We start from the raw sequence: 72,089 nt of genomic DNA on the forward strand, positions 1-72,089 counted from the left end.
CTCAGCTCCAAAATAGAAGACCAATCTTTGTTGGAAAAAAATCTTTCTATCAATGCGCACATTCACCCTAACATTCTGAACTGATTGAAAGTTGTAGAAAATGAGATTATTCATTGGTGCATTAATTACAAACTTCCATGAAGCACTTCATTGAAGTTGAGCTCTCTTGGATCCCACCATTTGAGAGATGCAAAGAATTTGCTCATCAGTGATTAGCCTAGCTTTGGTGTGACCATCTTCAGCTTTGTAGAGTTCATAGGGTTCGATGGCTACCCTCTCAACCACCTTGAGCCTTCTTGCTAGTAGTAGTTGGAGTGCATCACCATATGTAGCCTCTTGCCAATACCGCACCCCATTGATGTGTAGCTCCCCCTCCAAAAACTTGTTAATACCCGAGTTTGAGAGTGCCTTCACCACCTGAAGTCGAGGCCTCAAAGGAAGTGTCTTCACACTAGCCACAAAGCACTCAACACAATTTTTTGACCTAGGGACTTGATGACTACAAGATTTTCCTTGAAGCAAAGAAGGGTGTGTGTAGTTAACTCTCTTTACCCGCATACGTGTCGTTTGTCAATAAAGACGCTTCTTTTCTCGAGCTTCTTGGGGAGACCATAGTGGAAGTCTCGGAGAATTTGATGGATCTTCCTTCATAGGATTGACAGAGCGCTGCTTGAGAACTACTCAGTGGGGGCATGTTGAGCCAGCAGAGGAAGTGTTGAGCCAGCAGAGGATCACACCCACATTTTTGCTCACACCCATCATTTTGTAACCATTGATTGTAATAAATGTCTTTCCGACATTAATTTTGATTTGAGCCATTCATTAAGTAACGGAACTCAATTGAGTTTCGAGCTTGTAGTCCCGAAGTAATTTCACCTGTTGATGTAAATAATTAGAGATGTTCTCACCTCCAAGGCTAAGGTATATAAGCCAAAGTTTTGTAACCTAAGGAGGATTCAATTAATCAAAGTGAGTTTTTGAGCGCCGTGACTGTGTCTGAGAGAGAGAGAGTCTTATCTTCTTGCTACGCGAGCTACGGGGCCGCCATTGGAGAAGCGACACCGCCATTGTGTTAGCAACGGTGAGAGCTACGCACAGATACCAAGAGTGCACGCTATCGGCTTCTACGTGTGGTAAGTTCCTACGAGCTTCGGTGTGAGTTTTCTTCCAACTCGTGTGTCGGAATAGAGCGTGCAAAATATCTATAGAACCACAACAAATAGAGATACACATTAGTACCATCGGGGTCAAGTTTCGGTCACCTGTATTTTTCGGCCTGTCTTCATACGCGTTTACCGCACGGAGTGGTTATAGGTTGATTTTGCAGTTCAAGTCTTTAGGGTGTTGTTCTTACCTAGTGTATAGACTTCCCTTTGAGTTTGAGATCGATTCAATGATTCTAGATCCTGTTTCGTATAGCATTCGTTCGTAGTACGGATTTCAGTCACTTGCGTATTTTAGAACTTAGATTTGATTTCCTTAGTAGTGATTGTCATTAGAAGGTCGAGTAGGTGATTTGACACCCACCTAGTTGTTTCCATGCGCCTGCGGGTCAAGATTCGTCCTCGTCTGACAAATTCTGTTGTTGGTTGAGTTCTCACTATTTAGCTTCCGCTAGCGGCGTAACCGCCTTAACATTTGGCGCCGCTGCCGGGGACGAGAGCCCTAAGTAGGTGACCTTAGACTAATCCTACGAGGTGAGTCGTATAAACTACTTTGTATACTTTAGTTAGAAAAGATCTAGGAGTGGTGGACTCCGAAGGTCTCGAGAGATACTAGGAAGTGGGGTATTCCTGGGTCTTCCGTGTTGACAGTATTTTTAGTTTAGCTTAGATTAGATTGTTTTTGATGGTGTTTAAGTGGTTGTTGACATAAAAAGCATTTGCTACTCCTTGTGTGGTAGTAAATCTCTTTATATTTTCAATTGCAAAAAATCCATTTTATGATTAGAAGTAGCTTAGGTAGGGCCTGATTTGATCCTGATCTAGAGCTATCAATTGGTGTTCTATTTGCTTGATGTGTTTGATTGCATGTTAGATCACTGAAAAAGTCGCTTTGGTAGTGAAATATGCAATAAACAAAGTTCAGAAAAATTTTCTGTGTAACTGATTGTTGCTGAGCACTTAAAAGAGCTATTGGAAGAGTTCTGTGCTGAAAAACTGGAAATCTACAACTTTAGACATCATACGCGTATGATGTCTTAGGACCTAAACAGAGACTAAAATTGAAAATTTGACATTGCCAGAGTGTTTAGAAGGGGGGTTTTACCCTAAGATCAACTTAAAACAAGAGCATTAACACTCAAAGAAACCCAAAAAGACAAGTCGGAGTCCAAGAAACGCAAAGAATAGGAAATTTTGGATTCAAATCTTGTTTTTACATTCAAACCTGACAAAAACACTTGAAACTCAATTATAAACATTGGAGAAGGCTTAAAACCAAAAATAGTCAAAATCTGGGACAAAAGACATCATATGCGTATAATGTCTTTTGGCACATCCACTGCTTATTTTTGATATCTGACCTGACAAGATTGTTACAGGCACTGTAGGAAGCATAAATATCAAGTTTGGACCCAAATTGATGAAAAAGACATCATACGCATATGATGTCTTTGACCTAATTTTGGACATATTTTGATACTTTGCTAACACAGATCCATTGTAATAGCTGTCTAGAGGTTATATTTCAAGTTTCATCCCATTTGGATCACAATTAACCCAAAAGACAAGTCAAAAGCGGAAAATTGCCAAGAAAAGCCTAAATTAGCCATAACTTGCTCAAACAGAGTTCAAACTGAATTTTGTGAGTGAACAGAGCATAAAGGGGCCACTAAGAGTGAGCATAACCAAAATAGTCAAAATCTTTGAAAAAAGACATCATACGTGTATAATGTCTTTTTCAGCATAACTGCGACAAAATTCTCACTTGATGAAACAGAAGTTGTCCAACTGACAAGATTAAACAATTGACCAAGTATCAATCAGTTTGGATCAATTCTCACCACAAAAACTTGAGGAAAACAAATTGCCGAGACGGAAAAGTTAAAGTCCTTCAGGGGAATTGATGAATTTGAGATCGGGCAGGAATCTCCGGAATAATCAACCAAAACAAGGGGAACCAGCAAGTGTCATATCAACCGAGGGAAGTGTAAACCAAAGTTGGGTGCAACCATTAGAGCCGATCTTTGAAGGAAGTGTTTCTGATACTTCTTCGGAGAGGTCTTACGAGATTTTCACCGAACACTCGAACAGGAACAACAGAGAAAATATGGCAGCAGGATCATCAAACCCTTCCGCCACAATGAAGTTATTGTTCATAAAATATCAGTACGACAATGAGCAAGGTGCAAAGATCTACAAAGATGGAATGGACCGCTATTGTGTAAAGATAGAAGAAAGACCTAGTGAGTTCAAGGACTTAGTGCCTGTGAGCTATAGTGGAGATAGATATCTAGATGACGAGGGTACCATGTACTTGGTAGTCGTAAACCCTAACATTGTGGACAAGTGGGGATTGATGGGCACCAAAGCCAAAATAGATGAAGAACTCGAGGAGAAAGCACCAATAATGAACTTCCCTAATGCGAGGTTAAGAAGAGAGAATGAAACTACAAGGATCAACACTGATAACATCTATGTGGGGCTATACAAATATAATAATGGGGAGCAAGATCTCTATTATAGATGTGAAGAACCCTACACTGGAGAGATGACAGACCAAAAAAGACTTTATGTCTTTACCTACACAGAGGGATCAGAAGTGAAAATTGCCGCTTACGATAAGTATGGCAGGCAATACTCAACAATGGGCAAGAAAGAATTAGAAGGATATACATACTTTGGGGGACCACTACATCAGTATTATGTTACTTCTAGCTCACATAGACCAGCACCAACAACTGGAGTGCAAAACTCAATGACAACAGGAGGACAAAGAACTCAGGTTGCTGACTCTTTCAGTCAACCTTGGGACTCGAAGCTCGGACCAATGGGATCATTACATTCCAGAGAGTCAATGGAGACGAATCGAGGTAGTTCAGTTCCAATCCCCACCTATACCACTCCAGGTCCAAGGTTTGAAGCGGAACCATCACATTTACCTCCCAGTAGTAGATTCAGGGCAGAGGAACCGACAAGGGTAACCCATGAAGTCCATGATGCTAGAGAAAGCTTTAGCCGAGACACAGGAGCAATGAGATTGGTAGCAGATCATAGACGTATGAGACCATCTCAAGTAGCCAAGTGTATGCCAAAGAAGTATGGTGGTTCAGGAGATCCGTATGCACATGTGTCACTCTTTAAGCAAGTCTTAAGAGCTGAGCAGATAACAGATTTCCATACACAATACGAGGGATTTGGTCTTACTCTAGAAGGTACTGCATTGACATGGTTTCAACCAATGAACATAGGGGGATTCCATGACATTGACCATTTGCTAAGAGAGTTTGCTGAGGAATTCTCAAAACGAGGGATTAAGCACAATACGGTCTCACAAATATATGCTTTTAAACAGAGAGAACACGAAAAAGTGAAGGAAGCTTCACTTCGCTTCAAACAATACATTGAGAGATGTCCAGTACGTGAACGACCACAAGATGACAGACTATCTGTTCTCTTTATTGAGGGACTGAGGAACGACACTCTCAAGAAGGACTTGCACTTGAAAGCTTGTACAAGTTTCGAGCAAGTAACGAGAGAGGCATTGTACTTAGTGGATAACTGTACGGTTTATGGAGAGGTGTCAGCGGATACAGATTTTGCATCCAGTAGCTCCTCCTCCGTAGCGAGCGAGACTACCACTAAAAAGAATGTTCAAACAACAACCATGCCAAATGTAGAGCAAATGATAGAAGATGCTCTAAAAAGGATGGCACCATACCAAAAACCATTGCCAAAAACACTGAAATGGTGTGCTATTGAACAAAAATGGACAAATCATCCAACAGAGGAGTGTTATTACAACAAAGGGTATGTAAGGGAGCGCCAGTATGCACCTCCTGCTCAATTAGCACCACCTCAGATACATCCAGTACCTCGATACCCAACGGGAAGTGTACCAGGACCTATGGGGATAGAAAGACCGCAACGGTATTGGGACAACAACCACCTTTACCAGGAGCAAGACCAGTGGGCATTAGATATGCACCAACCTTAGAGAATCAGGAAGAACAAGCCTTAGTGCCTGTTCAAGCCTATTATGAAGAATCTGGTGCACACATGTCTCCAACTGTGTATTACCCACCAGAAGAACCCAAACAACCAGAACCATGGGGCATGATTGGGAATGTTGGAACACCAACAGTTACAAGTGCTTCTGATGAAGAGAGATACAATTTGGACGCAAGAACATTGATGTTCATAGCTCATGGAGGGTTAACAGGACAAAGACCATCCTATCCACAAAGGACGAATCAAATGGGACCAAGACCAGCACTAGGACCCTGTTACAAGTGTGGAGGTGACCATCTGATGAATGTTTGTCCACATACGGAAATCATTAGAATTAACGCTTATTGCACTGAGTGTGGGGTTACTCACTTCATTGAGGATTGTTCAAAGAATCCAAACAAAGTGCAAAAGACGACATTGAATATGTTAGAAACTATTCCTACCAGCAGTGGGTCTGAAAATGAAACTCTGATACCAACGCAAGTTGTTACTAGAGCTCAAGCTAAGAAAACCACTAGAGAACCTGAGAATGGAAAGTTAGCGACTGAAGTGGTTAGTCAAGGACCGCGGAGTCAGAAAAACACATGGAAAGCTAGAAAAGCACGCATGAAGTTGAGAAAAGAACGTGAAGACGCTATTCTAGCTGAGGAACTAAAGCAAACTAAAGCTAGATTAGAAAAACTTGAGAGTCAAAACGGGAAACGAGAGATGAGCCCGGAAAGAACGAAACAAAAGAGTATCAAAGAAACAACGAGCTTAAGCTCAGGGGGATCAGTGCTAGTCGACAAAGTACACGAACCATTGGACGCACTGATGAGAGCTTACGAAGCTAGGTTAAAGAACAACCAAACACAAGAACAGAGGTGGATGACATACCCAAACGCAGAATTGGAAAAGCAGAGACTTGAAATGTGCCAGAGAATGATCGAGACTGCACAAGCCTTATTAGAACCACCAAAAGAAACAATGAATTGTGGAAAGGAAAACCCAATTCAGCAAGAGACTATCGTTTCACGGGTAGCTGAAAAGACTCCCAGTGCACAAAAGCCTGAAAATACACAAAAGGATGACCGCATAGTATTGAACACAACCGATCAGGAGATAGAGAGTTTTCATCCAGTCATACAGAGGATTTACGGAAAAGATGAGGATTACAATGAATTTTGGAAACAAGTGAGAGAGGCAAACTTTGCAAACGAGCTAAGTTGCCAAGCTAATCAGACAAATTGGGAAAAGGACATCAGGAATCCTCCCATAGTGGAATTTGAGGCAGGATCTCAAGTGGACTTGGATCTGCAATCTTACTGGGGAGATGGGGGCTCTGTTAGAACAATGGAGAGCAAACCTCATTCACTGAAAACCTTACCTTCATACTTAGGAGAGTATGAAGCAAAATCCGAGATTAGAGCACTTCCCTCACAAAGAATCTCATCAGAAAAAGTCATGGACTCGCAAGGATTGATAGAGATCTTGTCAACACCAGTGACATGCACTATCACTCTAGCTGAGCTTTTGAGGCTAAGACCACATATGTGGACCACTGTAGGAAAATGCTTGGAGAAATTCGGGATAAAAGACCCAACATCGAGACTGAAAGAGGGTATACAAGAGCTGAGTAAACCACAAAAGAACGCTAAGCCTGTACCCTTAAACAAGGTCGGAGAGTATTGCGAAGGTGAAGAGGGGAATACAACCTTACCAGTTGAATTCCAAGGAGTAAACACGATGGCAATACTAGACAGCGGAGCAGGGGTAGCCATTGCTACAAAAGAAATCTGGAAAAAATGGGGGAAACCAGCAATAAGGAAGACTAGGTTGAAACTCCAATTAGCAGATGGACACATGGAGAAACCTATGGGGTTATTAGAGAAAGTTGTAGTGACTTCTTGCGGCATTGAATACGAACATACTTTTGCTATTGTCGATTTTGCCAAGGAGAATAACTATGATATCATATTGGGAAGACCATTCATGAGACAGTTGAAAATGGTCCAAGATTGGGGCTACGATCACATATACTTGAGAAATATGGAAACCACTACACGTGTGAACCTGAAAGACCATAGCTACAAAGATGTGAACCGAACACCGGTAGAGGAGTTTGATTCAGCTACTTTGGCGGGATCCGAATTTCCAGCTTGGTTAGGTAAACCCAAGGAGTTATGGATGTGTGGAGCTTCGAAATGTGGAAGTCTAACGAGAGAAGAAGATGTTTTAGAGAGGGCTATCGAAGACGAAACTTATATAAGAGAACCCTTTCCAGAGGACACGTTTGAACCATTAGAATGGACACACATTCTAGCAACCCTAGATGTTTGTGCAATTCCGGATGGTCCCACAACGCAATTTTGCGATAAGGACGGGTACGATGTGGTTCCGTATTTCATGTTGAGAACTGTGCTCGAAAAAGAAACTGAAAAGAACGATACACTGGAAAAGGAAGATGAAGAAGAGGTGTTTCACGACATTCCCAATCATCCAGAGTGGGGAAATGAAGCAGACAACGAGTCAACGGACAATTCAAGCGGAAACGAAGAAACTATAACGGATGTCCGATTTTATGATTTTCCGAACCAAACTAAACAACGCCAGAAACACTATAAAGCAAAGAAAAAAACAAAAGGGGTTAGAACCAATCCGATGACTAGAATAAGAGGAAAAAATCAATTCCTAATGCTAGTAAAGGCTGAAGATTGTGTTAAGGATAAGATTTCTGGAAGAATGAGAGGCAGTGATCAAAAGAGCTTACGAAAAGACAAAAGAGGCTCAAGAAATCAAGTTCAAAAGAATGGAACAAAAGCTGAAACAGAAAAATCAGAAAAGAACAAGCGCAACAGAGAATACACGGAGTCCAAGTTAGAACGTAGAAACAAGTACAGAGAGCTCAAGAAAACTCTGAAGGAAGTTTGGACGACAGAAATTGAGAGTGGAGAGGACGAAAACGTCAAAATCAAGGAAAACATGGATGTTCCCTCTCACTATAGGAAATTCACAATAGAGGATAGGAAGGTGATATTAACCCCACCTATTCGAGAGAGGAAGGAGAACGAATCTTATGACGGACCGGAGGATGCAAAAAAAGTTGATTTAGCAGCTCCAGGTGAGCCACCTAGACCGGTCTACATAGCCACAGATTTGTCTCCAGGCGAGGAAGAGAGACTTTTGAGTCTTCTCAGAGAGTATAGGGATGTGTTTGCATGGTCTTATAAGGACTTAAAGGGAGTTGACCCATCGATATGCCAACACTCAATCCCACTGAAACAAGACGCAAAGCCTAGCAGACAGAGACCATACACATATAATGATACTTTTGCTAAGCGAATCAAGGAAGAGATAGATAAGCTAATGGAAGCTGAATTCATATACGAGATTGAACACACCGATTGGGTATCTCCGATTGTGGTAGTACCTAAGAAGAACGGAAAACTCCGAGTGTGTGTCAACTTAAAGAAAGTGAATGCTGCAACAATCAGGGACAATTATCCCCTGCCGATAACTGATCATGTTCTAGAGCGTGTATCAGGGAAAACAGCATACTCCTTTCTTGATGGTTTTTCAGGATATAACCAGCTAGCCATAGCACTGGAAGATCAACATAAAACAGCTTTTGCAACGGAGTGGGGAATTTATGCTTATCGGGTTATGCCTTTTGGTCTAACCAATGCTCCCGCAACCTTCCAGAGGCTGATGACGCATGCTTTCAAAGAATACTTAAGGTTGTTTCTCGAAATATACATGGATGACTTATGTGTACATTCTCTACTGAGAGATGAGCATCTAGAACACCTAAGAAAAGTATTTGAGAAATGTAGGACATATCGCATTTGTCTCAATCCTGAGAAATGTGTGTTTATGGTCCGACAAGGCAGAATTCTGGGACATATTGTCTCACAAAACGGAATATCCACGGATTTAGAGAAGATAAAAGTTATAGTGGATATGCCTAGACCAACCAATGCGAAACAAGTACAGAGCTTTATGGGACATTGTGGATATTATAGACGATTCATTCACATGTACGCTATAATAGGCCAACCACTTTACAGGCTAATAGTGAACTTTGAATGGACAAAGGAGTGTGAGGAATCGTTCAAGAAATTGAAAGAGGCACTCATTACTGCTCCAGTCTTGAAATCACCAGATTGGGAGAAGATATTCCATGTGCATATAGATGCTTCGGCATATGCAATAGGATGTATTCTGGCTCAGCCAGAAGAAGGAAACATGGATTTTCCTATCTGTTACGCCAGTCGACAGCTCAACAATGCAGAGAAGAATTACACCACAACAGAGCGAGAAGGATTAGGAATGATCTATGCTGTGAAGAAATTTCGGCATTATCTTCTAGCCAACAAGTTTGTGTTTTTTACGGATCACCAAGCCTTGCTCTACCTAGTGAATAAACCATACCGGGAGAATAGTGAGATGGTTCATTATCTTACTGGAATTCGACTTCACGGTAGTAGTAAAGAAAGGAAAAACACATCTTAGAGCTGATCATCTTTCGCGATTGACGAATGGAGAAGACCCTATAGGAGTAGATGACGACATGCCAGACGCGTACTTGTTCAACATAGAAATGATACCGAGGTGGTCTCAAAATGTCGTTAACCTATTAACCTATGGAGGAGAGTTCGATAGAAGAGAATACAACCTGAAACATATTGCTATTCAGCAATCCAAGAATCTTCAATTGGTTGCAGGAAGGTTGTATCAATTGGGAAATGATCATGTTTTACGAATATGCATCAATCCTGAGGAATATAGTATATATCTGCGCGAAGCACATGTTCAGGAATGTGCATTTCATTGTTCAAAAAGGAACACATATAGGAATTTGTTACAATTGGGAGTCTATTGGCCAGGAATGAAAGAAAGCGTACATGAATATGTCACTGTATGTATTGTATGTTCATCAAAACCGCCAGCCGAGTATTCGACATTATATCAGATAATGATCGCTTCAGAATGGAGTCAGTATATTGTTGAATATCTCACAAATAGAAGCTAGAAATCTGTAGAGACAGAAGCTAGAGATTACGCTTTAATAGGAGATCAACTCTATAAGAGAGGTAAAGACAACCAGCTTAGGATGTGATAATCCTGGAGCAAGCTCATGGAGGAGTAGGTGGAGGCCATTTCTCAGGTGATAAGACAGCAAAACTTATCTTAGCCGCAGGAATATGGTGGCCAACATTACATATGGACGCTGAGGAATACGTTAAACGGTGTGATAACTGTCAGCGGACCAAAGTACCACTTAAAAGAGATGATATGCCGCTTAGACCGATGATGGGGGCAAGAGCTTTTGCAAAATGGGGGATTGATTATGTCGGACCCATTTCACCTCCTGCATATAAGACTCATGCACAATACATCATTGTGGCTACAGACTATCTAACAAAGTGGGTCGAAGCAAAGGCAACTCAAAAAGCAGATGCCAGGACCACGGCACAATTTCTATATGAATACGTCTTTGTACGATATGGATTGCCAATAGAAATTGTGAGTGATCGAGGCATACATTTTATAAATGAAGTGATAAAGATCCTTCTAGATGAATTCATGGTAATCGATAGGAAATCAGCCCCGTATCATCCACAAGCAAACGGACAAGCTGAAGCAACAAACAAAACCATATGCACGGTCCTCACGAAGATTGTATCTGAGTCGAGAACTGACTGGGACCAAAAGTTGCATTCAACATTATGGGCATATAGGGTAGCATATAAAACATCCATAGGAACGACCCCATATAACATGGTTTTTGGGCTAAATGCTATCTTGCCAATAGAATTCTTGATTTCAACCTTAAGGGTGGCTAAGGATCTAGAGTGGACAGGGCACGAGCTTTCTGATAGAATAGATGACCTGGAAAAGCTAGACGAGCTTCGCCTAAAAGCAGTAGCTTCTATCTACGCTCAAAAAAGACGACAAAAGGAATTTTTTGATAAGCATGTGCGGACTAAAGAGTTTAAGGTTGGGGACTATGTCCTAGTTTACACTCTGAAACAGCATGCTAAGAAGCTTAAAAAGCGAGGGATGGGACCTCTGGTGATTAAAGATCTATCACCAAGTGGAGCCGTCAAGCTTGCTACATTAGACGGAGAAGAAATGCCCAATTGGATTAGTGGATGCAGAGTGAAAAAGTATCTGTTGCCGCTAACACAAGACATGCTTCTCAAAATACATCAAGAAAAGCTGCGTGTCCAAAAAAAGAAAAAGATTGTAGAGGAAGCGCAAGCTGAGGCGAAGGAAAGAATGGAGAAAAGAAGACTACTGCGTCAGAAACAGCGCAATGAAGGAGCAATACGAATAAACGCAGTTAGTATAACAAAAATGGGGAATGACAAAGAAGAACCCATCATTGAATGCAAAGTAGAGACCAACCAAATCAAAGCCAGAGCACTATTGGATTCAGGAGCTCAAGCTAACCTACTTTCACTCAGTTTGTATAGACAATTGACAAATGACACTAAACTACAAACTGCCAAGCAAGAGTTAAAAAGTTACTCTGAGAACTCAATCAAAACTGTCGGATGCACAGTTTTACATATACAGATTAACCAGTATGTGTATCCTGATATGTTTTACGTGGTTGAAGACCAAGCTACACAACATCCATTATTGCTAGGACAACCATGGCAGAAGCAATATAACGCAATGATTGACTGGAGTTCTAATTCAGTGCTTATCAAATACGAAGGTGAAAGTCAATCAGTTAAGTTCACCAAAGGAGAAGAGCCAACTCCAAAGGACGAATCCAAAGACAAAGATAAACAACAACCAGAGAAAAAGAAGAAGCAGTGGCAACCAAAAGTTTCTATACAACCGGATTACTCTTCGACGAGGAATTCTCAACAGTGGATAAGGAAGACAAGCAATAATATAACAGCTCAACCTTGGAAAAAAACGGAGTCAAAGTTGGTATGGAGACCAAGAAAGGCTGTGCCAAAGAACACAAAGGTGGAAAACGGAGTCTTCAATACCAGACAACAGAGTGATCCCCGACAATCAAGGACATTGAAACAGATCTGGATTCCAAAGAAGTTCATGACGGCACAAAGCTACAGCAAGCAAATTTGGATCCCAAAGATTTGTAAACAGGAACTCCCTTCAATACAATCAACGGAAACTCCTAGGTATTTCAAGGCGAGGAAATCAACACACAGAACAAAGCAGGTTTGGGTCGCAAAGAGTTTGTGGCAAGCACAAGCAAAGCGGAAGCAGATTTAGATTGTGAAAAAAGACAACAAGGTAACGAAGAATCCATCTACTGATTCTACTACCGAAGTGCCAAAACCAACCCAAAACCCGACCACCAATCCTTCAATCAAACAAAGAGCAGCTTTATTGGAAAGAATGTTGTATCATCGCTCTACAATTGCATTGGGAACTTATGACCAAAACAACTACAATGCTTCGCCCACAGACACTTCATAGTCGTCCGGGAGGACTCAGACTAGGAGGGGGGGAGGTATACAGGAGCTACAAAGCAGCTACAAGCGGGAAAAACAAAGAAAAACAAAAATTATATTACAAGGGCAGTGTCTTACATGATTTTGCAATTTTTTATGTTTGATTGCGGATATTGATAATATTTATGCCCTTATATACCTTGTTTTGCAACAAGAAGAGATCAAATGATGAATTTGGGTCTCTAGATGTGTAAATATCACTAAATAAGAGTGTTTTTGGAGCTAAAAAGTGGAAAAAAGTGGTAATCCAAGTCCAAAAATCACAAAGAAGTGTATATTCATATACACAGGGTTACCAGCTATTTATCGTGTATGTTTGGAATTTTTTGGCTTCAATTTGCTATTTTCCTTTATTTTTTATGATTTTCTTAATAAAAGTAAAAGAAAAATAAAAAAGCAGGTGAAATGAGATCGGAAAAAAGAAAAGAATAGACGGTGATGGTCCTAATGACAAGGGCAACCCATGGTAAAAATTGGTACAATTCTGAAAAAGTTGCGGAAAGCCCGAAATGACAAATTTTGGCAAAGTGGACAGATTTCTCAGAAACAGGTCAAAAGGAGTCCAAATTGAGAAATTTCAAATCCTAAAGTGCATTTCACGACGAGATAGGAGCACATGTCAAATTTGGTAACAAGTGATCCGGGAAGCCCGAAGTTAAGTATTTTTCACTTCACTATCAAGCTCATTTCCACTATTACCTTCTTGGAGAGAGCAAAGAGCACACAGGAGCATCCGACCTTCTACCGCCTTCTACGACTGCTACGAGAGCTCAGAGGACACCAGACATGAGAGGTAGACTCGTTGCCATAAGCTTTTGATGCTTATCGTTAACTTTTGTCGCGAAAACTCACCAAAACCAAGAAACAAGAGCAACGGGGAATGGGGAAGAACGCTAGGTAGGGGCACAACCGCCTAACCAAACCTTGCAAGAACTTAGAGGTGGGTTACCCTAGTATAGGAGATGAGTTTCTAACACTCAAAGCTCGAGAAAGAACGACTGAAAAAACCCTAGGTCAACAGAGCCTGCAAGAGGCAAACAGAAAAAAGTTGTCGGAACGACACAAAACTTCTCAGGAAGCTTAACAACATCGAGGGCAATGCAACCATGGAGTATCTCGGGTTTGGATCACCAAAAGTAGGTCGAAACAACCGATTCGGCTGCGGACACACAAAGCGTCATTTTGGCATAACGGCTAAAATTGACGACCGAATGACATGAAACTTCACAAGCAGCTTCAAATATACATGGATGACTTATGTTTGCAAGCAAAACCCAAAAGAAAGCTGATTCACTTACCGATGGTGAAAAAGACGCTTTCGGGCAACCAAATGGAGAAAGATGGAGAACGGGGAGCCAAAGTCAAGTTCAACCAAATAGGTGGCTTCACAACATATCCAATGAGCTGGAAATGCAACTCTCGAGAAGAAAAGTTGAAGAAATTCAACTCCAAGCAAAAAGACGACTTCGGAGACTGAAATGCCTATAAGGGGGCTTTTTAGCTAAACTGATGACTTTTTAAGTTGAAAACTAGTTAGCAGGGCTTAGGGCACTAGCACAAAGCATTCTTTGCACAAAAAAACCAACATTTCAAGAAAAGACATCATACGCGTATGATGTCTCACAGCATGATTTTCACATCCATTTCAACATTTGAGTGCATAGCCTCATTCCACATGTTAATCACATCCTATGAACCAAGTATCATGAGAATTGGAGTTAGAAAACCCAAGGAAAACCAAAAAGACGCAAAGTAGGCCATAAAATTGATTTTTGGTCCTAATTTTGTCAAAATAACTCCAAACTCATTGAAACTTTGTAGGATTGTTGATTAACACATCTACAAGCTATCTGGAACCAAAAAGCACCATTTTGACACAAAAGACATCATACGCGTATGATGTCTATTTGCACTTACAGAGCAAAAAATGCTCATTTGTCATCATACATCCATTATATATATCTAATACATGCTACATATGAAGTTTGGAACCATTTGGTCAAGTGGATCACCCCATTAGCCCAATTAAGAGAAAATCCTTCATACAAAGCCTATTTTTGTCCCAAATCCAACATATTCAAGTCCAAACCAAGATTTGAGTATAAACAGTCCTTCACTAGCACATGGAGAGTCCACAGAACCAATCCCATGAAAAATTGATGAAAAAGACATCATACGCGTATGATGTCTCCAGAGCCATTTTTAGTCCAAACTCTATCCAAACTTGATAAATCCACTGAATAAGCCTATCTAAAGCCAAAACCAAGCTTATAGAGAAAATTGGTCCAAAAATGCACTAAAAGACATCATACGCGTATGATGTCTCACTATGTGATTTTGGCACCTCAGGGCTTCAACCACCAAACAGAAGTGTTCTACATGCCATTTGAAAGTAATCCACCAAGTTTTACCCAATTTGGATCATAAAATCCAATTCCCTTTCAAAATTTTGCCAAGAGCCTGAACTGGACTAAACTGGCCAAAACTTGACCAAATGGGATCCAAACTCAAATCCAAGCATATGATACTCATGTATACACTATCAGCTACAAGCACAACCAATATGAAGTCATTCTGACACAAAAGACATCATACGCGTATGATGTCTCCAGCATGATTTTGAGCCCAGTTTGCATTTTTTTTCACCTACATTGCATCCTTAGGCCCTGAATAGCTCATGTTTCAATTTTCAAGTCATTTGAATAGTTAAAAGCTTCATTTCGGCTTTCAGTACTAAAAAGACGCTAACTTCTGAAATTGGAGTTACAGGATCCATGGATTCCGCTAAGTCATCGGCAACTAAGAGAAAAAGACCAACCATCAAGGATGCTCTTGCAGAAGCAGAACCTTTTGATATTCCAACAGAAACCCTCAAGCCAACCAAGACTTGGGTGGAGGAAGCAGTACTAGAAAAAGAGGGAATAAAGATCTACCAGGGGACTTTCAGAGATCCTCAAGGGCAATCGGTCGATGTACCTATGATCCCACGAGAATTAGTGGATTATAGCAGATCAGAGAACATCAGCAGATACCTGGAAAAGGCTGACTTACACAGGTTCTTCACCTCGAGACCATCAGGTGTAGACACAAGAAGAGTGTATGAGTTGGCAACATCCATTCAGAAGGATGGGAAAGCCACGTTGACAGCCATGGATGGAGAAACAGTTGAAGTACAGATCACTCCACAGCTCATTGCAGATGCATTGAAGCTGCACAACAAAGGGAGTTCTGTCAGAGAAAGAAGGGAGGCCATAGAGGTCTATGGATCAAAGAAACAAAATACAACCTACGGAGATATGGCAGATCAACGAGCGGCAACCCTTTGCCGATTATACAACCAGTTTCTCCATGTGTGCAGTAAAAGACCGCAGAAGTATACTACACCACCCCATGCCATTGCGACAACCATCACATGGGCACTGAAGAGCAACATGCCAAAAGAGGTGAATTATGCTCAATACATCCACGAGCAAGTAATCGCCATGCACAACCAGAAGCCAAAGTACATAGGAGGAGGAGAAATCCTAACAAGAATAGCTTATGAAGCTATTGGAGCGAGGGATCAAGGGCCACGGGTTCCTCCCAGAATGAGTGGCTTAGAGAAGCCGATGAAGAGAAAGAACAGCAAGAAGTATCCAAGAGGGCGTCCACAAGAGCACGCCGAAAACTAGAAATAGTTTCAGAACCTGAAGAGGCTGTGGACGAGCCGCTCAAGAAGAAAGCGAAGAAGAAGGCTGATCCCAAGCAAACCAAAAGTCAAAAAGCCGCAAGAATGGAAAGGCTGGTGGAGCAGTTTAGAGCGGAAAGAGCTCTAAAGGGGGACTTTGAAGAAATGTGGGTGCCAGACCCCACTAAAGTCGGAACCAGCTCAGCCAGGCCACATGTTGATCAATATGATCAATATATTAGAGCTTATGAGGAGTCGGAGGCCATACTGGAGCAGCAACCTGTCGAGCCTTATACTGAAGAGGAAGTACAGCTTTTAAAAGCTGAGCTGAAAAAGGACGACAAGGAGAAGAAGGAAGTAGATGAGTCTACTGAACTTCGAGAGAAAGACGGGCAAGCAAACAAAGGGAAATCCAAGATGACTGAGGACAATCAGCCCTCCTTTACTGATGTACCAAGCCCGAAGAAGACGGAAATTATTGTGGAGGAGACCACAATAGAAATAGAAACAGAAGTTATGGAAAAGCCGGAGGCCGGGACCAAGGAAAAGGAGATAGATCCAGTTCAGCAAAAGAAAGATGATTATGAGGATCTGGTAGCGATCGGATACAGTGAAGAAGAGGCCCTGGAGGCAGTTTATGCGATATCCCTACGAAAACAAGATGATCGGGAAGGGACGAAGGAAAAGACAAAGGGTACAATGGAGAGTGAAGAGAAAATGGACGAACGGAACATACTAGAAGAGCCGTAGCCATTGGAGGTGGTGGCAGAAAGAGCTGTCAAGTTGACAGATGAAGATGAAAAAGACATGCACATGGTGCATGAACTGCTCAGCAAGATTAAAGAAAGATCTAGAGCAAAGGAAGTAGCAATTGAGACAGAAAAACAAAAGGAAGCAGAGTTGCAAAAGAAGTTAGAGAATGCTATGACTGAATCTGAAAGTCATAAAGCATCACTCTACGACGCAGAAAACGAGAGAGACGGCTTGATACTCCAACTAGTCGAAGCTTCAAGAGAGGTAACAAGTTCACAGGAAGCAAAGGAGCGAATAGAAGATGAGCTGGAGGCAACCAAGGATGAGCTCATTGAGCTAAGGGAAAGAGTCGAACTTCAAGAAAGGACAATCACGAGACTCAGGACCACCCCTAGAGCTAGCAGAGCAGGAACAGAACAAGAGGGAGCCCTCGTACCAGCTCTGGAAGATCAGGTCAGAAGTTTGCAAAGAGAGCTAAGGTTAGAGCAAGTGCAAAGATTGCACATGGCGGAGGGATCATTGGCTGCAGAGGAGAGGCTCACATCAGAAAACCAAACACTAAGGACAGAAAATGAGGCCCTCCGCAAACAGCTCCAAGACCTCCAAGAGCAACAAAGAAGAGAAACAGAGCCACCACAAGAAGAAGCAGGGGGAGCAGCCATAGAGCTACCAGAAACTGGAGAGGCAACCACAATTGAAGATCCAGCCCCAGTTCAAGAAGTGCCCTCAACTTCAGGAATCTCTGAAGAAGAAGAACAAAGGCTCCAGGACCAAATAGAAAAGTCAACAGAGGAAAGTGCCAAGGCGGAAATGGAATGGGAAAGGAGACTCCTCATCTCCATTAGACTTCAAGGTTTAGACACAAAAGTGCTCCATGAAGAGTGGATGCAACCCAGCCTGCCTTTCCCTCTGATGAAATTTGAAGTGATAAAGACGAAAAAGAGAATAGAGGAGGAGCAGTATGTCGCTCTTTACGAAGGCGACATCACAAAAGATGAACAATCAAAGAAGATTGTAGATTCTCAACCTAGATGGAGGAAAGGTTGGCTGAACAAATACCCAGCCTACCTCATCTACTTGGTAGAGGCTCCAAAGGAGATTCGGGAGGATGCAACCTTCTGCCCGGTGCCAAGAGTCAGAAACTGGAAAGAGCATGGCAGGATTGCAGAAAAGAAGCCAAATTGGCTTAATTATCCCAGGATGCCAGGACCAAAGGAAGGAGAGAGAATAGGTAAAGCCTACATGGTGAAAACCCTAATGGGCACCATCAAACTCTTTACTGGCTCTCCTGACCTTTCGTGTCAGATGCTAAAGAAAATCTGCAGGACTCTCTTAGCATGCATTGAAGTGTTCGCGCCAGATAAAGCCACTACCTCGAGTCTACTATCGACGGCCGACACAGTGACGGATATGATGTATGATCTTTCATTGCAGCCATCACCAAAGGTGTTACATCTCTTATACCAAAGAATTATGTTTTTGCCTAGCTTCCACATGCAAACATTCGAAGAAGCTTTCTACACCGGCTTTTTCACTCACGAAAGCAAAATATTCGGCCCAACCTTGACCATCGGCAACCTACGCTACGAATCACATTTGCAGATGCTCAAGACGACAGGACTCTATTGACCAAGCCTAAAAGTCATGTCAGGGACGACATGAACGCGGAGGGGGGGAGTGTTGAGCCAGCAGAGGAAGTGTTGAGCCAGCAGAGGATCACACCCACATTTTTGCTCACACCCATCATTTTGTAACCATTGATTGTAATAAATGTCTTTCCGACATTAATTTTGATTTGAGCCATTCATTAAGTAACGGGACTCAATTGAGTTTCCAGCTTGTAGTCCCGAAGTAATTTCACCTGTTGATGTAAATAATTAGAGATGTTCTCACCTCCAAGGCTGAGGTATCTAAGCCAAAGTTTTGTAACCTAAGGAGGATTCAATTAATCAAAGTGAGTTTTTGAGCGCCGTGACTGTGTCTGAGAGAGAGAGAGAGAGAGAGAGAAACGGTGACAGCTACGCACAGATACCAAGAGTGCGCGCTATCGGCTTCTACGTGTGGTAAGTTCCTACGAGCTTCGGTGTGAGTTTTCTTCCAACTCGTGTGTCGGAATAGAGCGTGCAGCATATCTATAGAACCACAACGAATAGAGCTACACATTAGTACCATCGGGGTCAAGTTTCGGTCACCTGTATTTTTCGGCCTGTCTTCATACGCGTTTACCGCACGGAGTGGTTATAGGTTGATTTTGTAGTTCAAGTCTTTAGGGTGTTGCTCTTACCTAGTGTATAGACTTCCCCTTGAGTTTGAGATCGATTCAATGATTCTAGATCCTGTTTCGTATAGCATTCGTTCGTAGTACGGATTTCAGTCACTTGCGTATTTTAGAACTTAGATTTGATTTCCTTAGTAGTGATTGTCATTAGAAGGTCGAGTAGGTGATTTGACACCCACCTAGTTGTTTCCATGCGCCTGCGGGTCAAGCTTCGTCCTCGTCTGACAAATTCTGTTGTTGGTTGAGTTCTCGCTATTTAGCTTCCGCTAGCGGCGTAACCGCCTTAACAGGGCACCAATTTATGACGAAGGAAATTTGGAATGGCGGCCTCTACACCAAAACAAACTCCATTGTGCCACAAGGGAAAGGAGATAAGGGCACCATCTAGTCTTGGAAGCGTGGGCTAGGACCGCTACACAAAGAGAGAGAGAGAGAGAGAGCGAGAGAGAGAGAGAGAGAGAGAGAGAGAGAGAGAGAGAGAGAGAGAGAGAGAGAGAGAGAGAGAGAGAGAGATCACTATGAATGAAGAATTAACCTTAGTGTGTGTACAAGGAATGGATGACTTCAAACACTCCCAACACAAATAGCATGTAGATTACCAAACAACCACTCAAGGATTAGCCAAGATCACATCAAGCACTCTCACACATATATAAAAGATTTCTCTTAATTAACATAAGTAAGAGAAGGAGAGACTACTAGCATGAAACAATTTGCACTCTAGAATGTGCAAGAATAGAGTGAATGAATGAGCTTATGGGCTCATGGTGAGTGATACAAAGACTCAATGGGACTGAGGGAGGCTTGAAATTACAAAGGGGAAGGCCTCTTTATATAGGGAAGAGAGTGATTAGGAGTGAGGTTAAGATCCAAGTGTAATTTGTACAAATGAAGCTTAATTAGGGACATTCAACCAATGAAGAAGCTCCTTCCAAGTGATTTGTTGACCAATTAGCTCCATCATCACTTGTGTTGTCTTCACTCCTTCCTCCATAGCTTGAGTCCAAGAGCTTCCTTATTTTAAAATGTAAAGAATCTACATAAAATCAATACATATCTAGTAATAATAGAAAGGGGTTGAATGAGAACTTATGAATTACAACAAGATTAAGCATGACTTGAGAGGTGATTAGAAGAGGAATTTTGATGGGTTTTTTGAGCTTGAGAGAGAGGAGGAAGGAGAGGAGGGTGAGAAGACTAATGGCTGATTTTTAGAGAAGGTCTCAATGTGGAAAAGGAAGGGTGTGTGTGTGTAAAGGTAGAGGGGGTGGTCTCCACCACAGTTGAAAAACTGGCGTCCGCCATTTTGGCCATATCTCTTAGACCGTAGATGCAAAAATTATTAAAAAAATATGGCCAGAATCTCCAGCTCATCAGCTACAACTTTGATGAAGACAACTTTTCTTGGATCGGAGTGGAAGTATTGTTTAAAAATTCAACAAAATCATGTGTCTGGTTCCTTCCTTTACCAAGTCTTCCACTTGGGTCCCATTTGTTTGAATCATCATATGGCTCCAAAGCCATGATGATATGAGCCACTCATGACCCTTGAATCATGGGTGCATGGCTCCACAACCACATCATATCTTTTCTTTTCACATTTACATATTTTCCCTTCCCTTTACCACTAGGTTCTCCCTCTACCTTTCACCTCCGGTGAACTAGTCAAGAAAAAATTCCTATCAAATCATTTTTTTTTAATTTTTTCAAGAGGTTGTTCTCACTCTTTCTTTTATTGTAAGCCTCTAGAAGCAAGGAAAACCAACAAAATATAATAAACAGAAATTTGTGATAGGCTCGGATCACTGTGTGTGTTGTTAAAAAGGCAGCACCTACCTCCATTCGATATGGACGTTGGCCTAACTCCCCAAGCATCTACTTTGCAAGCTTCAAGGTAGAAGAGAACCAAAAGTTCATCCAGTGGTGTCTACCATATGTTTTGAGAGTTGTTAGTGGCATTCCTCCTGAAATGCATGTTTTGGGATTTTTGCTGATTGACATTGCACACAGCTTCTACAACCATAGAAGAAATCATGGATGGTCTGTGAAAGACATAGAAGTTGTGAAGACATTGCTACAATCATGGAGAGTTAGAAATGAAGAAATATTTGGTGCGAACTCATCACCTCTAGAACATGTAGCTGGTATGTATATCTTGATTAGTTAACAATAAGTTTGATATATTTGTTGAGGAGAATAATCTCTTGATAACTTGTTTATAGGTAATGGTGAGATGCTTGATGATGTCTTGCGCCATGGGTTGCATGACCGCTTTTGGTGTTACATATTTGAGCGTTCTGTAAAGGCATACAGCTCCATCAAAACAAATAACATGGAGGATGAAGCTTCATTTGCAAAGTTCTATTTGAGAAGGTTCTTCACAAGAGCTTTTCAGGCTATCTGTGGTGATAGTGACAATCTCTTACCTTTTGAAAGGTTTTTGAAGGACCTACATTGTGCATTGATTCTTTCTCAAAGCAGCTCGCTATTAGCAGATGCTCCATCACATGATTGCTCTCCGTCACATATGGATGGGCTATTGGTCGTGTCTTCAATTGAAAAGGCTAAATCTATGTGGAGTGATCTATTAAAATATGGAAGCAATTCACCATGCACTAGAAATGTTCTTCTCAAGGGGATTGCAATATCAAAGAAGAGATGTACTTATAGAGATCCTACTAGTGAAGAGAAAACTTATCTAAAGAAGTTTTGGAACATTCCAGAGCAGTACTTCCAATGTTTGGAAGTAAAGATATACCAAAAGGTCCTCTTTAAAGGGGATATATTTAATGTGGGCGCCAATGTCATAGTGAAGGTGGATATCGATGATGCAACGGTGGAACACAAAGGTCACTGGAAGGCTTTTATAACATCCTTGTTCTCAACACAGCTTGATGGAAAGTATATGCTTTTCTTTGGTGGACGGTATTACAAGCAATGCATTGTGGGAAATGGGGACTCAGAACAATTTTTATATAATGGATCTAGTTACTCAAATGAGTGTGCTTGAGAAGGCCCCTTTGCCTTTCACATGGGATTGTGTTCGGCCCATCTACTCTATACTTCACAAATTTATTCCATTGCCAATACCAAGGAGGCAGAGGCTCATTGATTATGAGGTGAAGGATTTGAGGCAGCGTGATAGCTTGTTAATGGACGGAGGTTGTGGAAATGCTCCATTATGGGTGGAGGTCCATGATATAGTTCAAGTGTGCTTGAATAGCGAGAATGCAATACAGATTCAACATGTTGTTGTTAGAGAGACTAATTACGAAAGGAAAAGGGCAAAGCTTGCTTTATTGGAGCATGATGCATACCAACAAAACACTTATAAAGTTTGCAGAGAGGAGCATCAATGGAGAAGTTGGGATACATGTTCCATTCAAATTAAAGATTGGACAGTCACAAAACAAAAAAAGGTTATAAAGCCTGGACAGACGGCTAGATGGATACCTATTGTTTGGCATTCTCCATAGACATATAATTGTGGTAGCCCCTTTTATTCAATCACTGCTAGTAATCTTGTGGAAATATTTTAGAAAGACTATTGCTCCATGGATGACAATTGTTGTATTCATTGTTATGGTGTTCTTTACATATCTTTTGTATAACTTCACTCATATGGTATGCAAGCATGGCTAGTACATTTGTGGAAGTAGTTTAGAATGCTAGTATACTTGTGGAAGTAGTTTAGAATGACTATAATTTCATGGATGACAATTTTTGTATTCATTGTTATGCAAGTAGTATACCTATGGAAGTAGTTTAGAATGACTATTGCTTTATGGATGACAATTGCTAACTTCATTGTTACAATGTTCTTTGCATATCTTTCTTAGAACCTCATCATAGAGTATGCTAGAACTTTTGGGAGACCTGCTTTATGGATGGATATTATTGTACTTATTGTTAGTATGCAAGCATGGCTAGTATACTTGTAGAAGTAGTTTAAAATTCATATTATTTTATACATGACAATTGTTGTATTCATTGTCATAGTTTTCTTTACATGTCTTTCTAAAACATTACTTATAAAGTAATGACAAGTGTGTGTATAATTTTTGAGATAAACTTTGTTACTTAAATGTCTTGCTGCTCATGTGTGTGTTCAATGCTTTGTCTTTTCAGATATGAGTTATCCACAGTCCTTTGTGGAGCAACTACTGTCTTTCTCTAATGAAGAGGCCCTCAAATTTTTAGATTCTTGGAGGGCCAGTCATCTTGGAAATAAGAGAGTTGTTTCTTCTCCATCTAGCATCTCTATAGGTGTTGACACTACTAGCAACGAGAAATATGACCCAATCATATATGAGCAGGTGTTTAGGCCTCCACCTCCTAAGCTTAGAGAACCCAATAAACTCTATGGTAAGGATTTCCTCTTAAAAGAGGGTAATAACCAACATAGAGTTCTTTATTCAAACTATGGGTTTGTTAGAGGATGGTTTGCCAAACACAAGCCATTTGGAGACCTTAGAAATAATATGGAGAGAAAGAATACCGTGTTGGATGTAATAAGAAAAAATAAAGGTGAGCTTAAGCCTGTAATAGTAGCTGGACAAAATTATCATTGGAAAGAAGAGGACGTTTATACATGGGCCATCAAGTCTCTTGCGGCAAAACGAAAATGGAGAAAAAAGAAACCAAACAACGAATTATCTTCTAGCACCCCAATGGTATGTGTCATTTTGTAGGATTTTCTCTAAGTAATGAACTTCTATTATGTCAAAGTATAATCGAAATGTTTTCATGAGATTAGATAGAAAAAGAAAAAGATGATGGTGATGATAACCAAGAATTTCATGAGAATGATGGAGGAGAAAGTGAACTACAAGGAGAAAGTGAGCTAGGAGAATATGGTTCACTCACAAAACTTGTGAGTAATCCTCTAAGGTATTGGAAATTTATATGAAAACTAATGATGAATAAAGTAATGCTTTTGTTGTTATTGAATAGCTAAAGGATGCTTGTGCACAAGAAACCACTTGTATATCTATTGAAGAAGAAGAGGAGCAACCACAAGCTACTCATGTAAGCACTTCTATCTCAAAATAGCAATAATGTATGACCTATCATGATAAAATTTGTTATTATGTGTTTAGAGAGAGACGGAAGCATACATTCCTAAGATGCCATGGGAAAATCATGATTTACAAAATGATGCTTATGAGGTATGTGTGGTTTACTCCTCTCTCTCTCTCTCTCTCTCTCTCTCTCTCTCTCTCTCTCTCACTCACACACACACACACACACTCACACACACACATACACACAAGCGTGTGTGTGCGCACACACACACACACACACACATACACACAAGCGTGTGTGTGCGCACACACACACACACACACACACACACACACACACACACAAAGATATCAATTGAAATAAATGAGGTAAATCTAGCTAGTTTTGTGTGCATGTGTGTATGTGTGTGTGAGATATCCAAATTCAATTGCTTAATGCGCAGGCATATAGAAACTACATGCAAGATGAAGAGTTTGTCCAATGCTATCAAGAAAAGGATATGGAAGTAAACAATGAATTAGATGAGTGTGAAGACCATATCACAAAACTGGTACAATTCTAATTCATGTATTTTTTTTCACTCAAACTTTTTGTTGATTGCACTCTTCTCTTGAATAATTTGTGAAGGAAAAAATCAATGGAAGAACACAAATTATAAGTGGTATAAACCAAGAACAGAAAAGAAAAAGCACACGAAAGCGCAAGGTACTATTTACAGATGCTTCACATGGAATATTTATTTAATGAAATACTTACCCTACTTAATTTTAATGTTATAAAAAATCCATGTTTTCCCACTTCTATAGGCTACTTCTAAGATTGAAGAGCTACTAAAGGAGAAAGATCAAGCTTCTAAGTTTTTGAAGCTTAAAAAGAAAAAGGTTTTTTTCTTCACAAGAATAAGATTCTTTAAATATTTTTGCATGTGGCTACAAAATAAAAGAGTGGACTTTAATTGTTTTAGGAGCGAAAATCTGATGGGGGATGTTCAATGAATCAAAATCAATGTGTGTTGGAATTTTAGGTATGCAATAAAAGCTAAAAACATTTCCTTACTTATGTTCACAAAAATAATACGTCACTTTTTAAACCATGCTATTTTGTTATGACAATTATGTAGGCACGAAATTTGTCCAGGGATGACAAAGAGACTATATTAATGAAGTGGCTAAATCTCAAGAAAGTACAAGACTTGTACCACTTGATCAAGCCAACGTATTTTTCTATGCAGAAATCGAATAGTTTCCTCAAGAAGAGAGCAAATGAGGATACTAATAAATCCACTATGTCACTACAAGAGGCTATTCGTATTAGCGATGCTCACACAGCGACGCTCAAAAAAAAAAAATCCCGGCGTCACTATGAGCGTCTCAAATTTACAAGTAAATTTGCAACGCTCATAGCGACGCCGGCTGGGCTAAAAAAAATAACAGAGAGCGCCCAAAAACTCAGATCTCAGATCTGAGTTTTTCGGCGCCCTCAAGCAAGGAGCAGGTAACGCTCTCCCTCTCTCTCTCTCTCTCTCTCTTTCTTCTCCACACACACACACACACACACACACGAGGAGAGGAAGGAGAGCCAGGTATGCTCCTTCCCTCTCCTCACTCTCATGTTCCCTTCTCCTCTTTCTCTCTCCCTCTCTCTCTCTCTCTCACACACACACACACACACATAGTGTTTTTGAGAGAGAGAGAGAGAGAGAGAAAGAGTACAAACATAAACAAAAACGCACACACACATACATAAACAAAGAATGCACACACACATTGAGAGAGGAAAAGAGAGAGAGAGCATGCATAAACAAAAAACGCACACATTGAGAGAGGAAAAGAGAGAGAGAACATGCATAAACAAAAAACACACACATTGAGAGAGGAAAAGAGAGAGAAAACATGCATAAACAAAAAAACGCACACACATTGAGAGAGAAACAGAGAGAAACTAATTTAACGTCGTAGGAAACTAATTAAAATTAAAAGACCTAAAGATCTAGCCGACGAGGAGTTGAACTCAAGACCTATTATTCAAGAGGGAAATGGCATAACCAATCTATCATACTTGGCATGGGTGATAGAAAGGTTATACCATTTATCTCTTTTTATTGGAACACACATCCACACACGCGCACACACACAAGAAGAAGAGAGTTATAACATCGTAGGAAACTATCATAAAAGACATTAAAGATTAGGTTAGATGTAGATTTACGTTAAATTAGATTTAGGTTTATTTAAGTTAAATTAGATTAGATTTAGGTTTATTTTTAGTTAGATTTACGTTTATTCACGCTAGATTTAGATTTACGTTATATTAGATCATATTTAGGTCTCCATAGATTGCAATGCCTACATGAAGCGGGTGAAGAAAGCCCTCAATGGAATATAGGGTATTGCTGCCTTCACTCATGGTGGGCTTCATCGATCCAAAAGTACTGGTGAAATGTCTTCAAAAGATAGGTAAGAAGGTGGATCTTCAAGGCGGCAAGAGTCACTACATCCCCGACAATGACCATCTAGACAACCTCTAGTCATTCAACAGCAACTTCAAAGTTAGTAACAAGAGCAAGAACGGTCCAAAGGGCCAATTGCTGTCGTCAGATGTGGATGGAGATGAGGCAGCGTCACCGCTGGAAGTTAACTCTCACATCTTTAGTGATGAGAATGCCAACTCTTGCCGAGTTATGTGAAAAATTATGTGTTAAATCAGTTTTAAGGTTCTTATAATCCCTGCTAGTTTAGTTCTTTGTTTTTAATATAACATAATTTACGTTAGATTTAGATTTATGTTATATTAGATTAGACTTAGGTTTATTTAGGTTTACCCACACACACACACACACACACACACAAGAAGAAGAGAGTTTTAACGTCGTAGGAAACTATACCAAAAGACGTTAAAGATTAGGTTAGATGTAGACTTACGTTAAATTAGATTTAGGTTTATTTTCAGTTAGATTTACGCTTATTTATGTTAGATCGAGTCCACGCAAGAATTACTTACGGTTTAGGGTTTAGAGTTAGACGAATAGTGAAAAGATCTACTGTGAAAAGATGTTAAGATGCTGTGAAGTGCTAGGGCTAGAGAAGAGACAAAGGGGTTTTGTCCACTACATGCAGTATCATGTAGACGTGGGTCTGTAGATTTCTTGTACCCACAAATATAGGTATTGACCAATAAAGACGAGATTATAACCCGGTGGTTCTGATCTCCGTGCACCTCTAGACCGAGGTGTGCGGGGATTGGACATGACTAGAGAATGTGAGGTAGAGAGAGAGAGAGAGAGAGAGAGAGAGAGAGAGAGAGAGAGAGAGAGAGAGAGAGAGAGAGATAAGACGAAGAATGCCAATAGAATATTAAATTTGTTGTCCAGGTTATAAGATTTTTATCCTCATTATGAGTAGTGACGAGGATGTGGGACCGTCCAACCGAAACACCTATCTCTCAACGAGGGTCTTATGTCCTTGTAATCAATGCAAGCATGCTGTGCGACGGACAAGACGTGTTTCTTTGCAGCACGTTCGCGAATTTGGCGAGTTCGATCCATCTATTATAGATCGAGTTGTTGCCAATTATAACTCGTCGGACTCTGACGCTGGCCAACAAGCAGCAATTTTGCAACCCAATAGACGTGTTCGCAGGCGCTTTGGTCAAGCAGCATATGTGAGGCCACAAGATGTAGCCTCTGACAGCTCGGGGGATGATCATGCAGAGCACATTCCCAACGAGGCAATGTTTGAGCCCGAGATTGATGAAATGATCGAGACGATCATGGATTCAGAAAGGCTTATCTATGATGATATGAAAAGTGAAGCCGATACGCCATTGTATAATGGAGCATGTATGTCTAGATTGAAAGCACTCCTGGTTCTTCTCAACAAGCAGGCAAAGTTTGGATGGAGTGACACTAGCTTCACAGCGCTTTTCAGGTGATCTATTACAATTAGTTTACTTTAATAAAACTCTAAATGTATAATGATCTGATAGATTTTTACACGACTGTATCGTATTTTTATGTTGTGTAGATTGCTTAAAGAGCACATACTACCAGCTGACAATGTGATGCCAGATTCCCGAGATGAAGCAAGAAAGATTTTGCAAAACTTGGGGATGGATTACAATTCTATCCACGCTTGTCCTAATGACTGCATTCTTTTCAGAGGGGAATACATAGACATGGAGAAGTGTCCGAAATGTGATTCCAAAAGATATCGAGTAGATCTCCACGGGACAAAAATTCCACAAAAGGTTTTGCGACATTTTCCTCTGCTTCCTCGCATCAAGCATTTCTTCGAATGTAAGTCCATGGCCGCCCTAGCATCATGGCATGAGGAGAATAAATTTTGGGATGGTGTGCTACGAATTCCTGCAGATTGCGCAGCCTGGAAACATATAGATGGAACATGGTCGGATTTTGCCAGGGAAGCTCGAAATTTGCGCTTAGGCCTGGCTATGGATGGCGTAAATCCATTTGGTCAAAAATCAACATCTTACAGTGTATGGCCCGTTGTCATCGTCAACTACAACATTCCCCCGTGGTTGACTACGAAGAAGGGGCACCCATGGCTAAGCTTGATTGTGCCAGGGCGATATAAAGTGAAGAATATGGATGTGTATCTTCGTCCACTATTGGAAGAGCTACAACAATTGTGGATTGGCATAGAGGTGGTGGATATGAGCCGACACACAGGACGACGGAATGCTTTGATCAGAGGCATTTTAATGTGGACCATCCATGACTATCGCGGGCTAACAGAATGCTCAAGTGATCTATTGACACTCCTCACTCAGACACTGTAAATCTTGTTTTTTTCCATAGTTGATCTATTATCATGTGTATACATGCAGGGCTTCAAACAAGCGGATACAGAGCATGTGTCACATGTGGACCTAGACTGAATGCACGTAGGGTGCCCTCATTGAAGAAGCAAATCTACGAAGGTCATCAAGCATATCTTCCAGAGAATCATGTGTTACGCGATGGCTTTTTGGGAAGAGAGCCACCAAGGATGTCTGCACAAGCATGGTTAGAGCAGAAGGAGATGTGCGATGACGGATTGCCTCCAGGGATGAAGAGACTATCTCTATGGTACGAGTTACCATACTGGCCCCGACTCATGATCAATCAGTTGCTCGATCCAATGCACATATTCAAGAATGTGGCTAATCTACTATGGGACCATCTGACCGGCAAGAAAGATACTTTGGGAGCCAGAGTTGACCTTAGAAATGTGGATCATATGGAGCAATATTGGCCGCAAACAGCGTCTGATGGATCGATAAAACTACCTAAAGCACCATGGATTTTCACAGGAGCCCAAGAACGCAAATTAAAAGAGACCATTCGATCTTTGCGGACCCCCACTGGCATAATGCACTCGCTCCAAACGTGTTTTACTAAAGAAGGAAAGCTTACCGGTTTGAAGTCACACGATTGGCATAAAATGTGTCAGGTACGTTCATAGTGGACTTTAATATCATTGCATAAAATGTGGACTTTAATATCATTGCTGCACTTACTTTACAGTTTATTTTACCGGTTGCCATTGAGGGATTTTTGTCTCTCGACGTCCGTAACACAATCTACAAACTTGAAAGGCTGGTGCAATGGATCTCACAAAAGGAGATCAACGTAGACTCCATACCATTCGCCAAACTAAATGCTGCGGAGCTTGTGTGCATGTTTGAGAAACATTTTCCTACTACCATGCTAACCATTCAGGTGCATCTTCTTGTTCACATAGTTGATGAGGTGGAAATAGCTGGCACAGTTCATTCCAGATGGATGTTCTTCTTAGAACGTTTCATGAAAATTCTTAAGGGATATGTGTGTCAAAAGGCACGTCCGGAGGGTAGCATGACAGAAGGTTGGTTGGTATCAGAGTCCCTAGTGTACATTGGAGAGTGGCTAGACGGATTTGATAAAGCCCGGGACATGCTATGGCGAACCATAGATGATGAGCGCATATCTGGGATTGTCATGTGCAATCTCGGTGTTGAGAAGAAGATGACGGAAGATCTAGAGGCTAAAATCAATCGATTTTTCATGCTTCACAATCCAGTGATGCGAAAGTGGATTTCACAATATGAGGATGCAAAGCAAGAGCGACAAAGGGCACGAATCGAGTGGAGACGGGGAAGACGACCACCGATGCACTATCCGACGGGTCTGGAGAGCCTACCAACATTCATGAGCTTAAGATAGTTGCACAACCAATTGAAAAGCGCACAACAATGCGGTGACGAAGTGACTGAGGAAGAGTGGGAGTACTCTCGGGGTTGCGCGACCAAGGTAAGTTTGCAATGTACGACTAGCTAGTGACTTTATTTCTAAACGTTTGAATGGCCACTCATAATCTTTGTTCGTTGTAGTATAAGTCATACACAGCAGCATGGTGTAAAGGTGGACATTTTAGGGTGGAACGGATCGACAAAAAGCGTTTTACTCAAGATTGTGGAATCATGGCAAAATTTGAACAGTCTAGTCGACGACGTTCCTCTGATGCAGATCCTGTGGTGGCGGAACTCACTTACTTCGGCACGCTACAAGAGATTTTGAGGATCGATTACAGAGGATTTTTTGTCGACTTGTTCGACGTGCAATGGTTCAAGATAATCATGGAGGGTCGCAACGCTACTGTGCGTAGAGGAGAGTCTGGTTTTCTTGAGGTGGATTCTACTAAGAAATGGACTGACCTAAGAGACACTTTCGTACTACCCGAGCATTGTGAACAAGTAAGTATGTAAATAGTTAACATCCCCCTTTTACAAGTTATGTGCTTGAAAGCTCTCATGTAAGTTATGTGGCTCTGGCAGGTAATATTTCATCCTACAAAGTCTAAATCAAACTGGTGGTATGTCATAGAGGTAGCCCCTCGTAGTGCAAGGAGGTATGAAGGCTACCATGTGCCAATCACAACGGCATCAATGGAGGAGATCAAAGAAGATGCTCAATCAGAAGCCGCTGCGGTGGTGCCAGACGAGCATCAAGATGCTACTACTCTATATGGGGTGCATGCAGAGGATCTAGAAAATGAAACAGAGGATATGTGTTTAAACAGAGAGCTCTATATAGATATAGGAAGTTATGCTGAGTTATGCGAGGATGAGAGAGAGATCTCTTAAAGCCACAAATATTGTATTTGAACAATTTTGCTCCGTGTTGTAAAAGCTCTGGCTCTCTAAGTACCTTCCATGGTGTATAACGCTCTTTTCTACTCGCGCTCACATCTATTGATTGAAAATTCTGAGTTTTTGACTTGCCTCTTCTATCACTCAATTCATTGCGTCATTGTATTTAATGGTCTTTGCGTCATTGTCTACTCTATTCATTCAATATTAAGTTTAAATATTCGTGTGTTTAATGCAGGTATGGATGATGAGGAGTTTATTTCTTCTTTGTCACCGCAGCAGAGACAGTGGTACGTGGAGCATCATCGCTCTGGCACATCATCGCGCGTTCCTACTCCATCCGCATCTCCCTCTCTTTCGGAGCATTCGGCGCGCTCCGAAGCTTCGGTGTCGACGAGACGATCTTCACACTCGTCTAGACACCGACGCTCTAGTGGTGGCGGTGGCGGTTGTTATGGGGATTCCGCCGTCGATGCCTCCACACCGCCTCGTGTTCGAAGAGGCTCTTTACCCTCCCGTTCTTTGCCCGCCCCCACACCAGCCACAACATCGCCATCTACGCCAGGTTTTGCGCGGCTGACTGTTCCTAGCAGCTACACACCTCTACCTACTCAGCCAGGAGCCACCCCACTCGACACTCCTCGCTTCGGGGCCCAGACGCCGGTGGAGACACTTGACGTCCGTACCCCCATCGACACGCCGCTAGAGACCCCTGCCGGGACACCCAGGTTCACGCGTCACCGGCCAGAGGGCTTGCCTTACTCCATCGACTTCAGCGGTGGCATCATCATGGATGATGATGGCAAGAAGGTGATCTCGCGCATGCGTGGTCTTTGCTCTCAGCTGTTTAGACACTACATACTAAATAAATGGAGTGAAGTACCAAGTGATTTAAAAGATAGAGTCATCAGCATACTTCATGATGAGTTTCCGATTCCAACACGGGATCAGCGCTTCAATGAAGACCTGATGAAGATTCGAATGCGCGAATACTGCAAACACAAGCGTTCCGAAGTGCAAAAAGCAATCAAGCATGGGTGGAACAGGCCAAATTGGCTGGCCAAAGAAGATTGGAAGAATGCGAAGAAAGCAGCGCGCAAGAATCCCGACAAGTGGAAGCAACAAAAGGATGCAGCCAGAGCGCGAGTAGAGGCAGGGATCTCTCACCACTTGGGGAGCGGTGGATGGGCATCATTTGAGGCCGATTTTGTAAGTGTTTTCGCATTGCTCTTTATGTTCGATAGTTTAGGGTTTATGAGTTTTTTAATTCTAACATAATGAAATCTTTGTATGTTTTGACAGTGGTCGATGACAGGACGTGATCCCACACTGTACGAGCGCGAGTACGCAGGCAGGAAGGGCTTAAACGCCTTGATGGACATTCTCAGTTCTCGCGGCGGCATGGTTAGTATTAGGGTTTACTCTTTTCTATTTTTTGTATTGTTTTATAAATGTCGTTATATGTTTATACTTACTGAAAGCTGTCTTATTGTCTTTTTTTGCAGAATCCGACAGATACGCCGCTTGGACGCGATGAGACGTTTGACTAGACGACGTCAGTTTAGCCGTAGCTAGATAGCATTAGTTTAGGGTTTTTCATAGCTTATGTATCATGAGACGGATTTTATACGTTTTTTTGAACCATGTATATTATTACATTTGTCACCGCAGTTCATTTTGCCAATCAATTCTTTATGCCTATGATGTTGTACAATTGTCATTATTACATTTGCCAATCAATTCATTTTGCCTATGATGTGTACAATTGTCAATTTTACGCTTGTCAATTTTGCAAACAATGCGTCTTGTGGGTGGCTATTTTGGGTCTATTATCTACCCTTACACTTTTTTTAAAAAGTGAATCAAGTACAATATGGTTGATGGGTGGCAGGGCATTCAATGCCCTGTCACCAAAAAAAAATTCTCTCGGGCGTCGCTATAACCGTCGCTATTTATGGCTCTGAAGCGTTGCTATAAGCGTCGCTATAGACTTCTGTGTAAACGTCGCTATAACCGTTGCTATGAGCGTCTCTATATAGCGACGCTTATAGCGACGCTCTCGTAGCGACGGTTTTAGTGACGCCGGGGGTTATAAAAACCCAGTGTATTTCCGTCGCTAACAGCGTCACAAGAGCACACAACCTCTTGTAGTGTGTGTGAAGATTTAGTTACATGGCTTTTGTTAGAAGGCCTGATAATTTTTTATTTTGATAAAGTTGGCTCTTTATCCATGAAGGATATCATTGTAACAAATGACAGATAGTTTTATAATCCAACCACATGATTTAAGAACTGTAGCATGTAACACACGTTATGTAAGCTTTCATTTGCTATACGCATAGCTATCTTTATGAATTAAGCCTACTTTAGTCTCCTAATGTTGAAGTAATCTCTCCTAAATTGTTTGCTTGTGGGAAATTTTTTAGATTAATTACTATTTTGTGTCTACATGTTCCTTAATAAATTATTCGGTGAATTACTAGGTTGTTAATAGAAAAGTTACTAGATGAACTACTAGTTTGCAAGCAACCGTCCTTATATATTACTAGATGACTTGCTAGGTCGTAAACAAAAATTGCTAGTTGACTTACTGATTTGAAAACACCGATATGTAAGGTCAAACTAGTAATTGAGTCAACTCCTACATTGAACTAATGATCTTTTTACCATATTGAGACTTGAATTGCCATATGGCTATTCAACTCTCCATATAGTAACAAAATTACTATATGTAGCATCTAGGAGTTGTCTCTTTTTTACTAGTTTGCACTCTTACTAGATGTGTGTATTGAAACTAGTGAATCATCTAGCAATCATATATTTTTTACTATATGGTAAGCTGTCCAAATCCCCTTGTGCAAGAGATGAGACCCCAACTAAGTTAGAACAAGCCACAAAATGGGCAAGGGCCGAGTTGGAAGAAGCAAGCTCAAAAGCACGAAGGGAGCTCTGAACAAAGTGCAGATTGGATCACCATCAAGCAGATCAAGAAAATATAGATGCTAAAGGCAAGCCTATCGCCTCAGAACTAGAAGAGACTGATCCCTTGGAGCAGGCATAACAAAAGGTGGCAAAAAAGGCAGCTGAGTTGGTGACAAATTTAGAGGCGGCTATTCACAGCCACCACCAACTCTAGAACCATTTTCAATTGTGCCTTCAAGTAAGTTGACAAAGGCAATGGAAGTGGAGAAAATGGAAGAACACAGTGAACCACCAGCCCCAAGATAGCTGTCAAAAGTTGAGGAGGCTGATACTACACTCAAGGACCTGCTCTTGGCACAATATTCACTTGAAGAAGCTTGAGAGGCTGTCTCAAGGCTGTGAAGATTCAAGAAGAAATAGAAGGCCAGCCAAAGGGCTTGCCAAAAACACAAGAAGGCCCTATTATGATGGATGAGCCACCCATGAAAATTCCAAAAATGAATAGGTACCAAAAGTTGTTAAGTTACTGAAGGCTTGCAAAAAATGCAAGAAAATCGGATGACGGATGAGTTACCTCTTCCTTCTCTAGTAAAAGAGGATCCATAAGTAAAGTACCTAAACGAGGGATAGAACATTACAAGGGAATAGTGGATCCGCAAGCAAAGAGGATTGGCTACTTTGCCAAGACATACGCCTAGGATAGATGAAGGTAAGCCATCTCCTAAGACAATACAAAAAGTACCCCAGCTTGAACCCATCAAACTAAGAATAAAGGAGGCCAAAAATCGGAGAGAGCAAGAAGCACAGGAAGAAACAAAGAAAGAGGAGAATCCGCTTTCTAACCCAGGGTGTCGATCAAGATAGGCCTCATGCTACTGCTATATTATATCATGGTGAAACTTATCCCCACTTTGTACTTTTGTGGCATGATACCATTGCTCAGCCTACCAGCCACCCATAGGAGTTGGTAGCACTCCTATCTCAGTTCTGTGTTTGTAGTTTTCTTTGTTTGTATCCAGACTTGGTACTAGATTCATCATTGTAATCAGTTGGTCTCATAGGTCATTTTGGCCTTTTGTAGACGTTAATATATCATTTCATTTCTCCCACCTTTTTGCCTACCACAAATATAGCTAGAACAGCTTTGATCAGAAGACTCACAAAGGAAAGTGACAAAGAAAATGTCCAGAAGGCCATTACATTGGAACATGAATAGATGAACAACACTAAATTAAGCCCAGTGGTTGCTAGCTTAGATAAAACCTTACAACAGAAAGAAGTTGGTTGCAAAGAGTTAACCACCACAAACACCATCCTTGTCAAGGACCTCCAGCATTACACAGAGCACACAACTTGCCCTCGAGCAAAAAGAAAAGTTGTACCAGCATGTAATATCCCTCTCATGTCCTGTGTACCTACTTTTGCAAATTTTCACACCAAGTTGTAGCTACTGTTAAGTTCTGCAAGTGTACATCAGAGAAGTCATCAAGAACAGCTTTCTATTGCACCTGAATACGTCAAAATTGGCTTCAAAATGTGTAAGTTATGCTAGTTTGAATTTTGGCCCAAAAATTGATGGAATTGGAAAAGGGAAGGGTGGAGTTGAACTAAGGGGAGCCTGCCACCTGGAGCAAGCCTTCCCATGCAGCCATGAGCGCCCCCCCCCCCCCCCCCCCCCCCCCCCCCCCCTTTCTTCCCCTCTCTTTTTCAGTTGTTGAGAGGCCAAGAGAGCCGAGCCTCTCCTACATAAAGGCCCCAGGCCTCCCCTCTCAGGCCATCATTCACCAGTACAGTAAGAGCAACGCGCTGACGCTTTGCGAACTCACAAGTACACACACACACACACACACACACTTTTTTTTGTAAATGCATCTTGATTAATTACAAGTGGGAAACCTCAAAGCGAGGAAAACCATCAAAGAAAACTGATACATATGGACGAACACGAGTGTGTTCAAGTGTAAAAAGGGCTCAGAAACAAACATAATAAAGCTGATGAAGGTCAGGAGATAAGTCCCAGGCATCGAGAGCAAAGTGCAAAGATTGCCGAAGCGAAAACTTGAAGAAGGGGAAAGGGTCTATATCCACACGATCAAACAAGCAGGTATTGCGTTGATGCCAAATACTACAATAGACCCAATATCTGACCCATGTGAAAAAAGAAGCATAAGGCTTTATCACGGATGGTAGAATCCCAAAAAGCCAAAACATCTTGCCAAACTTCGCGGAAGGAAAGCGAAGACGCATGAGTGTAGAAACTCGAGTGATGAAGGCTCGAGTAATGCGACAATTCCAGAGTAAATGAGTCACAGATTCTTCAGAGGCTAAACAACGAACACACCGTGAAGAGCTGATGTGACGAGCTTGCAAAAAGGATCCCACCGATAAAACACCAAGCAAGCAGCGCCAAAGAAACAAACGTTCCTTAAGAGGCAAGTGACTCTGCCATATAGCAAGAAGAGTCCGCCGCCACCAAGAAAGAGAATGTTGTAATGACCATAGGGTGTTGCAATGGTCAGCAAGCCAAGGATCAGGAAAGAGAACCTTGTACACCTGGCGGGCTGAAATATTAGCTAAAGATAAGGTCTGTAATTGCCAATCCAAGAAACGATCCTCATAAGCTAAAGGTGGAATGGTTAAGAAGTCCGAAAGCTTGACTTGCACCTGTCTCCAGAATTGTCAATAATGCATGTCCAAACCAAAATGATGTGCAGCAAGATCAAAACTAAGTACATTGCCATTTGAATCCAGCACATCATTGACCACACGCGACCCACAACGAGAAAGAAAATAATCCTGTCTTGGAAAACTGTCCACCAAAGTTAACGGGAAGGCTTTACTCCAATGAATGCTCTCTAATCTCAAAGAATTACCTTCAAGCCCCTGGCGACCATTCCAAGACAAGTGCATCGTGACCTTTTTCCAATCTGATATCGAAGCAGAAGTAAAAGGACAGCAAGGAATATGTCCAGCTAATTTCCCAAACACAACCTCCCAGAGAGATGGCTGCCAATGTCCAAAGGATGAAGTAACCACATGCTCACATAAGGCAGTAACCATTACTGTCCATGGTTGAGCCTGCTCAACAAGTGTAGGCAAAAGTAAAGCTTTGCGAGCAAGAGCATGTCTCCACAAATCCAATATATTAAGACCCCCAAAGCGCTTTGGACAACAAATTTTACACATAGGCATCAAGCGCAAGCCATGTTTGTGAGCCTTAGTGTGCCATAAATGTGACATGATAGATGACTGAAGAGAGGTAAGTCGTGGATGAGGCCAAGGCAACAAAGGCAAAAAGAAATGAACATAAGCAATCAAGATACTCTGTACTATGCGGAGTCGAACATGTAATGGCCAAGTAGACAATTTTCAGTAATGTAACTTGATGTTAAGACGATGCATAACCCAATCAATCTGCTGGGTACTAGTGACATGCCAGCCAATAGGATATCCCAAATGTCTGGTGACCTCATGCGGAGGAACAATAGTACCTGGCCAGAGAAGTTGATGCCAATCACGAGCATGAAGAGGTAAAAGCCTTGACTTGTGGAAGTTGACTTTAAGACCCGTAGCTAAACCATACAAGTCCAAAGCTTGCATAATTTCTTGTACATCACCCTGATTATTCTTTGGAAAAAACAGAGATTCATCAGCATACGCCTGTCCAATAAAATCCTGGCCAGAAGGTAACTGCAATCCATGAAGCCGGCTTGTATGAAGCAAGGAATCCAGATATAAAAACAGAGGTGGAGTGGCAATGGCAAATAATAAGGCGTTGAGTGGGCAGCCTTGGCGTACAGAACAGCCAAGAGACTAGGAATCGGTGACTTCACCTGCAAGGATCCCTGAGGACGTGCTTTGAGCATATAAAAAGTATACAATATTTGCTATCTTAGGACCAAATCCAAGGCACCGCAGAACATCCGCAATGTAATCCCAAAGGACGGTGTCAAAGGCCTTGTCAATATCAACTTGCATCATAAGCACATCCTGTTTAGTATACTTAGCAAATTCCATGCCCACTAAGACATTGGCCAGATTATCCATAATTTGGCGACAAGGAATAAATCCATATTGGGCCTCATGTAAACCTATGAAAAGGTGATCCTTAATTCTATGGACTAGCATCTTAACCAAAATCTTATAAATAACAGGCATGAGAGAGATAGGCCGCCAATCTGAAAATTGCTCACAAAGTTTCCGCTTAGGTAGCAACACAAGAAGACCATCTTTCCAAGACACTGGTAAAGACTGCATATCCCATGTTGCATTCATCATGAAAAGTAGGGGAACCTTGAGAGAATCCCAAAAAGAAATAAAAAATTCAGTTGTGATACCATCCCAGCCAGGAGATCTCCCTCGACCAAGAACAAGCAAGGCGGAATGCAACTCTTCCTCAATGAATACAGTTTCAAGATTAACAGCATCCTCTGGTGAAAGAATTGGATGTACCCTAGAAAGGAGCAACTGTCGTGCCTGACAGACCTCAATAGATGCAACAGAAGGAGCAGGAAAGATGTTAGCATAATGAGAAACCATGGCATCAACCAATTCTTGTTTCGTAGATGTCCAAGTGCCAGAGGGGAGCATAACTCGCTTTATACCTTGAGATTGTTGAGCATGATGCAAATGCTTGAAAAACTGTTTAGAAGCACATCCTTTGTCCATAAATGCCCTTTTACGAGCCCGAGTTTGCCATTTATCAAATTTGCGTTGATCATTTTGCCGTAAACACACCCGTGTCTGATAGAGCACATCCTCTTCTGAGGGAGATAAGGGATTTGTGTCTGCCAACTCTTGTAAATTTTGACAAACGAGCTTTGCATTATGAACATCCTGGCGTAACCGACACATATAATGTCTGCCATAATCCCGAATAATATATTGGATACGCATGACAAAACGATACCAGGCAATATCGAGATCAAGATGCATTTGATCACAAAGCAGAGAAATAACCTCATAGACCGTATCACGGAAGCAATCATGAGAAAGATAAGCATTATTTATATGCAAAAGACGCTTCCGATCAAGGGGCTGAACACATGCAGGTTGACCAAAATGTACAGTCAAAATAATCGGAGCATGATCAGATAGCAGCGAAGTGTGATCAATTCGCATTTCACAAACAAAATCATCATATTGTTGAAAATTGAATAGATACCAACGATCCAATCGGACACAATAAGAAGAGTGTGCATTATGATGAAAAGCGAAACCCGAGACATTGGGATGTAAGCAAGTCCACATGTCTAGCATGTGCATAGAAACAGAAAGATTATCCCAAGCTTGTCTTTTAGCTTGCAGCATGTGAGAATGACCAGTAGTGTTGTCAAGTATGTCCGGCGCATTATTAAAATCTCCACAAAGCATTGCATTTGAAGTCCATGATAAGAGCTGATATCTTGCCATAAGGTGGCCCTATGGCCAGACGTTGTATGTGCATAAACACCACCAACTTCATAAACTTGACCTTGCAACATACATTGTACTACCATCCATCGATCATTGGGGTCATTATAAGCAAGAACCAGCTGAAGTTCATGACAAACAAGGATCAGAACACTTGAAAAAGTAGTCAAGCCAGCATAGGCTATCCAATAACCCGCAAAGTAAGAGCATTGACCAGCAAATTCATGCTGATTGTGTTCCTATAATACCACCACATCTGCCTTACATGTATGTACAAAGTGCCAGGTTAGCTGCCATTTATCTGGGTTGCATAACCCATGCACATTATATGAGATGCATACTATACTGTTATTCATCCGAACACATATGTACAAGAAAGCGCAAAGAAACTGGAAACTAAGTCGATGTGCCCATGGACACATCATCATCCATTCTGTGGGAAGAAGAATTTATTGCTTGACTAGGCCCGGGTGGGTCAGAACCAAAATTCAATGCTTGATTTGGCTCGGGTGGGTCAGAACCAAAATCTTCACCTGTAACCACATCTTTGTACAAGCGAACCACTTTATCCCAAGCCGCCGCCAAAGATTTGTTATCATTGCAAGGAAGTTTGCGTTGACCAACTATTTTGGGAGGAGGCACATAATCGCGAGAAGATGCTGGGGTTCTAAGTTTAACAGTCTTTTTAGCAACCACCCATGCATCCGGGTTTGTGACCTTTTCTTTTCCTTTGTCTTTAGACATTAAAGCATTGGCCGACACTTGTTTCCCCTTCGTCTTATCTGTCATTGAAGGTGAAGCAGTAGTAGCTGCTCCTGGATTTTTATGATCATTCAATGATTTTGCATGTAAGGAAGGTTGAAGGGGTGGAACAGCTGAAGGAGGAGGTTGTAAGTTTGGCTCAGGGCATTCTGACTGCATATGCCCAAACTTACCACAACGAAAACAGGAATTAGCAAATTTGCCCCATTTCAACTTAAAAGGTCGTTTGCCCACCAATGGATCACCAGAATTTACATAAATACCAGAAGGTGTCAGAATGTCTGTATCCCACAAAATACAGAAACGATTTGTATTGACATCTAACTTAGGGGGACAAATAACTTTCCCAAGCTGAGAGGCTAACAACAGTAGAAAATGACGCCAGGTTCGAGGAAAATCCTCCACCTCAACCCACACCGGACATTTATGACGAATCAAACTCTGATAATCCGTGGTGAGGGCCCAAGGCAAAACATGAGTCATCTGAGTTTATTGAAATATAAAGGAGACATTTCAAGAAGTGCATCTTTGGCTTCTGAGTCGACCAGCAGAACTTCATAAAATCCACGTGCCACAAAATAAACACCTCTGACTGCTTCACGCTTCAGAAGGAAATCTATCCATTGTCCCACATCCTGCGCAGAAGGCATTTTGCCAGGAAAGAAAAGAATTACCGCATTAAGAGCATATTGGGCTACCGGATCCATTAACCCCTGCACGGGAATAAGCACTTCTTTATTTGGAGTCTGACCATCCCAAGCTTTTCGAGCATATTCAAAATCCTCACGCAGACATTCTTTGATAAGAGACATCGCATCAGTTGCTGATGACTCCATTTCTTTCCGGCGCTTGTAAGTGAAAGTGTCATCCATGACAAATACACAGCTTGCTGGCTGATCACTACTCAAAGCAATCTAAGGATAGCAAAACCAAATTCACAGCTATACTCAACGTACGAAGTGATCACTATTTGTTATCCACACCTAGCTGAAAGAACACTACTCAAAACGTTGGAAAATCTGAGTCTGTATTGAATAAAAACGATGGCTTCTGTGAGTCTGTACTGAATAAAACGATGACTTCTATATATATGAAAACTTCTCTGTACACTGTTCTTTAAACGCTGGAAAAACTAAGTCTATACTTAATAAAATCGATGGCGTGAAAACTTCTGTGTATGAAAAAACTTCACGCGAACGCTTGCCGACTCTGAAAAATTGCTCGTGAACACTTGCTGACTCAAGAAAATTGCACGCGCTGACTCCTGAGGAAGCTATGCTACACCAACACACACACACACACACACCCAAGGTTGATTAGACCTTGATTAGAGAGCTGTATTAAGCTCTAAACAAGCGACTATTCTCTCTCTCTCTCTCTCTCTCTCTCTCTCTCTCTCTCTCTCTCTCTCTGCGCGTAGCCCCGTTTCTTGCAGTTGCGCAACCCTAAAGAGACCTTTGTAGCTGTTGCGCAACCCTAATGGCCTACAGCTGCTGTGAGTGCAACCCTCTGCGCGACCTGCTCTAGCTGCCATTCTGCCCAGGCGATCTACAGTAGAGAAGGTGAACGAGATTCTGACAGCACCTGCAGTCTCTCTCTCTCTCTCCAGCTAAATTACTTGGCGGTGGAAGGGCACGAACCAGGGGCTCTCAGGTCTAAAGCATCGAGCCCCAGGAAACTCTGTGTTGATTCCTGCATAAGCAAAATAGTAGTAGTACGACTCTTCGCGTAGCACGAGGCGTTTCGCTGGGCCTCTCTCTCTCTCTCTCTTTCTCTCGGCCCTACTCTATCGTGTTTTTTTTTTTTTTTTGGCCTATCGTGCTCTCTCTCTCTCTCTCTCTCTCAACCCTATCCCGCTCTCTCTATCGCTCTCTTTTTAATTTAATTTTTTTTAATTTTTTGCCTATCATACTCTCTCTCTCTCTCTCTCTCTCTCTCTCTCTCTCTCTCTCTATCCTATTGGCCCTCTACAGCCCAGTCCCGCCCTGCGCGCTATCCCCCCCCCCCCCCCCCCCCCCGCCTACCACGCCCTCTACTCGCCCTCCCCTAGCTGCACACGCCCCTCGCGCTGCCCCACCTGCCTAGCCCCGCCCACGCGCTGCCCCTCCCCCCCCCCCCCCCCCCCCGGCTTGCCACGCCAAAAACTTGAAAGCAAAAGCCTGAAAGCAAAAGCTCTTTTCCCTCTCTCATAGAGAGCTTCTGAAAGCAAAAGCAAATTCTCTCTCTCTCTCTCTCTCTCTCTCTCTCTCTCTCTCTCTCTCTCTCAATGAGAGCAAAAAAAAGCAATTATGCCTTTTCTGGCCAAAAGCTGAGATTTGCGTCACTCGAAAATATCCCCCCCAAAAAAAAAAACCACCTCCGCGATTTCCAAAAATTAGGGTTTTTGGCAAAAATTAGGGTTTGCAGGAATTTTAGGGTTTTTGGCAGAAATCAGGGTTTTTGCTGTCCGTAGCCACGTCATCACTTTGTGACATACCCCCCTCTTGAAAGCATTGTAATCGACCGTAATTACGCCTGCAAAACCGACAAAAGCCATAAACCGTCTTAGCAGACACTGACTGTAAGTAACTACGTACTAGGAACACACATCTAGCACATGTACAAAATCGACAGTCACATCACATGACATTCAACATTCATTCGGATCTTAGACCATGATTTATCGGCAATGTAGCTAGCAATCACATCTAGGTCCAATCGGGACCTCATCGATGTCCGATTGACTAACCCCTATTGCAACCATGTCTGTTCGAGATCAAGTAGACCAAAATGTTGCAGTCATTTCGTCTATCAGTTCCTGCACTCAAAAGAAGTCAAGAAACAAATCAATATCATTATCAGGAATTCCATTTCATAAAGTCATCTAGCAGAATACTGTCAGCTATCAGTATCCGTGAAGCTCAAAGAGACATCAGTGACTTTAGTATCAAAATCGAGGCATCTGTTGACAAAGGAGCGGAGTGACTCCCCTCTTGTGCATCCCACTGCACCAGATCTCTGGCCAAGCTGAATTCTGGGTTCCGTTTGGAGTAGACTATGCTAAACCAAAACATCGAGGTAAAGTTTCACAATCCGAGGAGTATCTACTAGGTCCTCCTCCTCCATCCACTTCGCATCAAATGCAGAAAAGTTCTTGAACTTAACCAAGAACCGCCTTCGGACTTTACCTTTCTTCGTATCGTTATGTGCCAAAATCTGTTCAAGAACAAGGATCTCCTTGTTTTCTTCCACTTCAGGTTGCTCATCAGGCTCTCCATCATCAGGCACATCACCCTTAACAGGTTTCAAGAGACTCACATGCAATGCATTGTGAATCCTCCAAGTATCTGGCAGTTTCAATCAGAAGGAGACATCATTTATCTTTTTAGTGATTTGGAAAGGTCCGTAGTCTCGCATACTAATCTTTGGAAAAAGCCTCTCCTTTCCCTTTTTCTTTCGTAGGCATGCCTTCTCAAAACGTAAGAGCACCCAATTATCCTCCTTCAATTTCAAGTCGCGACGATGGCGATCCGCTGCCTTTTTCTGTCGTTCTTGAGACTCGTGCAAAGTCTCGCGAACCTTGGCAAAAGCCGTATCCAAATCTCGCGAATATTCATCCGCTTCAAATATCTAATCTTTCGTGCTCAGAAAGGATGGAACCTTCGCAACACTTTCAACAATCTCACATGGCGTCTTCCCCGTCGAAGAGTGTATCGTGTTATTGTAGGCAAATTCCACCAAAGGTAAGTTCTTTTCCCATCGAGTCTTCCGATCCGAGATACAAGACTTCAATAAATCTAAAATCACTGAATTGGCAATCTCAGATTGCCCGTCAGTCTGCAAGTGGAACGATGACGAGAACTGCAACCGCGTGCCAATGTTCTCCCAAATTGCCTTCCAAAAAAAACTCATAAATCTAGGGTCTCTGTCAGAGACAATCGTCTCAGACGTGCCATGTAATCGAAAAATCATCGTGATCATTTTGTGTTCTCGGGAGATCAAAAATGAAATCCATCGCAATACTTTCCCAGGGGCGGGTGGGTATGGGTAAAGGCTGTAACAATCCCTATGCCTTATGCCTGTCAAACTTGACCTTCTGGCATACTGCGCACAACTCTTCCACATCCTTTTTGAGTCTCGGCCAAAAGAAGTATCTCTCTACCCCCTTCATGGTGGTAGCAATGCCGCGGTGACCCGTAAAAGGTGGACAGTGACATTCAGTCATAACCTTTTCCCTCAACAGCTGTGTAACGCACAACATAGTCTTTCTCATCAAGTAGCCTTTCCGAAGGGAGTGTCCAGCTATTGTCTCCCCATCTCGTATCCGTGTGAAAATATCTACAAAATCTGTATCTGTGGCATACTGATCGATCATATCCTCGAAGCTCCTCTGATGTATCGCAGAAATAGCTAGAACCAACGGCTTCCAAGACAAAGCATCTTCCACCATATTCTTTTGTCCCTGCACATGGACAATCTAGAAGTGAAACTGTGACAATATGTTTGCCCACCGCATCTTCTTTTCCGAAATTTGCTTCTATGACAAGAAGTAGCACAAACTCCGATGGTCTGTAAAGACAGTAAAATCCGCTCCGAGTAGGTAATGCCGCCACTGAGTAAGAGCATGGATAACCGCCAAAATCTCTTTCTCATAAAATCTGTGCTGTCATCTCCGGCCCGAGAACAATCGGCTCTCGTAAGCAATGACATGACCTTCTTGCATCAAGACCGCACTCAGACTACGACCACAAGCATCACAATATACTTCAAATGACTTTTGCAAGTCCGGCAAAGTCAAAACTCGTCCCGTAGTCAATTTCTCTTTCAATGTCTGAAAGGCAGTCACCTCTGTGGACCCCAACGAGAAAGGGACTCCTTTCTGTGTCAAGATATGCAAAGGGGAAGCAACCTCTGCAAACTTTTGTATGAACCGCCTGTAGTACGAACACGATCCCAAGAAGCTTCCAACTTCATGGACAATCTTCAAATCATGCCAATCACGTATAGTCTCTATCTTGGCCAAATCCACTTGCACTCCTGCTGCTGAGACAAAGTGTCCCAAAAAGTGTATCTCTGAAGCAAATGATCTCTGTGTTCTGCCTCATTCTTGGAGAAAACAATGATATCATCAAAGAAAGTGCCAACAAATAGTCTGTGCTCTCGAAAAATCCTGTCCATCATCCGGTTAAATATCACAGGAGCATTGGTTAAGCCAAAAGGCATCACAAAAAACTCGAATAATCCAAAAAGTAGCTCGGAAGGCTGTCTTGTAGACGTCTCCCGTCGCGATTTGGATCTGATGATATCCACTCTTCAGATCAATCCTGCTAAAGCAGGAGGATCCATGTAACCTGTCGAGTCTATCATCGATCCTAGGAATCAGAAATCTGTTCTTGATGGTGATTTTGTTGAGAGCTCTATAATCAATGCACATTCTCCAAGATCCGTCTTTCTTCAAATCCAACAACAGTGGAGAGCCGTACGGTGAAGTACTAGGCTAGACAAGACCCTTTTCCAAGAGGTCTTTCACTTGGTTCATAATCTTTTCAATTTGTACTCGGCTCACACGGTAAGGTGGCCGGTTCGATGACGTACTTCGAGGTATTAGGTCAATGGTCTGATCTTCAGGCCCTCTAAGAAGCAATCGGCATGAGAGTGGAGAAAAATCTTGGCGTTCTTTTGTTAAGGTCAAAACATATTCAACCTGTATCCGTCGTTCAGTTCTCTCCCAAAAGAATGAGTAAAGAAACTGAAGTTCATCAAGTAGAATCTATGAGCCCTTCATTTGTCAAAGTCGCTTTCTCGGCCCGGTAGTCAACCACGGCATAGTTCTAGTGGTACCAAGGGATTCTGAGTAGAACGTCACTCGCGTGCCCTGAACACCCCTGTCATTGCAAACAAAGTTTGCCAATGCTCGATGTAATGGCAACATCCCATCCGAGTGCCAGGTGAACTACCTCCGCCTGTGGCATCAGTCTGTCGGGCGTAATTCCAAATCGAGCCGCCAATTCCAAGTGAAAAGAAGTTAGCCTTGGCTCCTTCAAAAGAGCTTCCTGATCCTTCACTTTGCCTCAAAAGCGGCAAAGTTTGTACTTTCATTCATTTAATTCGGTTCAGGTCCCATGCCATGTGGTACCAGTTCTGCTTTTTATCTGCCTTTTCTGCCACGTTCCTCAGCTGCTCTCGAACTCTCAGGCCTGTCGTCGTCTTTATCATTCTGTTCTTTCGGTACCTGTTTAGGACACTTCGCGAAGATATGTCCATGTTCCCCGCATCCAAAGCACTTCCCCTCTCTGATGAAGCGAGCAATCTCCTCTGGAGTAAGCTTGGGTCGTGCATCCTTTTTCTCTGGTTTGCTCTTTTTTCTTTCTACTTTCATTCCTAGAAGTTTGTTCGGCTCGTTGTGTCTTGGCCTCATCTGTGGGGTAGGTTAGACTACCAGAGTGAATGGCAAAGCCCCGCTTCGCATGACTCATCAACTCCTGAATAGAAGCCGAATTCTGTTCCAAGCAGTGATCTCGGATCTCTGTATGTAGACCCAAGGTAAACCGCTCAATCTATTCTCTGAACCAGAACTTCTTGAATGAAGAGGCGGGTAGATAAGAGCTCCAGAATCTTTCACAATAAGCATTGATTGTATCTTTCTTGGTCATCCGAAGATGGTTCCAAGCAGCTCGTATATCTTGTTCATACTCTTGCGTCCACCAAGAAGAAATAAAAAGCTTCTTAAATTTCAGCCATTTAACTGGCGCAGTCTGGTTTAAGAGAAGAGTGGACCACCAAGTGTGAGAATTCCCTTTAAAGCAAGAGGCAGCTCTCCGAATCTTGGAGTGCTCTGAGTAGTGTCCTCCCGCGAAAGCGATGTCAAACTGCTGTATAAAAGACAAAGCCTTCGAAGCATCTGAGTATCCTGAGTAAGTGTCAAATTTAATTGATTGTCCACCTTCCTTAAACTCTCGGACTTTCTTGCTTTTATCTTCCAGAAAGTCATATTGGTTGGCTTTATAAAAAAATTCTTCTTGTTCGCATAAAAGTTTTCGTCATCAGAATTTGAGCTGTCTGTAGACAAGTGCTCAGTAGAACTGTCAGTCTCTGGGCGAGATTTAGACTTCTTTGCCTTTCTCTTGCCCTTTCCGAAGCGTTGCTTCTTGCTTCGCATTTTATCTTTTCTATCTTCTTAGCTCGAATCCGAGGAGCTAGAAGAACTGTCAGAAGAAGAAGAAGAACTGGGTACGTCTTCAAATCGAACACGCTTCTTCTGTTTCTTTGCCTTTTCAAATGTCGGCTGAAGACCCAAATAACCTGGAAAGTCAGTGATTTTCTTTTGCTTTTTGCCATGCTTTTTGGCTTTCTTCTGTGCGCCAAAAAGCTGAGCAATCTGTGCATCAACCACCTCTTCTAGTTCCTTCTCTGGATATTGTTTGGGATCAAAAGGTTTCTTGAAAGCAGATTTCGAGGGTGGTGTAGTGGTTTTCTGCCACTGCTCATGCACTTCCTAAAAAGAAGTCTCGCTCATATATTTTGCAAATTTGGGATCCTTCGCAAAATTGGGCATCATCTTCGTTGCATCGCCGATTAATTGACGACGCTCCATCTCTTGTCTCTCCGCCTGAGTAGGCCGAGGCGGGCCATACTCTCTACCTGAATCTTCGTTGTGATCCCAACCTGCATCTCCATATGTAGAGGGAGTCGACTGATCCTTGCGTGAAGCCATAGGTGCCGCGGAAAAAAAAAACTTGGGGATCGGATTTCCCGTAGAAGAGAAATCGGCCGTGCTCTGATACCACTGTAACACTCCAAATCAAGAGTCAATCACGACAGCACCAAATAACCACTTCAAACAATTCACAGATCACAATAGATTTTACACTGGCCCGGCGGAGTTCCGTGCCTAGAGATATTGGCCCCAAATACTGGCACCCCCTTCGGTATTTCTTTTTGTATTAATCAATCATCAAAGTACAAGAGAGCGGTTAGGGTTTCACTCTCAGACTCTGCGTCCAGATGCTCTGAGAAGTGAATGCCCAAACCGCTTATTTAAAGTTACAAGGGATGCCCAAAAGCAGAGCCCCAAAAGCTTAAAAGCAAAAGCTCTTTTCCCTTTCTCATAGAGAGCTCTGAAAGCAAAAGAAAATTCTCTCTCTCTCTCAATGAGAGCAACAAAAAGCAATTATGCCTTTTCTGGCCAAAAGCTGAGATTTGCGTCGCTCGAAAATATCCAAAAATAAATAAAAAATAAAAATCACCTCCACGATTTTCGAAAATTAGGGTTTTAGGCAAAAATTAGGGTTTGCAAGAATTTTAGGGTTTTTGGCAGAAATTAGGGTTTCTGCTGTCCGTAGCCACGTCATCACTTTGTGACACCAGGATCTCACAGTTGGGCCCAGACCTGTCGGGTTGGTAGTGGATCATGCTCTTGTGTCGATGACCATCTCTTTCCAGTTCAGTGTAGCACACAGGCCACGGGTAGCAGCCCCTACTCGCTATACCTTCACACGGGAGACGGATTTTGTATCCATAGACGGGATCTACAGACGCCTATCCACTGAGGAACCGGGGCGACCTTTGGAGGAGCTAACTACTATACTGACACAGACATTACATGATGCAGCAGCAAATGCATACCCACACACCCAGCCTGAGCAGAGACGCCGATCAGGGTGCATGCCTCAGAACAGCTGGTACGATGAGGAGTGCCGCCAGACTAGAGCTAGACTTCAGAGGGAGGTTCTTTTGGGGGATGTCACTCACAGATAGTCACAGATTGACTTCCGACGCCTGGTGCGGCGGAAGAAGAGGGCATTTTTGGCTCGACTCCAGCAGCTCTATACCAGCTCGACTCGAGGCTTCTCTACTCTTGACCATATCTTGACACTCAGGGCCATCATCGAGGAGGGCAGATCTCATGGGAGACAGATCTATTGTAGCTTTGTGGACTTCCGCAAAGCTTTTGACACAGTACCCATAGCTAGATTGATGCGCAGATTACAGGAGATGGGAGTACCCACAGAGCTCATTTGGGGAATTGTGGCATTGTACATATCAGTAGTAGGGCATGTACGCACCCCTGAGAGACTTTCTACACCGGTTCACTCCACTATTGGGGTGAAGCAGGGTTGCACGCTCTCTCCTACTCTTTTCGGTATGTATGTAGATGAGGTTTCTGACTACATTGAGAGCGATGGTGAAAGAGGTGCACAGTTGGCAGGGACATGGATTCCACTTTAATTATTTGCTGATGATATTGTGTTGATCTCCGAATCTCCAGAGGGAATGCAACGTCAATTGGATGCTTTACATAGGTTTGCCCACGAAAGTGGTTTGTCTGTCAACCTTGGTAAAACCAAGGGTATGGTGTTTAATACCACCCCACAATGGATCAGGAGATCAACATTTACATTCACATACGGCCAGGAGACTGTGGAGTACACAGATGCTTACACTTACCTTGGAGTGGTTTTTAGTGGACCTGCATTCTCACTCAGAAGAGCAGCAGAGACCAGACTGACTAGAGCCCACGCAGCATTGGGTAGATTGGAGAGGACCTGCCCAAAAACTCAATAAAACCTTATAAGTTAAAACCAATGCATTTCACAACACTTCCCAGGCGTCCTTGGATGCAACCACATGCACGAATGCAATGCAACCATAGATTCCTCGCGGGAAAGCGTCTGCCTTCCCGCGATTGTTCCTGCTTTTTGTAAAAAGCTTCATGGAACCCATCTTTATTCTTGTGCTTGCGTTCTTACGCGTATTTTCTTACTCAGTTCGGATTTCCTCCTTAGCCTACGGGATGCCCCCTTACTGATGCACCCATCACCCATCATGTGACGTATCAGGGGCACTCGTAACCCGGCCCTTTCCACCGAACTTACGGAAACTCCTTCGCGGTGTTTACCGTCACCCATCAAATGACACATCAGAGTTGTCCGTTCCTGATGGCAGTTCCTGTAGCTACAATCTTTTAACAGTTCTTAGTGCACATAATAAAATATCCTAAAAAAGAAATTAATCATTAAAAATAAGAAAATAGTCCAATTAGCAACACCAGCATGTTGTATTTCCTTGCATGGCTAACTGTCGAGAGGACTCAAGTGCAATGCGAGCATATCTGTCTCTAGGAAGTTCCCATGTGTGGTTTATGAAGGAGACTGATCTGGTGAGCGCCTCAACCACTAGTGGGGGGGGCGCTAGCTCTGCTTGGATAATGGCCCGTGGTACTGATGCCTTGGCTCTAAAGGGCTGCGAGATCATAGAGACGAGAGGTTTCTCCATGTTCCCCCATCCATAAGTGCGACCCGGCCTCCCATGGTGATCCAATGAAGGTCCCCATATCTCAGCTCCACTCTACGGTGGAAGTAACACACACCGAGGTGGTGCATGAATGTTGTATGATAGCTTCCATGTGGAAATAGACCTTCGATCCACATGAGTTAGTGCGTATGCACGGATCTCTGCAAGGGCACAAGGTGCGCATCTTGGTAGATGACAGTGCAACTCACAATTTCATTAATTATGCATTGGTGAAAAATCTCAAAATGCCCTATACTCCGAGTTTCCACCACTACAAGGTAGCAATGATGAATGGTTATGATGCCGAAATCTAGGATACTCAAGTCCGAGCTGTACCGTTGGAAATACAAGGCTATTCCACATCCTTGGGGATTTTCAGGTTATGAACATGGAGCAGGCAAATGTGGTACTTGGTAGGGAATGGTTGCATAGCCTAGGACCATCACTGAAGCATAGCTATGATCACAATAGCTTGATGTTTGAATCCCATGGCGCACATGTGTTGTTGCTAGGAGAGAAGGATGTGCTTTCCTCACCACCACTGATATGTACAGCCAAGCTTATGAAGCTCATTTCTGATAATGAAATAGATCAAGTTTTCTTGTGTTACTCATTGTCTCATTTTCTTTCCAATATTGAATCTATTAAACATTCCTCAACGCCGCATGCTTCTCTCTCATCTCTTCCACCAATGGCTACTTCTCAACAAACAAAGGTTGCTAGTGATTAAAAAAATTTATTAAAGGAATTTCATGATGTTTTTCCTAATGATTTTCCATCAGGATTACCGTCGACACAATCGGTGCAGCATATCATCGATGTGGTTGCAGGCAATAAACCAATAAGTAAACCACCCTATCAAATGAGTTACTCTGAAGCTGCTGAGGTGGAACATCAACTTGCTAGCTATCTTAGCAAAGGGTTTATCCAACCTAGTTCTTCACCATGGGCTTCTCCTATCCTATTAGTTACTGCATTCCGAACAAGGTTTAGACACTACGAGTTTTTGGGTATGCCTTTTGGGTTAACCAATGCGACCGCAACATTCACGACACTTATGGATAGTGTCTTCAAACCATACTTGGGCAAATTTGTTATCGTTTTTCTTGATGACATTCTACTATACAGTGCTTCTGAGGAAGAACACTTACAACATCTAAGGCAGGTGTTTGAATTATTACAAACAAATCAGTTATATGCCAAGGAATCCAAGTGTGATTTTTTGAAGGAGGAAATTCACTACCTTGGGCATGTTATTTCAGTTACTGGGCTACACATGGATCAATTTAAAGTGGATACCATTCGGCGGTGACCTTCTCCTAAAAATCTGCTACATATTTTTTTGGGATTTGCAAGTTTTTATCGAAGGTTCGTTCAAAACTATGCTAATATTGTTGTTCCCATGACGGACCAACTGAAAGGAAAAGGCAAGACCTTTCAGTGGGAACCCGCTCAATAGCATAGTTTTGATACGCTCAAGGATGCATTAGCTACAACTCCACTTCTAGCTATTGTAGATCCTTTGAAACCATTCATTTTGGAAACGGATGCCAGTGACCATGCTATTGGAGCAATCCTGCTACTAAAAGAAGGGCATCCAATTGCATTTGACAACAAGAAGCTTGATTCAACACAGCAGAATTATTCTGCTTATGAACGCAAACTCTATGCAATAGTGTTTGCCTTGAAAACATGGCGACATTATTTGTATGGAGCTCAATTTGAGATTTTGTTTGACCATGAAAGCATTAAATGGATTACACAACAAACCGACTTGAAGGGTCAAAAGTCCAGGTGGACGGAGATTCTTCAGGAATATGACACAAAGCTCTGGTATCATAAAGGACGATACAATGTGGTGGGGCTGATGCTCTTAGTCGTATGCCTCAGATCAATTCTCTCTTGTTCACGGAACTTCGCAGTGAATTTTTGGATTCTCTGAAGGAAAAATATGAGCAGGATGACACATATTCCAAAGTGTGGAGCCATGTGCAAATGGGACGTGATTTTTGGGCGAGCAATTTTTGGCGAGCTAGCGCTTTTTAAGAATCGAGCGAGCGGATTCCCAAAAGAAGGGACAATCTACCCATCTCTCTCTCTCTCTCTCTCTCTCTCTCTCTCTCTCTCTCCAACTAAAATTTGATTGTCATTTCACGACCAACTTACATTCAAACAAAAAAAACCTTGGAATCATTCAATACACTATTAATAAGAGAAAGTTCCTTACACACAATTACGGTCTATTTCAAATAGCAAACCCCAAATCTATGAGTTCCATTGCATCCAAAGTAAATACATATGGGGGTTGATACATCATGGGTGACGTGGAGGAAAGAAGGGCGGTGGGGGGCAATATCCTCTGGGAGGAAACAAAGGTCGTGCCAACGGGGGCAGTGCACCAAATGGTGGGGGAACTACTCCAAATGGCAAAGGGTGTGAACTATATGTGGGGGGGGCTGCAGGTAGTGAAAGAGGCAATGGATGAACCCCGGGTGGGGCCTCAGATGTGGAGGCAATGAATGCACTGGGAGACGGTCCAGTTGCACGCCATGCCAAAAATGGGGCTGTGAAAGTGGGATATGGTGCTGCTACTGCCCCGCCCTGACTGCTGAGTGGTGTCGGGAACGGTGGGTCAATCGGATGAAGCTGCTCAGACACATGTTGCGGTTGCTCAGTTACCTGAGCTCTGACACTCCTATGAAAAATCAATGTCGAGCCTAAATCGGAAGGTAGGCGCTGAGCTGGCTCCAAACAAGCACTGAAAACTGCCCAATCCTTCTCACAAATGATGCAATGTCTACGTAGTAGTAAACATTGTGCTGCCAATGTCCCAACTCCTGCAAAACAATCCAACACAGCATCTCTCATGTCTGTGAAGGTACCTAGTATCCATCTACACAAAAAAAGTTACCTTAAGATTTATTATACCTATAATTTTATAGGAACAATAAAAACAGCTAATAAAAAAGTTCTACCACCTGGTAAACGTTGGACTCCTCTCAACACCTCTACGAAAAGGCCGGCCCATACGATCAAGCGTCCACTGTGTGGAATCTGATCCTAGTAGCTTCTCCCACAACATGTCGTCATCTGCAGAGAAGCCACGTACATTTTCTGTAATCTCTCCATCTGCTCGATCGTACCTCAGAAGCCAACACCCACCAATTCTAGGGGGTGAAAAAATGGCTAGCAACAAAGTACCAACCTGCGGGGAACAAGTAAAACATTATTTTTTGACCCACGAACATCGAAGTTACTATTCATTATCAAAACAAAAAAACAAAATACCCCCTCTAAATAGTCCTGAACAGTCGTACAACTAGCCTTCGGTAGCCGTAAGTACAATATCCTCAACAGCTGGAAACCAGCTCCCTCTGCCTTCGAAGTGACGATGGAAAGATGTTCTGCATGACATGTCGCCACAATCATGCCATCCACCAAAAGAAACTCGGATGCCAGAAGGAATGCAGCATCCACAAGGTCACTATCCCATTGGTTCCATATAGGAACCCCACCTGTGCTAGCTGCATGTGGCCTAGTGTGTAAGGGAAAGGCCATGTACACCAAATGTACGCCACCCAATCTCAAGCTGGGGTTCATCTGCCCTGTGCCTGATAGAGAGCCCAAGAATCTACGTAGTGACTGCATAGAACTGCATGCAGTTTTTGTTAGCACTATAAGTGTGCACATAACTATGATTGTAAATAAGCGTGGCTTACCTGTCATTGCACAACACATCTGGAATAGCTTTTGTCAACTCTTTGGCACTAGCATGCACTGCAAGGTGGCGTGGCTCTACATGCATATCTGTATATAGCAACATAAGATCAAATATATCTTTCAAGCAATGCTAAAGAGAACAACACAACATTAAGCATTTTCACGTACCTGGATGGTTATCTCCCACAACTCTGGCCATGTCTGATAAGTCCTCCGCAGCCCTACCATGTGATGGTGAACATGGAGGGGACTCCTGGATGCCCCCCACTGGTCTGGGAGTGAAGGATAGTGTCGGTACACTGTGACTCATAGCACCAAGGCTATGAGCACTATCACTGACTTCTACAGAATACTCCACAACCACATGCTCGCTCTCATTGTCGCTAGAAACTACAGCCCTCTTCTTTCTCTTCCCACGTTACTTGTCAGCTTGTTGTGCTTGCGAGTCTTTCCTTGAGGTTTGTTTCTTCCTCTCTGGTTTCTTTGATGTGTTTGGAGATAGAGCATCCTCTATCACAGCCGCTTTCTTCCGTGATGCACTATGCTCCGCTATTAATTAAAAGAAGAAGAGTTATTGAGCCCATATTCTATTGCTTCATGACAAAGGTAAAAACTACATAGAGGCATACCTATGTATAGCTCTTCCTCTTCGGGTGGGTACTCCTTGTCCGGGTAGTCCAGCCACCAAGGACACTTGAGCCACGCTCCCTTTGGCCGCAAGTCATCTATCCACTCATCAGGATATAAGCCCGTCTCCTCTCTCTCCGACCTGCACCATGCATCACTGGGGTGCTCGGGAATGGGAAAGACAAGAGCATCTCTCCACCATCTACAAGACAGACCACAAAGTTTTCATTTTCATAGAACAAGATTATTGTATCCTACTACAGTCTTAATTTGTCAATTAAAGATGTCGAACCTGTACAACAAGCGTTGTGCCGTACAAGCAAAATGGGGTTGCTCTTCGGGTTCATGTGTGGATTTGATCCGAGAACTCCACTTCTTGAAGGCCTTCTCAAAGTGCTTGCGTCTGTATGTCAATAATGTGTGGGCAAGCGTGCAACCATGCCTACCTTCAGTCTTCTCATGTTGGATAGCAACATCATGATTCTCGGCCTCCATTTTCTCGGCCATCTCAAGCACTCTCCTGCAGCAGCAAATAATAAGTCACAAGTTACATAACAAACTGCTAGCTAGTGAAAATGTTTGAGAAATCTAACCTTTCCAACTGCCACCAGTACACGTGATATCGAAGCCACTGGATCCAGGCCTTCTCCGTCAAACCGATGCCCTTCTCCTCAAGGATGCATCACCGGCTTGGAGCAAATCAAGCAATCAACACTTCCTATCAAAGGAAACGCGAGACTTATTTTTTATTGTTACATAATTTAAAAAAATATATATCCAATGATTTAAATGACTATTACTTACTCTGTTGGGCTAATGCGTGCGCGCGCTACCTCTGCCACTCTCGAGGGTGTCATTTTCATGGTCTTCTTGCCCCAACCAGTAAATGAAATACATTTTTGGAAGAAATCGCTGCCATTTTTTGGATTTGCAATGGTGGCTATCTCTAGCCCTTTGCACGTAAAGTATTGCTCCATTTGAGAAAGCGCTAGATTGATGCTTTCCTCGTAAGCGTCAGGTGCCAACTCGTAGTCAAAACTCCCTTTTGATGGCAGCCCTTCCGTTTTACTACTAAACATATGATCGAACTCTTCCTATTATTTTCAAAAGACTCAATCAAAATACAATTAATAAAATTTCGTAATCAAAACATATTCTCATATACAATTGGTTTGAAGTATACTTTCCAAAGTAGTTGCGCAAGGACAGCCATTGGCAATTTCAGCCACTTAGACTTATTTGGACCTCTAAAGTTCAAAGCCCTTTCGGCTGCCAAACGCGCTCTTTCGGGGAATTTTTGTAGAAGTGATGTAGGGTCCGCCAACCCTAGCTTTCTCATCATGAAAATATCATGAGCAGTTGTATGAGGCACTGAAACCCTCGTGGCCCTGTTTAACAATAGATTGTAATTTATATAGTTTACAAGTAAGATGCATTTAAATTAGCAAAAAAACAAAGGGCTCACCTATTGATCATACCCAAAACCAATAGAAACTCTGCTGCCTCATGTGGCTGAAAGTCAACTAGAACGCACTCCACCTTTGGCACTTTCTCAATTGGAATGTCATTCTCGTTCATCCACCGCATCCATTCCTCCAATCGGTGATTACCATCCCAAACCACAAAGTACCTCTCGACCATGTGACTAAGCTCCGGGATTTGGCGAAGCTCTTCGTCCAAATCATATGACATTGCAAGATCCCTCGCAGCGTGACCACGGCGAGTAAATTGTTTGTGATCCTCCCCAGGAATTCGTTCACTAACAATAAATCTTTCCATCGTTGGTTGGTAGCTTTTGTTTGCAATAGACATTTGCAAATCGGTCACATGGTCATCATGCGTGCGGATGGCGGGGTTTGAGAGAAGTCGACAAAGAGGCAATCGTGCAAGTTTCCCATCGTATGGTACTCTATGAGAATCCACCCAACCCAAAGAAATGTGTTTGTCGACAACATTTCCAAACACTTCGTCTTTGACATTCTCAATAGCGGTACCTGTTTCCACAAGATGACTGGGTCCGGCGCTTGATTGTGATGTCCCAGCCACTCCAGTTACAATGGATACAATACGATCCAAAGAACTGAATGCCTAAGATTGTTGGGTATCCTGTGTGCCTAACGGAGGGACTTCTTGTGAGGTAGTAACATCCACCTCATCAATTGCACCAGTATTTTTTGTTTGGTTTCTTATTCTCATGGTTGCAAGAAAGAAGAATAATGTATAAGAAATAGATATAAGATGATTTATGAGAATTTGTAGGTGTGTGTTCACACACACACACACGCTTTTTGTGTGTGTATGAGAATTTGTAGGTGTGTATGAGAATTTGTAGGTTTAAGTTGGTGTGTGTGTTCACACACACACACACGCTTTTTGCGTGTGTGTGTGGACACACACACGTGGCTAGCCACGTGGACACCCAACGCAGGTGGCCGTTGCGTGTCCACGTGGTCTGGCCACGTGTACCGTCGCCAACCGACGGTACACGTGGCTCGCCACGTGGTCACCCGTACTGCCACGGAGGCAGTAAAGTGGCCACGTGTACTTCCGCCCAACGACAGTACACGTGGAAAGACCACGTTACTGCCTCCGTGGCAGGGCACGTGACCACGTGGCGAGCCACGTGTACCGTCGGTTGGCGACGGTACACGTGGCCAGACCACGTGGACACGCAACGGCCACCTGCGTTGGGTGTCCACGTGGATGTGCGTGGGCCCGTGGGTGCCTCTGCCTCTGGCCACGCGTTGGCCAGAGGCGGGCACACACTTGGCACACACTGGACGTGTGCCCGCCTCTGGCCAACGCGTGGCCAGAGGCAGAGGCGCCCATGGGCGCCCACACGCCCACGACCAGCGCATTGGCCATGGGCGAGTCCGCTCCTCCCCCTCCCCCCCTCATCCCGCCCCCGCCTCCGCTCCTGCGCCCACGCCCCCCCCCCCCCCCCCCCCCAACCCAACCTGCGGCCCCGGCCCCGCCCCTACCTCCACTCCTGCGCCCACGTCCCCACCCCCCCCAAACCCAACCTGCGGCCTCCGCCCGCCTCCGCTCTTGCGCCCATGGGCCCCCCCCCCAACCCAACCTGCAGCCCCACCCCCGCCCCCCCCCCCCAAACCCAACCTGCGGCCTCATCCTGCCCCCGCCTCCGCTCCTGCGCCCACGGCCCCCCGCCCCAAACCCAACCTACGGCCTCCACCCGCCCGCGTCTCATCCCACCTCCTCAAGTTTTCCAACCTGTAGATGGATTTCATAAATCAAGCTGCCTAACTTTGTCTAGCATACCTAATTAAAATTGGGCTCAAAATTGGAGACGCCTACTACAAAGAATCATTTTCTCAAATTTCATAGAGATAAAACAAAGCTTACACTGCGTACTCAATCAAGAGGACATTCACATTGGCAACGGTTAACATGACTTCAACAAACTTTTTTGGGTTGGTTGTAACTCTACTGATTTTGGTGGAATTACAAACCCTTCTCTTCTACGCCTGCCTCTTTCTAGGCGAATGCAACAACAAAAGGACCATCTTGCGTTAGTGCCTTGCTTTCGTCCACGCAAAACGCTCCAGTCCGTGATCACAAACACAGTCACAAACAAATATTTTGTAAATTTTTTTAAAAATTTTCATATTTTTTAATATTAATATTTTAATTTAATAAAATAATATTAATTTTAAATTTATAACGGCTACTTATTAGATGTGAGTATATAATCAATTTGTTTTAGCTTATACAATGTGATCTTGTGCTTAATTATTTGCTTAGCATATTATTATGGCTTGCTCTTTATATTTCTTGGGTAAAGAGTTTTCTTATCCTTTTTACAATGGTAAATTCATAATATCTGAATCATTTCTTTTAGAATTAATTTCTCCAATGCAATTTACAACTTTAGATGCTGTTATCGAAGTAGGTGATATTGAAATGAATTTGCCTCTTGAGAGGACTCTCAACAATTTGGGTGAATTCATCTATGTATTGGATGAGCAGCTTTCACGTAAATACAAAGTCAACGTATCTCATCAAACACAGTATGCCGGCTCACCTAGCATGATTCCTCCTATTTCCATTGTGGATAGTCCGTCAAAGATGCAATTCGGTCCGAAGGAGTTAATAGATCTATGTACCCCCCCTCGAGTTTTGCCCTTAAACAGCTTCAAAAGGAGTACAAGACAAAAGATCTTACAGGCCGAGAAGAAGGGCACATTGACAAAGCTGTTAATGCAAATCAAAGTAGTGGAACAAGTTACAGAGATTCCAAGGTCTTACAATGGCGATCTCGTTCTAGAATTTCCACCTACCATGGGAAAGTTGCACCATATGGATGCGATGGAGCATAAGTATGATCCTCATTTGTGGTCGAAGCCTACTACATCCAATATTGTATTTGCAAGTGTAGTGCGTCTTAGTCATTGCATAGGATCTCTCAAGTGCATGAATGAACAATGTGTCCGCTTGGTTAATTACCATATTCCCAATACAAGTCATTTCAACGGGTACATACAAAAAGCAACTAGACCTGGGGAATATTGTAAGATTGGAGATAAGAGCCTTACATGCCATTTTTGTAAGGCAGTTGCTTTTTGTATTGCAACATCTGATTGTGTAGTATACTATGTCATGCCATCCGATGAGACTGCCACTAGAGTCATGATTCATCGTGGCACACATCGACACGATGTGCGCAGCGGCACATCCAAAACACTAACGGACAACACCAAGCTGATGGTGCAAAGGATTTTGACTGTTCACCCACACGCAGGAGCCAGGAAGGTTCAAATGTGTTTGGCAAAATAAATTATAAGTACAACACTTCTTCGCAACAACACCAACGAAGGTATTTTAGGCGAGCAACAACTATTTGCAATAGCTGAGGAGTTGGGCCCGTTGGTGCAAGATAACTGGTATGAGCATTTCGTAGATTCTTATTTTGATGCAAAACTCTATGCTAAATTATTTTTTAATCTAAACACTTTTAACATTGGCAGGTTTCGGAGGTCAATATCTATTTTACGTAGAGGGCTTGACAAAGAATCTTTTGGCATTGATGCACTCCTAAAACTGAAGCGAGACTGCACATATGAGTTTTTCCATGGAAGCCGGTTTCCTGGTCAAGGTATGGAGGGGGAGAAATGTTATGTATTCAAAATGTCCACAATTGGTCCGACATTCGGTGTGGACCTAGTCAACCGAATGAGACAAGACCGGGATGGTGATCTTCGACGTGCGTGGATCCAATTTGATCACACCAGATGTGTTAACGATTCGGTGACTATGGCCTGTCATGTCTATGATCCAAGGTACATGGCCTATCTTAAGAGCGTTGTGGCTTTCCATTTACTCTCTCTAAAACAATTTGTTTGTAGCATGAAGGATCTTTTGACTATTGCAACTTGTGAAATGAAATAGGAAGACATGGAAACGCAATGTTTGTTTTGGGAGTGCCTTAATGATGTAATGATATCATGTGGGTGTGACAAAGCAAATTTCTTTGGCTACATGGCTGATGAAGCTCAAGAAAATTGGAATGCAGTTCGAATTGTTTTCAATGGTGGTGACAAGACTAATACAATGAGCGGCCGAGAGCGTTCTTGCCTTTTCCAGTGGAAGCAAAGCTTGAATCAACACACAATGAAGTATGCGGTGCAAGCTTCTCAACACACACACAAAGAAATGTGTGAGAAGTGGAGGCAAGCACCAACAAAAGAGACTGCAGCAGCAGAGGCTCGTCTGATACGCCAATGGTGGCGTAACGGTCATTGTATAGACCGTAACATTTCATACATGGATTCATGGCTTAGTTGGTGCGAAATTTGTATTGCACATTGGGGTGGCATTATGACATGCGTAGAAAGTAGCTCTAATGGACCAAACACTCCACGCACTAACCTTGCGGAGAGCAAGCATGGCAGCTGGCTAGCAGGGGAGGGTTTCCGTAAACGCATATCATTATATGATGCATGTACAACCGACCTTGCAAATTCCATCTTACAGAGCACAAAGGCCATTTCATACAGCCATGGAAAACACATTAGGAAGGGTCCATCAATACAAAAGCTTACGGAATGCCATGAAAAACGTCCTAGCCAAGTGATTAGAGCAGTGAATGCGGCGACTGAGGGCACTCCAATGTATAAACAACCAACTCCATTAATAGGAGATAAGGAGACATCAAGGCAAAAACGGAAGCCAAATGAGGTTATCAACGTGGAATATGATGCATCACATAGGCCTGAGTACAACTCGGTCACCAAAGATCACAAGAAGTGTGGAAGACCACGTAAGATCAACTTTGCAGAAGAAGGGATATCACAAACCCCAAAACGAAGTATAGGTTCTAGTGGGCAGTATGTAGTTGAGCGCAAGGTCAATGAGGCACTGTGGGCCATACGTCGAACTCCACAAGGTAGTAGGGTCACATGTAGCGGCACACCAAGAGGCGGACGCAGGTGTGGATGCAGTATAGAAGGTTCTAGCCTTGGTATACCAGCCCCATCGTTTGAAGGATATCAACAACATCCAAATGGTGTGGTGCGTCAATGGTTTTGGTTTTGTCCGGATCATGTCTTGCATTGTCATATAGTAGACTAGAACATTGAGCTGCAGCCTCTTCATCCACCACACACTTGGCCCGTGCATGTGGGCACCAACCTATCAGAGGATGAGGTGCAAATATTGCATGAAGGGGGGTATCAAGTGGAGCTAAGCAAAGAAGGAGTATGTAATGTAACGCCAGTTGCTCAAGATCAAAATATGACAAACTCTCCTTTCAAGTCAAAAGATGCATCCACTCCTGAAGGCAGTGCAAGAGCCACAGTGCGAGATGGTCTACGTGTACGGTATCGGACTTCCATTTCCAAGGATGCTGCTCGCAAGATCAGTCTAGCACTAGCCCTGAGAGCGAAGGTCACAGAAGAGATATGTGCAGCAGATGGTGTTAGTGAGGTCTTCAAACTAGAGATGAACAGTGAAGATGGTCATGTCGGGATGTACAAAGTTTGTATTAGCAACCAGCCATCGTGCACATGCCCAGACTTCATGGAACGGGTTTCAAAGCAAAAACCATATCTTGCATGTAAACATTTGTATTTTATTTATCTGAGTGTGCTAGGACTAAGCCAAAATGAGAACATGTTTATCCATCAACCAATCCTGGCAGATGTTGATATCTTCAGGGCACTAAGTCGAATCCGGACTTATCCAGGCATGGATGCATAGCATTTGACAATGCTCACTTCTTCTTAGTATGCTTTACCTAAACAATTGTACTACTTTCTAATTTTATCTTAGGATGGTCACATTGGGATACATTCATTTGCAACTTTTTTTCATGTTTGAGTACTGGTTGTTTATGTGTCAAATCGTGTATAAAATAATATAATATTACCACAGTGGCTATAAATTGCCATAACTTGAGTTATTTTTTGTGAAAGTGTCCACTAGCTTCCTAGCACACCTCTCCTTCTTTCACTATGTCCGACGATCTTGCGACTAAAATAAAGTCTGCCTGGGATGCCATGGAAGCCATTCCAAATGGAGAGGTATTGTATGGAGCCGACTGGTCTCGTCAGGCTCTCAAGGCAACCATCAACGTGTATCGCCTCTATCAATGCCGCAAGGAACTCAATATGCGGAGCTTAATCAATTTGAACGAGACGGGACAACTAGCTTTCTCTTGCTGGAAGAAAATTGGGCTCATCACAGAGGAGGATGAGGAGGAAATGAGGCAGCAGCTAAGCAACGTGGTGAATCTTAATATGCCAATCAAAGGTAGCACATCAACTACTAAAACTGGGCCTTCCAACAGATGAACACTTCTTGTTTATGTAATGCAAGTTTAATAAAATGTAACTTTTTTATTTTTAATGGGAGTTCTTGTTTTAAGTACCCCTGTCTATATTGTTTTTGAAACAATTTGTCTAGCTTACATACCTATAGTTCTCTCTCTCTCTCTCTCTCTCTCTCTCTCTCTCTCTCTCTCTCTCTCTCTCTCTGAGAGAGAGAGAGAGAGAGAGATAGTCCACAAAGAGAAAGGGAGAATCTTTTTAGGAATCTGCTCACCTGATTCCTAAAAAGCGCTCGCCGAAAACTGCTCGCCCAGAAATATCCCCCGTGCAAATGAGGGGTCCTTCTCACTCCAATGCTGGTAGTGTATCGTTAACCTCCACACACAGTTCTCCTCTGTCGAGTGATGAACTACAGCGATGGAAGAATATTACCATCATCGACAATGGGTACCTACTACATAAGGGGAGAGTTTGTGTACCGACAGACACAGACATTTGGCGCCAAATTCTTTATGAATTTCATGACAATCCAAGTGCACGACACCTGCGTATTAAAAAGACTTATGCTTTCGTACGACGACAATTTTACTGGCCAGTTTTACATGGCTTTGTTCAAGATTATGTCTTGCATTGCCAAAAATGTCAAGTTAACAAAGCAGAACACTTGAAGGCAGGAGGATTCTTACATCCTTTGGAGATTACCGATGGAAAATGAGAAAGTATCTCTATGGATTTTATTGTGGGTTTACCAACCACTAAGACTCCAAAATTAGCCAAATTATTTGTGGACAATCTATACAAGTTGTATGCCTTGCCAAGTAACATTGTGAGTGATCGTGATCCCAAGTTTAACAATCATTTTTGGAGGGCTGTGTTTAAACGATTGGGTACACAACTCAACCTCAGTATAACTGATCATCCAAAAATAGATGGTCAGATTGAACGAGTTAACCAAGTGCTAGAGGATATGCTATGTGTATACGTTAGCAAGAAACAAACAGACTGGGAAGAATATCTACCTCTTCTTGAGTTTGCTTACAAGAGTGCTAAGCATGTCATGACTCGATTTAGTCCTTTTATGCTCATGTATGGTTTTCAACCTAGGGCACCTGTTACGGTGGGGTTGGCAACCAAAAAACTCCAACAACTTAAGGATTTTCTCCAAGACCATATGGATACGCTGAAACTCGCTCGTCAGAACGTCCAACAAGCGTAGGATTGGTAAAGGAAGTACACTGATGAGAAACGTCGGCAAGTTACCTTTGAGGAAGGGGAGGAAGTATTTTTACGTTGTAGTGCCATGGCCCGTCCATAATGTGAAATTAAAATATCTACCTCACTCTTAATGTTCATGATGTGTGGGACCAAATGCTATTATGTACATAGTGTGATATATGCAAAAATAGATGCCACGGTTGCAGCTCTGTATATACCTTGCGGGGACAGTGAGGCCCTCGACGTGGCACTTGTTGAGATGTCGAGCTCTACACCTTGAGCTGGCATCCACTACGGGTCTTGGCCGCTTACGGCATTTACTCACTGGCGCGTTAGGTGACCGACACGGAGGATCTCTGCCAGTGATTCTACAGCTGGACTACACTTATAGTGCCAGCCTAGTACGCTTCTAGCGAGTTCACACTTAGTGACCGCATGTACATATGTGCTACTTTTCAGCTTTAGCACTTAGTCATTTTGTACTCTCTTTTCTGTGAAGAAGAAGAAGAAGCTTTCCATCTCTGTGTGCTTTGTGCTTGTCTTGTGTAGCTCTCTTGCATCCTCATTCTTTACATGGTATCAGAGCCTGGTGCAGGCAAGAGAGGCTAAGAGAGCAAGAGCATCACAATCCCTTCGTTTGCAATCCACGACCAAGTTTCTGAACAGGTCTCCAAAGTGTAGTATACAGAGATTTACTGTACAAGTACAGTGGTTGTATGTACGCTTGATTGTGGACACTCGTTGAGATTAGAAAGAGTTACAAGAATCACGATAGCAGGTTCAGCAGATTTGCAGGTTTTTGCAGATTGCAGCTATTTTGTCTTAGTGCTTCAAGATGTTTGACGGTTTCAGTCAGATTGTTACTGAGAAGCTTGAGAAAAATAACTACCCTGCATGGAAGTTCAGAATAACAAATTTCCTAAAAGGAAAAGGTTATTGGGACTATGTAGAAGGAGACAATGAAAAGGAACCAGAGATTCCCGAGGCAAATGCTACAGCAGAACAAAGGAAAGCTTTGAGGGACTGGCAACAAGGCCAGAGCAAAGTGATGTATTGGCTTTCTATGAGCATCACAGATGGCATGATGGGCTATCTACAGGATGCTGAAACCCCCGCCATTGCATGGAAAAACTTAGGCAGAGTGTTCGAGGTGAACACCAAGGCCAGGAAGCTTCAACTAAAGTCGGAGCTAAATCAGGTTAAGAGGAACAACCTCTCCATCAATGATTATGCTTTGAAGATCAAGAGTATCATTGAGGCTCTTGGATCTATTAAAGTCTCAGTGGAAGACGATGACATTGTCCGTGCATGCTTGGATGGTCTAGGAGATGAGCATGTACATTTTAGGTCTTCCATGAATACAAGAGACGACATCCCCGTGTTCCAAGATTTGATTTCTATGCTTATTCTTGAGGAGAAGAACCTTGACACATCTTCTTCTCATGGCAGAAATAATTCTGAACAGGCCTTCTATTCTAACTCCAACAGAGGTAGAGGTAGAGGTCGTGGTCGAGGCCCAAGGGGTTGCAGGGGTCAATTTCTGGAAGGTCAATCAAATCAAAACAATACAGGTGGCAGGGGAAACCAGTCTCAAGGCAGGGGGAGTCAAAGAGGTCGTGGTGCAGGATCAAGCAGGCAGCAACATACTCCAGATAGTAGAGAATGTTGGACTTGTGGTGAAAGAGGTCACATGTCACGTGACTGTCCAAAGGGAAAAGCAAGTAGAAAGAGAGAACAGGGCAACTATGCATCTACTAGCAGAGATGCAGATGACAGCAAAAACGAGCGCATGTTTGTTATGCAACATGTAATGAATACAATGACTGCAGAGAATTCCACCCAAGATGATGTTTGGTATGTAGATTCAGGTGCCTCTAATCACATGACGTCTCGTGGAGAGTGGTTTAGAGATATGCGCAAACCAGATGTGTCAGGCTATGTGCAGACAGGAGATGACACAGCTCACCCCATTGCTCATATAGGGGACATACCTCTAAATACGAAGAGTGGGAAATCAAAGTACTTAGCAGATGTACTTCATGTCCCAAACATTACAAAGAATCTTGTTTCTGTTGGACAAATGGTTGAGCAGGGTTTGCAGGTTCGCTTCAATCCAAATGGCTGTTATGTAGAAGATTTCCAGAATGGCTGTAAGCTGATCACAGAGGGCAAATGTGTGGGCAGAATGTTTACGCTGAATGTAGACATGCCTGAGGTAAAAGCTGCATTATTTGCACAGGGCACAGGTGTTGTGGCTGATGTTGACATTTGGCACAAACGCATTGGCCATGTCAATGAGCAGAGATTGCGCAGCATGCAATCAAAACAGATTGTAAAAGGTTTGCCCAAATTCAAGGTGGATGGTATGCATAAAGTGTGTGCAGCATGCCAGTTTGGAAAACAGTCAAAGGGCTCATTTCCACATGAGCGCAATGTATGTAAAAAGCCACTTGAGGTGGTGCACACACATGTTTGGGGTCCAACCGATACTGCAAGTATACATGGTTGCACGTATTATGTCTCTTTCATTGATGACCATACAAGGAAAGTATGGGTCTACTTCATGCGTAACAAAAGTGAAGTGTTTGGTCACTTTCAAGACTTCAAAGTCATGATTGAGAAGGAGACAGATATGCAAATCAAGACATTGAGGTCAGATGGAGGGGGAGAGTACTTCTCCAATGATTTTTCAGATTTTCTGCGAATGCATGGTATACACAGGCAGTTTACATGCAGATATACTCCACAGCAGAATGGGGTCACAGAAAGGAAAAACAGGCACATTGCAGAGGTTGCACGTGCATTGATGAATGAGAAGAACATGCCTCATCATTTCTGGGCTGAAGCTGTAAATACAGCTGTGTACATTATGAACAGGACACCTACAGTTGCGGTGCATGATGTAACACTTGAGGAAAAGTTTACAGGTACAAAGCCTGATTTGGCACACTTGAAAGTGTTTGGCTGCATAGCTTACGTGCATGTACCAGATGAGTTGCGTAGGAAATTGGATCCTAAAGCAGAGAAATGTATTCTTGTGGGATATTCCCTTGAACAAAAGGGGTACAGGTGCTACAATCCTACTACACGAGAATTACGAGTGAGCAGAGATGTAGTCTTTGATGAGATGAGCAGCTGGTACAGTAATGCACATGGCACTATTGGGGCTGATGTAAAAGATGATGTGGTTGTACAAAATGTGAGGCCACAGTCACAGGTTTTGAGTGGACCACAAGAGTCCTCTTCTCGTGGCTCTGTTGAGAAACCATGGAATGGTAGACTACGTACGCAGGTTACTCCACCAACAGGTACAGGGAATGTATCACGAAAAGGAAAGGAAAAGGTTGATGAACCTCCCTTTATGGTTGATGCATCATCAGGTTTTTCACATGTAGACATGGATTCAGATGGTTCTGAACAAAGTCTTGATGAGGAATTTGGAATTCCGGCTGTCAGGACACCTGGTGTAAGGAAAGTACAAGAAGATGCTAGAGGGCAAAGGAGTGACCCAGGACCGCGCAGATCTAATAGAGTCAGAAATCCAGTTCAGAAATTGACTTATGATGGGTATCTAGCGCATCACCAAGCCTACATGGCTAAGGTGATACAGGATGTGGAGCCCACATGTTTTGAGGATGCAGTTGGAAATGTGCATTGGGATGATGCAATGAATGAAGAGATGGCTGCATTGGAAGCAAATGACACATGGGAGTTGGTGCCATTGCCAAGTGGCAAGAAAGCTATTGGCTGTAAATGGGTGTATAAAACCAAGCATAAGGCTGATGGTAACATTGAGCGTCACAAGGCAAGGCTGGTCGCAAAGGGTTATGCACAGACGTATGGCATAGACTATGAGGAGACCTTTGCTCCAGTGGCAAAGATGACGACAGTGAGAGCTGTCATAGCAGTGGCTGCATCTAGAGGATGGATTATGCATCAAATGGATGTAAAGAATGCCTTCTTGAATGGTGAGTTGCAAGAGGAAGTGTATATGGATCAGCCACCTGGTTATGTCGATCCAGGTTACCCAGATTATGTATGCAGACTTCTCAAAGCTTTGTATGGTTTGAAGCAAGGCTCTAGAGCATGGTATGACAGGATTGCCAAGTATCTTGTCAGTATTGGTTTTAGGAGAGCTCATGTTGATCATTCACTCTATGTACGTGAGAGTGATGTGGGGATTGTGGTCATTACCATATATGTAGATGACCTTATTATTGTTGGTGACAATGCTATGGAGATTGACCATGTGAAGGGTCTTCTCAAACAAGAGTTTGAAATGAAAAATTTAGGCGAGTTGCGCTACTTTCTTGGCATTGAAGTGATCAGGACTCCAGAGGGTGTATGGCTATCACAGAGACAGTATGCTTTGGACATGTTGTCAAAGTATGGTATGGCTGATTGTAAGCCAATTTCTATTCCCTTGGATGTGAATGCAAAGCTGAGTGCAGAGAAGGGTGATGTTGTTGAGGATGTCAACATGTACAGGAAGATTGTGGGTAGTCTAATCTACTTGACTATCACGAGGCCAGACTTGAGCTACACAGTAGGCTTGGAGAGTCAGTTCATGCAACTTCCGAGGAAGCCACATTTGGATGGAGTACGACGCACACTTAAGTATGTGCAAGGTACTCTTGACTACGCATTGTTCTATGCAGCAGATGCACCATTAGCATTGTATGGGTATACAGATGCAGATTGGGCAGGTAGCATTGTTGATAGGAGATCTACGAGTGGCTTCATGTTCTCCTTTGGGAGTGCTGCTGTTACTTGGAGCAGCAAAAAGCAGCCTACGGTTGCTTTATCGAGCACAGAGGCCGAGTACAGAGGTGCAGCAGTTGCGGCGGGCGAGGTAGCTTGGCTACGCACATTACTTGAGGACTTGGGAGTGCAGGTGGACCAGCAGATTTTCATCCATTGTGACAACCTCAGCAGCATGCAGTTGGATAGGAACCCAGTGTTCCATGCCAGGACCAAACACATAGAGGTCCATTACCACTACGTTCGAGAGCGAGTGTTGGCGGGCGACATCGACTTGGTCTACGTCAGCACAGAGGAGCAGATAGCGGATATCTTTACCAAGGCCCTCGGAGCTGAGAAGCTTCGACGTTTCCGGACTATGCTTGGACTCTGCGACATGCAGAGCTCGAGGGGGAGTGTTGAGATGTCGAGCTCTACACCTTGAGCTGGCATCCACTACGGGTCTTGGCCACTTACGGCATTTACTCACTGGCGCGTTAGGTGACCGACACGGAGGATCTCTGCCAGTGATTCTACAGCTGGACTACACTTATAGTGCCAGCCTAGTACGCTTCTAGCGAGTTCACACTTAGTGACCGCATGTACATATGTGCTACTTTTCAGCTTTAGCACTTAGTCATTTTGTACTCTCTTTTCTGTGAAGAAGAAGAAGAAGCTTTCCATCTCTGTGTGCTTTGTGCTTGTCTTGTGTAGCTCTCTTGCATCCTCATTCTTTACACACTATGGCTTGTATTTTTTTCACATAAATATATGCTTAATTTTCTTTGGGAATGTACAAATGTCAAGTGTTTCGAAGTGGCACGCTCGTTTTGCCTAGAAAATTCAATGCGGGCAATCTCAGCCAAAAATAGCAGGTTTCGTACGCTGGCGTGATAGACGTGTCCAAAGTGCTTACCAAGTAGGAAAATGAGGTTCAACATGAATTTTGAGCCCAATGGGATTTTTCCACAAATTTAGGGATTTTTTCCAGCTCGTTTGGGCTTCTTACGGACAAAAAGTGACATTTTTTGGGCTAAAAATGGTCAAAAATAGCCTTAAAAATGCTCAAAATAGCTCAAAATGCCACATCAACGATGGTGCCATTGTTGATCAACTTGCGTGGGAAGTTTTAGAGCCAAAAATGAGCTCATTTGGGCATATGAGCAAGGAGATACAGCCATTCCTTTACAGGGTGCTAGTGCAGTCCCGTGTTGCTTCCACTACATGGTTGAGGCTGTGAGGCCTCCAATTAGGGTTTGCCCTCCTCAAATAACTACTTGGTATTCTCCAATGAAGTACTGAAGATTCCATGAAATGGTCACGACGAAGAATCAAAGCATAAATTTAGGGTTTTTAACAGGTCGAATGAGCATTGCATCTGTGCAATTTGGAGCGAGGCTACACCTAATCTTCACACACACAAGAGTTTTGAGTTCGTATTGGTTATTTTTCAAAGTGGAGATTTCATAGCTGGAGTTTTGTTCTTTTTTAGTGTGTTTTTGGCTTCAAATCGTCTACGCCTTGCTTGATTTTGCTACGAATCCTCACAGTCAGAGGCCCGACGCTTTCCTAGTCGCACTGCACACTTCTTGACACATTTTTGGTGAACCCGACGTGAAGTAGGCCAGGGTGAGGGTTCAAAAGATTCATAGTAGGTCTCAAAACAAAGGTTTAAAGCTATGGAGCAACAAGAGCAACAGGGGGTTCGGTTTGATCTAGTCACAATGCAAATGTTTCAAGCTTTTGCAGTGTTTATGCAGCAGCAGCAAGCTGCACAAAGGAGGGAGATTTCCTCAACCAAAGCACTTCAATCTGTGGTAAAGAAAATGGACCAATTCAAAGGTAAATATGTAACAAAGTATCTTTGTGGATATGTAAAGGAGATGGAGCTTCATCGAGTGCCCGAAGCAGAGATGGTGCAAAGTTTTGAACTATCTGTGGTTCCCGAGATCAGAGAGCATGTAAGGGGAATTAGAAATGAGCATGGTGCAACTTGGAAAGCATTCAAATTAGCCTTGAAGGAAGAGTATTTCATGGAGGACTCCGAAAGGGTAACAAAGAGGACTTTTTTAGAGTGGGTAGTTCGGCCAAAAGAGGGGCTTTTGCCTACCGAATTGCTAAGGGAATTTGAACGCCGATATGATCAATTGTCAAGGACTGAAAAGGCTACGCTAAACTCAGAGAAGACAGAGCTGTTTTTGCAGGCAGCAGGTAAAGAGATTCAAGAGAAGCTAGAATTATTGCTTGAGGATAAGGATGCGGAACAAGGCTTAAAGACTAATTGGAATGAAATTGAAGACGCCATTTCGCTGCTAACTAAGCGACAACGATGAAGAGACAAGATGATTGTCAACCCTACTCAAGTCCCAAGTGTTCCTGAGAGTCCTATAAAGCTTGTTCTTGTGGTTCCAAAGAGTGAAAAAACCATCCTAGATGATATTGTGAAAGGAATGCAAGAGCTCAAGTTAAAGCTTACAAGGCTAGAAGAAAAGGGGCAACCATCAGGACAATCTACAGGGCAAAGACCTCAAAACAGAGAAGGATTTGTAAATAGATGCATATGGTGTGATAGTACTGACCATGGAAGGAGGGATTGTGAAAGTTTTAAAGACGCTTTGACAAAGGAGCTTGTTTTCTTTAAAGATGGAAAAATTCACTTAAGTGAAACACGTAAGCTCTTGGGAACAAACTTTAGCAAAGGCGGGATGAAGAAGCTAGTTGAGGACATGGCTACTAGCCATGCCATCTCAATGGTTCAGGCAGCCGCCTATGGGTTGAAGGTGGATCCTATTAAGAAAAAAGGGCTAGTCAAAGTTGGAGAAGAGGAGTCTAATGGTATTGTAGAGCTATGGCCATGTGCTATAGAGTCTGCAATGAAGGGTAAAATGACTACAGAGGTTTTACATGAAGCTAGAGATTGTATTCAGCTAGAAACAGGTTGGAATGACCTTGTGGACTCTTTTTCAGTGCATGCATACATTGCCAAATGTCAAGCAAATGAGGCCATTGTCGAAGAGAAACGTAGGCGTGAGAATGGGGATGAAGGGCCTTCAAAACGGGCGACGAGGAGTGGAGGTAGAAATGACACAGTGCCTCCTAGATCACCTTCCCTGCAACAGATGCCTGTCCCCGAAG

General features: G+C 42.8%; 2 protein-coding genes and 1 pseudogene across 2 annotated transcripts; all 3 read left to right on the plus strand.

Annotated features, from left to right (window-relative positions):
• The first annotated feature begins 21,679 nt into the window (after window positions 1-21,679).
• Window positions 21,680-22,242, plus strand: LOC147454281 (uncharacterized; annotated as a pseudogene).
• LOC147454282 (uncharacterized) lies at window positions 21,680-22,823 on the plus strand. Its single transcript, XM_086517308.1, has one exon. The coding sequence runs from the start codon at window positions 22,242-22,244 to the stop codon at window positions 22,821-22,823; it is 582 nt and encodes a 193-aa protein (XP_086373434.1). The 5' UTR covers window positions 21,680-22,241.
• Window positions 22,824-23,477: 654 nt separating this feature from the next.
• Window positions 23,478-24,934, plus strand: LOC147454283 (uncharacterized). The gene is made up of 4 exons (XM_086517309.1): window positions 23,478-24,020; window positions 24,104-24,220; window positions 24,301-24,375; window positions 24,815-24,934. The coding sequence occupies exons 1-4, from the start codon at window positions 23,478-23,480 to the stop codon at window positions 24,932-24,934; spliced, it is 855 nt and encodes a 284-aa protein (XP_086373435.1).
• Window positions 24,935-72,089: the final 47,155 nt, after the last annotated feature.

The sequence above is a fragment of the Adiantum capillus-veneris genome, chromosome 7 (assembly GCF_014529385.1).
Source record: "Adiantum capillus-veneris isolate H3 chromosome 7, ASM1452938v2, whole genome shotgun sequence".
Taxonomy (NCBI): Eukaryota; Viridiplantae; Streptophyta; class Polypodiopsida; order Polypodiales; family Pteridaceae; genus Adiantum; species Adiantum capillus-veneris.

Coding starts and splice junctions, on each gene's coding strand:
- LOC147454282 (XM_086517308.1), top strand. CDS start 22,242: ATGGAAAGTATATGCTTTTCTTTGGTGGACGGTATTACAAGCAATGCA.
- LOC147454283 (XM_086517309.1), top strand. CDS start 23,478: ATGAGTTATCCACAGTCCTTTGTGGAGCAACTACTGTCTTTCTCTAAT. Junction 24,021..24,103: donor TATCTTCTAGCACCCCAATG/GTATGTGTCATT, acceptor TCATGAGATTAG/ATAGAAAAAGAAAAAGATGA. Junction 24,221..24,300: donor ATGGTTCACTCACAAAACTT/GTGAGTAATCCT, acceptor GTTATTGAATAG/CTAAAGGATGCTTGTGCACA.